Raw genomic sequence first — 72,089 nt, 5'->3', positions numbered from 1 at the left:
TACACCAATACCCATCGGCTTCCATGATGCCGTAGTGCAGCTCAATCTGCTCGGCAAACCTATATACATCAGCGTGCTCTACCCACCATGAGTAGGGGCAGTTCTTGATCATAGCTGAGGCTACCTCAGCGTCCTCCCACTCTGCAAATCCAGGAAGGACATCCCAAAGGTTAGCGGGAACCTCTTCGTCCCGCCCAGAAACACTTGGCACCTCCGATCCTTCAGGAGGCGCCGATGAAATTGGGGTCGCCCTGATTCCTTCAGCAGGGTCAGGCCCAACTCTTTACCCGTTCCAAGTCCCAGTCCTGTTCCTAGGATCGGGAATTTGCCTTGCCCTTCTCGGAGCACGGGCCCTACCTCTAACTCCTCTCACCATTGTCGAATTTCAAAGAAAATGTCGGAAAAAAGGGAAAGAGTTCGAATTCGAAGGAAAATAAACTAAAATCAAGGGAAATTACCTTAATCTGAAGCGGAATTTGCCGATCTACAAGTTGGTAGTGACGAATTTCAGTTTCTAAGCTTAATGCTCGGGGAATTTGCGAAGTTTTGATGCGGATTCTTGGGATTTTTCGAGAGCTCTGGGATTGTGTTTGTGAAGAAGTGAGGAGAGATAGTGCGCTTCTTTAGTTATATTTCCAGAAATGGGAATTCTAGGAGTCCGCGCTTTAATTTCTCTTAAATACCTCACTAAGTAACCGTTAAACACACGTCCCTATGATTAACCGCCCATTATCCGTCCAACTTCCATAAATTATCAATCCAGCCGCCGTTATTTCATTAATTACGGTTTAAATTCAAATTTTTGGATTAATTAAATCATTTACTTCCCTCCTTTTTCTGATTAATTAAACCCGACCCGTCATCCTTCCAAATCGGGTCTGGGGGGCAAGTTGTTTGGGTCCAATTTAGTCCAATTGGGCCTAGTCATTAAATGATCCAATTAAAAGCCCAAGGTCAAGGTTCAGCTCTCCAATTGTGCTAAAGTCAAGATCAGTCAACAAGGCAAGTCAATTGGGCCAAGGCCCACTTCTCCCATATATGCAAAGGTATAAAAGCCATCAATATCACATTTGTACATTCATTCACACAAAGCCTCAAACAATTAATTCTCTTGCATAGCTTTCTCTCTCTACACATTGTACTGACTTTAGCATCGGAGGGGCCTTCCTCGGCAACACCCCCGAGGCTAGTTTACGTGTGTTTGCTGTGCAGGAAACCCTCGGCCCAACATCACTTGGACCGAGCCCAGTCTTCACCACCTCATAGGACCTTCGGCAAGGTCCCATTGTTTTTACCCGAAACAGTATATATTAAGCATGCATGTAGGACATTATGGGGTTTTTATTTACATTTTTCATTTGACTATTTTCTACAGTGATACATTTTAGTCTACTATGAAGTATAATGTACCATTAAAGTATAAGTTGTCTTAATTGTACTTTTTGTCATCATATGTTGTTGATTATTTTCTCCTAAAAAAAAGTACCACCTGTCACCTATTAGGCTGTAGTGGTAAATTTTATCTAACTATATATACGTTTCTATAACATATAGGCTCTATGCGCCAATACTTAACCTTTATGTTAAACTTCCGATCCTATGTATAGTAATATAGGTAGGGATTGAATTGAGCTATTATATGAGTGATTTACTACAACATGTTTGATATTATATATACCGAGTAATCTGGACTTCATGTTTTGGATAAACTAGTTGTTGAGTTATGTTTTTTGCTTTTCATGTGTGGGAAATGCTGTAATGTCAACTTTGTATGTTCTTTTATTATGGCAGGTTTTGATGATATAGTAATGAACAATTTACAGTGTGTCTTGTGTGCGGCTGAACATGCCATGTGGCCACTTCTAAAAAAATAAAGTAAACCCTATAACACTAACCGATAACCCTTCTTATAACATTGACCAAGTAACCCCTATAACAATAACGAAGTAACCCTTGTAAAACTGGACGAGTAATCCCTATAACACTACCGAAGAACTCTCATAATAGATGACCATACTGTATGGCCAACCACATATAAGACTTTGTGATTTAAAAAAAGACGAAGTAATATAGATGAAATAAGGTAGGCAAGTGTAACAAAAAAGAAGATAAATATAGAAGAAAGAAGAAAAAAAAAAGGAGAAATAAAAGAAAAGAAGTTGATGTGTAATGCTCCATAAAGAGGGGTCAAACATAAAATTATACTCCGTATTATAGAGCTGTTAAAATCTGACCCGACCCGAGAACTCAACCTGAACTGACAATGATCTGAACCCAACCTGTACCCGAACAATGGGGTGAACTAGTGACATGTAACCCGACTAGAACCTGACCATATGTTAACCGAAAACCGATTTGATCCAATAATTTTTGACTTGAACCCAAACCTACTCCCAACCTGAGTGTAACCGTCAACCGATTTAATTTGACCCAACAACAATCTATACCCGAACTAGAACCTGACCCAATTAGAACCTGTACCCGAGTCATGGAAGGTTTAATAAAATTTATATGCCTTTTGTTCAACTTATATATTGGTACAAATCTGTAAACCCACAATCCGATTCAGCTTGTATACCTTTTTTTCACTATTAATAATATATAGGTTTAATAAAATCTTGATAAAACTGATCAAATTATAGAAGGCGTAAATATATAGGTTCAACTTCAGCAAAATCGATATTTATTGGAATTGAACTTGAACCAAAACCCAACTCAACACTAACTCGAACCCGAATGTACCATCTATTAACCCACTCAAACCTGACTCACACACAACCCGAACCTGAAATTGACCCGATATGAATTTGGCTCGAATTGAACCCGATATATATACAAAAAGGTGAACGACCCATAATATAAACTCAACTGAAATTGACCCGACCCGAACTTGAACCTAATATGAGGCCCCAAAACCAAATATTTCCTTAAAAAGTGTGGATTACAGCCTTCAATTTAGTAATTTTTTGACCTTTTTTCGCCCGGAAATAAAAATTTTCGAGATGTTTACTATAGTCCCTAATACCCTCCAAGAGTCCAGTTGGGTCGGTGGAACCATCCAATATGCCCTTAAACGGTCAATTTACCTGTTCACAAATTAAAGTGATTTCTTAAAATCAAGCCTACCACGGACGTTTAGGACAACATATAATGATCATATGTGGTTTAAACGGAATTATATGACCATGAGATGTATCCCTTAGGGTCTCAAGGCTTTTCGCCACCAGGCCCCGAAACCTAAAAATTTCTTCAAAAAGCGTGGATTATAGCCTTCGATTTTGTAATTTTTTGACCTTCTTTCGCCTGGAACTAAAAATTGTCAAGGTGTTTACCATGGTCCCTAATATCCTCCGGGAGTACAATTGGGTCGGTAGAACCATACAATATGCCCTTACATGGTCATTTTACCCGTTCACAACTTGGAGTAATTTTGTAAACTCAAGCCTACCATGGACGTTTATGACAACATATAATGTTCATATATCGTTTCAAACGGCATTATATCACATCGAGCTATATCCCCTAGGGTCTCAGCACTTTTTGCCACCGGGCCCTAAAACCTTAAAATTTCCTCAAAAAGCATGGATTATAGCATTCGATTTTGTAATTTTTTGACCTTTTTTCGCCCGGAAATAAAAATTACCGAGATGTTTTTCATGGTCCCTAATACCCTCTGGGAGTCCAATTAGGTCGGTGGAACCATCCAATATGCCCTTAATTAAACGATCAATTTACCCATTCACAAATTGAAATGATTTTGTAAAATCAAGCGTACCACGGACGTTTATGACAAAATATAATGATCATATGTGGTTTCAAACGGAATTATATGACCCCGAAAAGTATTCCTTAGGGTCTCAAGGCTTTTCTCCACCGGGCCCTGAAACCTCAAAATTTATTCAAAAGCGTGGATTATAGCCTTCAATTTTGTTATTTTTTGACCTTCTTTTGCCCGGAACTAAAAATTGCCGAGATGTTTACCATGGTCCCATATATCCTCCTGGAGTCTAATTGGGTCGGTGGAACCATCCAATATGCCCTTAAACGGTCATTTTACCCGTTCACAATTTGCAGTGATTTCGTAAACTCAAGCCTACCACGTACGTCTATGACAACATATAATGATGATATATTGTTTCAAATGACATTATTTGAACCCGATATATCTACCCTAGGGTCGCAACACTTTTCACCACCGAGCCTCAAAACCTTAAAATTTCCTCAAAAAGAATGGATTATTGTAGCCTTTAATTTTGTAATTTTTTGACCATTTTTCGTCCGGATATAAAAATTGCCGAGATGTTTATTATGGTCTCTAATACCCTCCGGTAGTCCAATTGGGTCGGTGGAACCGTCCAATATGCCCTTAAACGGTCATATTACCCGTTCACAACTTGAAGTGATTTCGTAAACTCAAGCCTACTACGGACGTTTATGAAAACATATGATGATCATATATGGTTTCAAACGACATTATATGACCCCGAGATGTATTCTTAGGGGTCTCAAGGCTTTTCGCCACCGGGCCCCGAAACCTCAAAATTTCATCGACAAGCGTGGATTATAGCCTTCGATTTTGTAATTTTTTGACCTTTTTTCGCCTGGAAATAAAAAATTTCGACATGTTTATCATGATCCCTAATACCCTCCGGGAGTCCAATTGGTTCGGTGGAACCATCCAATATGTCCTGAAACGGTCATTTTACCCGTTCGCAACTTACACCGATTTTGTAAACTCAAGCCTACCACGGACGTTTATGAAAACATATAATAATCATATATGATTTCAAACGGCATCATATGACCCAAAGATGTATCCCTTAGGGTCTCAAGACTTTTTGCTACCTGGCCCCTAAACCTCAAAATTTCCTCAAAAAGCTTGGATTGTAGCCTTCAATTTTGTAATTTTTTGACCTTTTTTTGCCTGGAAATAAATATCCGAGATGTTTACCATGGTCTCTAATACCCTCTGGATGTCCAATTGGGTCGGTGGAACCATCCAATATGCTCTTAGTCGGTCAATTTACCCATTCACAACTTGCATTGATTTCATAAACTCAAGCCTACCACGTGCGTACGTTTTTTTTTTTTTTTTTTTTTGGTGTTTAGAGAGCCACAAGGGCGGGGACAACATATAATGATCATATATGGTTTCAAACGGCATTATATGACCCCGAGATATATCCCTAGGGTCTCAACACTTTTTTCCAGCGGGCCCCGAAACTTCAAAATTTCCTCAAATAGTGTGGATTATAGCTAGAGCTGTAAAAAACTGACCCGACCTGAGAACCCGACCTTAACGAACAAAGATTTAAACCCAGCATGTACTCGAACAATTAAGTGAAACTACTCAACTAGTGACCTGTAACCTGACTTGAAACTGACCTAATCTTAACCGAAAACCCATTTGATCCAATACTTTATGATTTGAACCCGAACATGCCCTCGACCTGATAGTAATCGTCAACTGATTTAATCCGACCCCAAAACAATTCCGAACTAGTACCCGACCCAATTAAAACATTAACATGAGTCGTGGAAGGCTTAATAAAATTTTGTTTACCTTTATTCAGCTTATATACTGGTATAATTCTGTACACCCTCAATCCGAACTAGTACCCGACCCAGTTATTCAGCTTATATATTGGTATAATTCTGTACACCCTCAATCCGATTTAATAAAATCTTTTGTTCAGCTTATATAACTTTTGTTCTCTATTACTCGTACATAGGTTTAATAAAATCTTGATGATGCTTGATCAAATTATGGAAGGCGTAATTATATAGTTCAACTTGGCCACATCGATATTTATTAGAATTGAACTTGAACCAGAACTCGACTCATTACTAACCCGAACCTGAATGTATCATCTTGTTAACCCATCCAAACTCGACTTAACACAACCCGAACCTGAAATTGAACCCGATCTGATTTTAACTTGAATTGCACCCGACTTATATCTGAAAAGGTGAACGGCCTATTATAACTTGAACTGAAATTGACCAAACCTGAACCTGAACCTGATATGAAGCTAGATTGACCCGACATAACCTGATTTTGGTTTAACCCGAGGCCTTATTTGACCCGACCCAAACCCGACTTGAATACCCAAATTGACAGCGTCACTCCGTAATTCATATTATGTTTTTTGAATTTCAAAATAATGTCTCAAATAAAAATGACACGGATAACATCTCAAACTTACAAATTAAAATTGTGTAGACCATATTATGTTTTTTGAAATTCAAATAAAGTTGATAATGGATGTGTTTGGTGAATAGCTTAAAGCTTAAAGTTGAAACTGATTATGTTAGCTGATTTTGACTAGTTGATTGTATTAACTAATTTGACTAACTTATTTAATTAGCTGATTGTATAAAAGTGTTTGGTAAATATCCGATAGCTTAAAGGTGATTGAGTATGTGAAATGACCAATAAGCTAATTGTGGGGTAAGTAGTTTAGGTAAAATTTAAAATTAAAAGGGAGTATAAGTGTCATTTCACCATAAATTAATAAATAAGCTAATTAAAAAAGAAGCTTAATTAAAAAAGAAGCTTTTTAAAAGAGCTTATTTAGCGGAATAAGCTCTTCAAATAAGCTTACCACCAAATATCTTGAATTAACTTATCTATATTATTATTAAAACTCATGGCAATACATGTCATGTTGTCATGTGTCAATGACAATACATGTGTATGCTGCCATGTGTCACCTTCTCCTAACCAATGACATGATGTCAAGTCATTTGTATAGTCACATATCTATCTATATTATTCTGAAAATCAATCAATTACAATTTAAATTAACGCTGTCATCAATAAATAAGAACTTTGAGACGATAGAAAATGTTTTAGGTTTAAAATATATAAATACACCTCCACATGATTCATGGCCTTTTCAATTTCTATTTTAAATGTGCATAACTACTAATTAAAAAAACATTTTAGTTTTGGTAATACTCCGTAGCTAATATGAAACTAATTGCTAATATGGCTCAAAAACCACAATCACTAATTGTAACATAAGTACATTATAATTATTCATAAAAAAATCTCACAAGCACGTTCTTTAATCTCATACTGTATTACATTAGATAACACAAGGCATCGTCTGGACCAACAACTAGTTTAATAGTCAATAAACTAATATTGGTCAAATAAGCTAATTTTGCTCAAACATAAACTGTTTATCAAACACAATCAATGTCTCAAAATTACATTGTACTTAATCATATAAAAAAAAAAAAAAAAGAAAAAGAAAAAGAAAAAGAAAAACATCATGTTATGATTTTATAATTTTTTTTCATTAATTACGAACAAAATCAAAGTTATTAATCGTTAAGAAAGAAGAAAGTCAAAAGCCTTGAAGTTTAACTTATACAAGGAAGCTGGATGTTGAATGACATTGCCCGACAAAGAAGATAAAAGCCCACATCACTAAACGGCCCACTTGTAATTGACTTAATAGCTTAATTTAAATTCTACTCTTAACTTTGAGCGAATTAGGCTATGTTAACCTCAAGACATATCTTAGCATATTGCCACCCAAAATGAATTCTCGTAAATTTGTTCAATTATTAAAATTGTGGTAGTTATTTTCAACCAAATCGAAGGTAAAATGTTGTGTAAAATAATTCTCGCATTTTGTCTCGTATATGTAGCTGCTTTTGTATCTGATTTCATACGTCATGCTTAATACCATAGACCATAGTTAATACGTAGGGCTTGTTCTTATATGGTTATTTTCAGTTAAGTTAAGTTCAGTTCAACTCCTAATTTCCTTTTGTTATAAAATATTTAGTTCAGTTCAGTTCAATTCAGTTCAGTCAATGAAAACAGGCCCGTAGTACAAAGTAAAGTTATATTAGTGTGGTATCCAAATATACAAAGTGACAAAACTATATCAGATCATTACGAGTGACAATAAAAATTACTCCGTAGTAAATCCCAAACAAAAAAATTAAAATACTTCAGAAAACGCCGTCTGTGGGGATCGAACCCACGACCACGTGGTTAAAAGCCACGCGCTCTACCACTGAGCTAAGACGGCTTAGTGACAATTTTATAGATAACTTAATTAAATTATACTATTATTTATTTAGCTGTTTTTCTACTTTTGTCTTTCAAAGAAAAAAAAAAAACAAAAAACAAAAGTACTACATTTACAAATTACTTTTATTGTTACAAGTTATCATCTAGTTGAAACTTGACAGCACATAGAATATGAATTAAATTGTCCAATAATATTCTTTTAAATAAAATCAAGTTCAAAATGGCAACAAGCCAACAACAGAGGAAAACAGAGTAATATGATTGAAACCCTTTACACTAAATCCATAAAATAATTGCTAAAAGACAGCAAACCATTGATTCGTATTCCAATTGAATTCTTCCTATAATTAAATTAATCTAAAATAATATTTCATGATATTTCATCAAATATCCTCTGAATTTTTTCCACATATAACCCCAAAGAAAACAGGGGAAATCAGGGTGTTCCTGTTTCATTAGATACAGGACACACTGCTTTGATGTCAAAAAAGTGTCACATAATTATACACAATTTCACTTCAATATGGAAGGTAGGGTTCTTTTTGGCAAATATGAGTTATCTAAGCTTTTAGGTGAGGGAAATTTCGGAAAAGTGTACAAGGCTAAAAACATTACAACAGATGAAATAGTTGCCATAAAGATGATCAATAAAGATGAAGTAAAAAATCATGGTATGGTTGAGCAAGTTAAGAAGGAAATATCGATTATGAGGCTTGTCAAGCACCCGAACATTGTTGAGCTTAAGGAAGTCATGGCAACTAAGACTAAAATATACTTGGTCTTGGAGTATGTTGGAGGAGGTGACTTGTACACTAAGATTGTTATGCAAGGTAAACTCGACGAAAATATTGCTAGAAAGTTCTTCCAACAGGTGATTATTGCGGTTGATTTTTGTCATAGTCGCGGTGTTTGTCATCGTGACCTTAAGCTAGAAAACATTATGGTAGACTCAAATGGTGAAAATGTCAAGATTTGTGATTTTGGGTTGGCTACTTATCTTGGAGAGAAAGAAGAGAGTAATAATTCTGATGTTTTACTGGCTACTGCATGTGGTGCATTTGCTTATATGGCGCCTGAGATCATTAGAGGGGAGAAATATGATGGGAAATTGTCTGATATTTGGTCATGTGGGGTGATTTTGTATGCTATACTTGCTGGTTATCCACCTTTCCAAGATGAAAGTCAAAAGAAAATGTTAAGGAAGATTAGGATTTGTAAGTATGAGTTTTCCTTAGGGTTTCCTGAGGAAGTTAAGGACTTAATTAAGAAGATTTTGGTGAAGAATCCAAAGGAAAGAATTATGATATCGGAGATTATGACAAGTCCTTGGTTTAGGAGAGGATTAAGTGGATCATATGAAGGTGACTCGAGTTTGTTTTGCTCCTCTCCTGAGTCTTCTTTCAATGCCTTTGATTTCATGTTATGTATGGCTTCGGGTTTAGACTTGTCCGGGCTGTTTGAGACTAAAAAGAGGAAACTTGGGTCGTTGTTCGTGACAAAGTGTTCGACTAAGGAAGTGTTGAAGAAAGTGGTGAAGATGGCGGAAGTGTTGAATTATGAGGCAAGAAAAGAAAAGGAGTCAAGGGTGGTGTTGAAAGGGAAAGAAATGGGTAGGAGAGGGAGGTTGGTGGTGAGTGTTGAAGTGTTTATGGTATTGCCGGAGGTTAAAGTTGTCGAGTTTTCGAAGAGGGGTGGTGATCCTGTCGAGTACTTGAAGTTGATGGAGGAACAAGTGAGGCCGGCAATGAAGGATGTAGCTTGGAAATGGCAAGGAGATTGGTCTCATGGGAGGAATAATGATGGGAGTGATATTTTCCCTTGGTGGAAATGGTGTTCGTTTGTTAAACCACATCTTTGAAAATGTACAATCCACACGATTTGGAGCTAGAATGTGTAAGATTGAAATTAAACCCGCCCTTTTACCTATTTCGCAATCTTTTCTTTTTGTGGGAATTAAAAATTAAGAGCGATGTTCAATTATTAGATGTAGTGATCACTATGTGTTTGTCCATTATTCTAGATACATGTTTTGTTTAAGCTACATTTGAGTTGGGATTTGTATAGATAATGCAGTTCAATGAATGAAATCCTAATTCTTTGTATTTGACACCTTTCAAAAGATATATATGTTAAAAAAAAGTGTCTTATATATAATGTTACGCAGCTAATCATCTACGTAGTATTATATAATTTTCTTGTATATCTTTGTTATGAATGTTATAAGATCTCTAGAGGCAATTTGTTGAAACACACTTCAAAAATGTCTATATACTCTAAACTCTTTTGACCTAGCCCATTTGACAATTAACACAATTTCAAGGGATATTTGAAATAATGAAATTTTACACTATTAACATACATAAAATAACATTAAGATCTTACTTGTTAGAATTGTCTTAAAATATTTATTTGATACTTGAAAAACTCAGATGTAGGACAAACAACAAATAGTGAATTACAATAAGTCACACACTTTTTATATACCAATTAATCTGACTAGAGATGTTGCATATTCGTACTATCTAAGCATATTAGTTTTAGTTGTGTTACAAACCCAAAATTAATACACAAACTTTTAAATAAAACGGATGTTCAGTAAATTACTGAACATCCGTTATAAAGTGACAATAAAATGCGCAAAAGGTATACTAAAACGCACAAAAGTTACTCAACATATATAAGAGTTATTTATGCTTCATTGATAAATTTGACAAAAGTGACACTACATTTGACAAAAATGCACCAGATGTACAGTAAATTACTGAAAACCGGGTGTATAGAAAATTTTTCCAAATTAATAATGTAGAAATATCTTATCGACAATGACACAAGTTTTAAATATATGTTCAACAAACTAGTAATCCATCAAATAGCTAAAATGAAAGTTTTATAACAGAAGCAATGAAGTATGTATTTGAAAATAATTGAGAAAAACAACAAACTATTGCAAACAAAAATTCATTGAGATCATTAAGAGTAGCTAGTGGACATGGACCCTGATTAATAATAAAGTATTACATTATTATAAGAAAGTATGTACTCATGCAAATAATACATTTCAGGTACAATTGAATTTTTATACACTCATAATCAATCACTATACTATATAAATGCAGCTTTCAAAGCATTAACCATCCACCAAAACTTGTTTTAAATGCTTAATGTTTATACTGATGATATGATTAGCAAGACTAAAACTTTAATAATGATATGATTTGATCAATCATAATCTAAAAAGGAGACAAATAGTATAGATAATTAGTTGTCTACCATAACGTGCCATCAACACATTAGACAATGGGTTCCATTTTTCATTATTATACAAGTAGAATGTAATAAACTAATAATGCCCCTTATCTTTTGTTTCAATACTCAACCAACTTATTCTTTAAATGAAATCATTCGACCTAATCCTATATTCCAAATTTCCAATGGACTTATAGCAAGTTAAAAGTAATATAGTAGTTTTAAAGATAAAATACTGTTCAAATGATGTATAATTTTGTCATGAATTTTAACCTCATACATAAAAATAATTGTTTTGGTATATATACTATTAAAGTTTTTTCTTACTTAGGGCCTGTTCATATTTGCTTAATTTTAGTTCAGTTCAGCTCAGCTCCAATCAGTTCAGTTCAATTCAGTTCAGCTCCAATCAGTTCAGTTCAGTAAATGTGAACAGGCCCTTAGTGGTCAAATTTGCATTTCACAACCAAGAGCTTGTGGAATCAAACCTCATTAGAGACACTTTGGAATGAAGACATATTAAAGTTACCAACAAACTCCTTATGCATGTGTTATCAAATGTTATGTGTTATCAAATGTTTACATAAAACGGACTTTCATTAATTTATTGTAAGACATATTAAAGTTACCCTAAAATTATTTATAAACTCCCCTATATAGTACGGAGTATAAAACTTATCAATTTTAACATAACTTAACCCTTAAAAGATCGAGCTCACAATGTGTTTCTTATCAGATTACTCGATCATATTAGCCTTGTAAATCAAAAGTCACACTTAAATGGGTTATAATGTCTGCTATAGAATTTTCATTTAAAGTTACTATGACAGTTTTTTAATTAATTTTATCTTAGATTGACTTTTTCGAATAAAATTAACGAAAATCTGCTTTATACAAAATTTATTGTTTAAGTTTAGAGTAGAAAATTTGTTTTAATAAGATTTTTTGAAAGTCTATTTTTAGTGTAGAAGATTAGTTTTAAAAAGATTTGTTTATCCTTAATGATGTAATCATTGGCCCTAGTTGATTTACGATAGCATGGGATAGATACATTTGAACATGGGAGATAGATAAGATACATCATGATAAATCCAAGAACATGTTTTCTTTAGTTATGTTTATTGATCTAACTTTATAGTGGAAGAATAGCGTGACGTTCAACATTTAGTGACTTAATTGGTTACATGCTTTTGCTAAATAATGGAGCAAGATAAGGTTCTTTGTGAGATTTGTGACATTTCAAACAAGTACTTGGTCAAGTGTCTATGTCACATTATATTTAATCAATTTGTTTATTTTTCTAAAATTTTACGGAGTATTTTTAAAAATATATTTTAAGAAAATTTGATCTTGAAAAAATTATTCCGTGAGAATTTACTGAGTGTTATTTAAATTCATAACATTATTTTTCATCTATTTGTGTTTTATTGTTTTAATGCTCAAGGGTGTGACTTTCCTTCTCCATCGAAAGCAACTAAACCCTTATAAAAAAGATAGAGAAGTATAGAGCCAGGTTAACCCAAAAGGCAAGGGTTTGCCATTTGCTTTTATTAAAGGTGCTTGTGACTTGATAAACACGTCTAAGCTACACCCATCCACCTTATACGATTAAGGAGATTCCACCTCAAAATCATATGACAAGGAGAGGAGTAACCCCTTAGCCTTATACAATGAACACAATTATCTTCTTTTTTTAATGCGGGATACACATTTCAATACAAACTCTCACTTATACACTCAAGTAATGTGGGACAACACACCACTCACATGTGGCCGATGTGGGTTTTCTCATGGGCTTAACACTCCCCGTCACATGTAAGTTATTTATAATATTGGTCCACATCACAACACAACCTAACCTGGCTCTGATACCATAAAAATAGACCTAGACCACACCCGTCACAACTGTCTACCTTATACGACCAAGAAGGTTTTAACTCAAAACCATATGGCAATAAGGGTTGTAGCCCTTAGCCTTATAAAGTGGACACAATTATCTTCTTTCTTTAAAGGGGATACACATCCAAATACAAACTTTCAATTATACACTCAATATGGGACAATACACCACTCACATGTAGATTTTCTCATTGACTCAATATAAGTTTTAATTTCTCCATTGAAACTCTTCAAATTATAATGATAGAGAGAGAATGAAAAACCTTAATCGACCGCAACAAAGAACTGGCAAAATTTTTTGAAGTGATAACCTACAATTTACAATTTTACCCCGAATTTATAGCATTGAAAAGATAAATAACCCCTTGCTTTTGTTTATCAAGTTGATTAATCGACTTGTATTTCCCAAATGGACGTACGCCCACACTAATCTAAACAAAGGTTTGTCCTTCTAAAGTTGGCCCAAGTACATTTGGGCATCTTTTTAATAAGTATCCAAACTATGGGAAGGGCTCAAGTATACCTGCCTTTTTCACTACAGTATATATATTAGGCCCCAAAAAATTATATTACTAGGCCCAAACGGAAAATGAGAAGTATTAGCTTACCTCTATTCCTTTTCTTTATTTTCATCTTCTGTTTTGTTTAGAGTTCTTACATATCTATAAGAGTACATTCAGCATCTACTCAAAATTGATACTCTCCCCATTCCTATATTTTTTTTTTTCCTACAAACGCATATTCACTTTATAATTTTTGGTTGCGTAAAGTACACCTATAGGGAGTGTTCGCCCTACTGAATAGGGTGAAATCATGGGCACCATTTTCCATAAAGAGGGTATTATCTTAGCTCCCACCTATTTGACTGGGCGAGCTCGCCCTAGGGGGTCGGGTAGAGATTCAGACCTTCATACGTTTTTCATTATTGTGAATTGTTCTACTCCCCAATCTCGCTCCCAATTGGGCGAGCTTGCCGGGGGTTGGGCAAGAGTTCTAGAAAGCCATTTTCATTGGTTTTGATTCTTTATTAATAGCCTATAAATACCTATTGTGTCTATCTATTCGTTATATACAAATGAAAAACACATAGACCTTTTTCTTTTGAGTTTCTAGACAGAGTAAAGTAGATTTCAGTAGAGTAGAGTAGGATTGGGTGCAGAGTATATTTCAGCAAAATAGTGCAGAGCAGGGCAGAGCTAGAGCAGCAGAGCAGAGTAGCTCAAAAGACATGGCCATAGTATTGTGAAATCCTAAACATAATAAACATAAATCAATTCCCATAGAGATCTGAGCAATTCTTAAAGTAATTTCAACCTTTCAATCGAGGTACGAAGTTGGAAGGTAGTTGTGTTACCCTTGGGGAATGGGGAGCAATCGTCACTGGGAGCCTTGTACTAGTGGTTGTGAAATGCGCTCCTAAGACAACCATAAAACACGTCTTAACTTACACGAGATTTACCATTGATTATCGAATTTTTGCCCTAATTTCTCTCTGATTTTCATGGTAAAAAATATCCCTTATTATTAGCTAATGTACTTAGTCATATATTGAAACTGGTTATAGTTTGCTGATGTTCAATACTCTAATCTTGTACAGTATACACTCTTGTATACTCATCAATATTGACAATATACTAGTGATTAAGCTTTCTCTCCTTCTCTCTAAGCTTTCTCGTAACTCTATCAATAGATTGATAATGAGTAATGACCCCAAATTATTGCCAAGAGTTTGATGACCCTAACAAAGGATGGAGCCACTAATAATTACTTTACCCTTGGCTAATTCAAGGGTCTTATTGAATTTTGCGTTGCCCTTCAGCAGTATTCAAGAAGCAATGCTCAGCTCATCCTTCTAATTTTGTTTTAAGCGTCAAATTAAAAACAATCACAATCAAATAGACCCTAATGAATTGCTTTGAAGGAAAAATCATTAATAAAATATACTTCGTATTGTGTAAATCTTGCGTATACTCTTTGAATTCATCTAGTCCAAGAAAGCGTGGATTAGTTTCGTGTATTGGTGATGACGTGATGTTTATGTTATTTACAGACATGTTGGAATGTAGCAGGCACAGTTACACAATAAAATACGAAGTAGTAACATACTTCCTCCGAAATTTTTGTTGACACGTTTTGATGTTTAAATTGTTCGTTACAAAGTGTATATATTTTGAGTAGCTTTTGTAATTTATAAGTACGATAAAACATAGTCAAGTTGAATCTTGCTTAAATCACCTCAATGTAAATTCTTGTAGCTTTTACTCTGGGTATGTATATTTTACGAGTATCATATATACGAAATATATTATAATGTTATAATTTGAGATATTAATCGTTATTGACCTTATTGTGTTGGCAAATCAAATGTGATTTAAGAAATGTCTTAATGTCTCAAAAAAAAAAAAAAAAAAAAAGAAATGTCTTAATAAAAAACACGGAGGAAGTTTTGCAAATAAATAATTGTTGCATCCAACTTCCCATGTGAACTAGTGGTAGGAGAAGAAACATCTAAATTTTAGGTTCAGTGATCATTGGCACCACCCTTTCTTTTTTTTTTTTTTTTTTTTTTTCTTTTTTTTCTTTTTCTTTATTTTATTTTATTTTATTTTATATTATTTTTTTTGACGGGACCACCCTCTTTTTCTCCCTTCTCTCAAAATAAAAAATTACAACTAATTTATTATAAATGAATGAAAAATTGAAAGTCTTATTGTAATTAATCTAATACGGAGGAATAGTGGCTTAGCTTACACATATATAATCAAACACGGTGAAATGAGAATGTGGATACATGAATAAGGAAATTACTTACACTACCCCTTAAATGACAATCATTATACAAATTTTTTATTGGCTGATTTTGATTATTTTTTTTAATGTTAAAATTAATTATAAATCATTTATCTAAAATTTAAAATTCATTAATTAGATTTTTGATTTTTTTGTATTATTATCTTAATTAGTTACCAAATCTAGCTTTTGTTAACACTAAATTAGAATTTAATGCATAATTTAATTATGAAAATATAAAATTAAAAAAAATTAAAAAAAAAATTAAAAAAGAAGTATTTTAATTTTAACTTAAAATAAATAAAAAATCAGCCAATGAAAAATTAGATTAATGTTAGATGTCAACCATAGAATTGCTTTTGTCCAAAAAAAAAAGAAAAAAAAAAAGACAACCATAGAATTTTTAACCCCATAAACACTAAAATGACTACATTAATCAAACAATGAAAGAAGATAACACTTATATAGGAACTCTAATAATATAATTGAGAATACTATTTGATTATATTGTTATATTTCAACCATATATTCTTCATTTTTATATACACCCGGGTGCATGTATGGTGTACCCGTATTTTTTTCTCATCAAATATTATTAAGTAAAAAAATCTTGTGCAATATGTATATAAATTTTCTTACTCCATACATTTTCATAATCTACATCTAATTGCACCTAAAAAGCATGTGGTTGATAAAAGTATTAGCTTAGCACAAAGTTTCATATTAATATTTGTGCTCTCAAAGTTTCATATTAATATTCAAAACATGTGGAAATAACATTGACTATCGACTTGAGCAAGTGAAATACAACAAGAAATAGCTTAGAATGCATTTGAAAAGTAAGAATAAAATTATTTCGTCATTAAAATGATGTAATCACATGACGTCTAATTTCACGATGTCATGAAATGACGACACTAATATTTCAACAAATCTTAGGCGATGCATGCATATTCACCTACAACGACGACTTCAGATTCAAGTCTTCCATAGTTCCATTGAATAACTAAAAAAGTGTTTTTTTTTGGATTATAAAGTATGTCTTTAAGAAATCTCACTTTACTTGAGAAACCTATGGATTATAGAAAAAGATGGCCAAAGAATTTTCAAATGTAGTGTATTTTTGGTCTGTAGCTTGATTCTCTTACGATGACACATCAATTGGCCGGGTTGCAATTACTAACTTAGGGTCTGATGATGATCTGTCCTGTTCACCTTACTTTCAAGTATTTCAGATTTAATTAGTTCAAATAAGTTCAGTTTAGTTTTTATAAAGGTTACTCAAGTACAAATTTCAACTAAAATAAGTTTTAATAAGTTCTGGTAATTAAGTTCAGATAAGTTAAAAGTAAGTTTAAATCTGTGAAAATCAGGTGAATAGAACACACCCTTAGAGATTTTTTGTTCAATTAACTTTTTCTTATTTTAGAAAAAATAAGTTTAGATAAGTTAAATCCAGATATGTACAGAAAAAATTAGTTTAAATAAAGTAGAAAATTAATTCTTGTTTACATAGGGATTACTTTGTTCAATTTAATTTTTTACTTAATCATGGACTTCTTTTAGAAAATCTACCAATCTTAATTTGAAAGCAATTCAATAACCTGACTGGAAATTTGTCTGGAATCTTGTATATTATCTATTTTTTCATGCATCACTTCACTAAAATTACCATTTATATATTTTTTTTGCCAGTAATTTAATTGAAAAATTGTTTGTATAATATAATTTTGTTGTTAGTATAATTATTGAACAACAAAATGTTAATCAGGGGAGGAGCTTTAAACATTAGAGCTGTCCCTCACTCTCAAAAAGTATAGATATACCAATTATAAATTAAAAGATGGTAAAAAAGTATATTGAAAGTAGATAATATTTTATAATTAACTTCTTATTTTATTTTAGGTACAAAACAATGCAATATGATAGCTAATTAGCTACACACGGAGTAGTTAAGACTTAAGAAATTTCTTTTGGTCTTGTCGAGGAAAAAGAACAAAGAATTTTCTATTGTTTAGTCAAGTCAATTTTCTATTATAGTTTTAACCAAAAGCAAATAAATCATTACACTAAGATGAATATATTATGGCATGACCATCATTTTTATAATTTTATGATTTTATCTTAACTAAGATGAATAAGTATATTACATGCGTAACGTAACCTTGAACTAAAGTTTCTATTTTCTTTGTTTTTGGTATTAATTAATAATTACTCCCTCAGTGGCCCCGAGAAGGATGCCTCTTTGGGTATGAACTATGGTTCAAAAGAATCAAAACCCACCATATTTAGAAACAACTACAAGCAACTTCTTTTTTAGTGATGAAGAAAGTGAAGGATTCATGACGATAGCCCTTTAGACCCGTAAGACGTAAGCCAGATGACATCACTTCGTTACACAACCAAAACTTTGGAGAAATTGTCATGTATGAGGATGACATACTCACCTTTACTAATTTTACTATGTATGTATGACATGGTGCTTGGAGCAACACCAATTGCGTAGTACTACCTCCATTACAGATTATTTACAGCATTTGATATAAAGTAGAGAGGAAAAATGTCTAATCGTTGCAAATAATATGTAACGGAGGTAGTATAATGGATCAGATCGGATTGTGTGTATCCGATAGCATATATAGTTTGTAGATTCTGATAAATGAATGCTATGTAATGGACGTAATCTGGACAATATGTTATTGATTTACACTTAAAGTATAACCAGTGTCATATCGAATAATTTTTCCTTTATCCAGATTAGCCCAAAGGGTGAATCGGGTGGAACACCAAAAAAAAAATATCCCATGACTCTTTGGTGCTTTTGGTCCAACATTAGCGGGTCAATTACTTAATTAAAAGAAGAGGGAGGAGTAAGGGGATCCCTACCCGGCCCCCAAACACCCTCACTTGGTAGGATTCGAACCTCAAATGTTTTAAATATGAGACAATTAACACTAATGACTTGTACAAATTACATACTATCCTTCTGATTTATGGCCTTCTATTCTTACAGTCTACGCTCCACGTATGATATACTCCGTATTAACAATGTATTCATTATATATTAAACTCTCCTTTAAAACTATTTAACACAAAAAATCATTATCAATCAAGTGAATTATTGGCAAAACTTGTAAATTACCGCGAAATTTCGTTATATCCCTACGTCAAATATGCCTTTTATACTCTAATCTGTATTTTATAATAAAGAAGTTAAAATTAGTTCAAGAATTAAGATCGTGTGCACTAGAAATCTAGAATACTTATCAGCAAACCAAAAAGAGAGAGATTTTGATTTATTTATTTACACTTGATATTTAAAAACAAGAGTTTGAAGTGGCAAAAAGTATATCTATATGATATCTACTTCGGATGACGTTTGAGGAGGCTATGAAAATATTGTATTTGGTGAATAACACTAGTGCACTAACCATATTGGTTTTTTGACAAAAAAATTCAATGAGTGGGTCTATTTATTTACTTCGTATTTATTTTTTTCTCTCATAAACTTAAGGGCCGAAATGATAAATAAGTCTCCAAACTTACCTATACTATATACTTCAACGTCCTAATGTTGCTGTCTTATTTTACTTGCTTAAAAAATATATTTAAAATTTCTAATTTACATTTTCAATTATGAAATTTTTTCTCCAATTTTTTTTCCTTTTCATCTTTTCACTTGCATAAGATCATCGATCATGTCCAAGTTATTATAGGTCAAGTGTATGTAGCTAAAAATGATACTCGTATAGTCGTATATGAAGTTACCTAAACATTACACATACATCACAGAGGGAGTGCTCCGTAAGACTCTAGAATTCGTGACAAGCCTACATGTGTTACACACTTCCACAATAAAGCCCTTTTTGAAGGGAGAAAATCATCTGTCCCATAATTTGTGTCCCACTGGTATTCCATTAAATATGATTGGTTCTAAAAATATTTATCTGCCTTTTAAAATTTGAGAAATGGGACCTTGTAATTATTACAACCAATGATATTAAATGGAACACAAATGGAACACGAAAAATGGAACAAATTTCAAAAAAAATAAATAAATAAACATTGTTCGTGAAGTACAACCTATGAGAAACTACTTTCACAAAATATGACGTTGTGGCATGTGACATCTATTTTTTTGGCCTTTCTGTCGACATTATATTGAATATTCAATTTTCACTTCAACTCTTTCTCACTCTGTTGGAAAATTAAATGAAATCAAAACAAGAAAAGATTGAGTATACATAAATCATGAATGAATCAAGTAGTGTGAACACTTATAATATGCGGCTGTTTTAAACTTCCACAAACAATGTCGAAATTTTATTTATACTACGTTGCTTTTTTGAAAGGGGATTTGCATTATGCACAATTATCAATAATTAAATACTTGTATATTTTTTAATTTATTTTATAATATTTGTAACCATTTGATTTTTAATACGGAGTACAATTTATTTTCCGTTAACTTTTATAAGTGGTTAGTCTACCTGGTTAGTATTATAGGATTAACTTTGTGAGGATTATAAGGGTTACTTAATCGATATGTAATATAGGGTTGACTTTGTTAATGTTGTAGAAGTTACTTGATATTTAAGAGTTACTCAATGAACATAGTAAGGGATAAATCTGTCAGTATAATAGAGGTTGCTTTGTTAGTGTTATAGGGGTCGAGCTACTCCGTTTTTTTAATAAGCGAAACATAATTTGGCAAGCCGTACAAAAAACATGTTAAGTATTTTTAATGACCTTTTTTTTTATAAAAATAAAAAATAAAAAAAGTCAACTTTTTATTTATAAATTTTGCTTATATATAATATTAATGATTGAAATTATACATTGATATGACAAGTGTGAAAATAAAAGTTATGTACATATTTAAAATAAGGACCTTTAAAATAACAGAGAAAATACTCTTTTTTTTTTTTTTTTTTTTTTTTTTTTTTTTTTTTTTTTTTGAGAAGGATAGAGCAACTTCAATGTCAAGCTAATTTGACAATTAGCTTGTCATGTCACATAAGCTTTTAAGCTAATTATCATTTTAGCTACTTTTTGCTCCAATGGCTAGCTGTTAGTAGTAGTTGTTGGATAGAAAATAACATAGAAAGAGCTTAATTGGTGCAATGAGCATTTTCATTTTGGCAACTTTAATTCCCAAGCAAATTAGCTTGGCAAAGCTAATGGTTAGCCTAGCTAATTAAGTTTTCTAGCTCCAATGATCAAGCAAGAAAATTATTGTAATTGCAAACAAGTCCCTAACTACAACCATTGGAGTTACTTAAAAAGATATAACATTATAACAACAAATGTATTGTATACGGAGTATATATTTATACAAAGAAGTGATTGTCGGGTAAATCCTTCGTATTTGTTTATAGAGAGACTAAATATAATTACGTGGTCAAAGTATATTACTTCTTAATGTTGTAATTTTGTTTAGGGTGTAAAGTGTAACTAATGTTGAAACGTCTAACACTTTTTTTTTTTTTTTTTTTTAAAGGTGGGAAGAAAAACGTAGATTGACCTAGTATTTTCATGCTTGACTTTCAAACAAATGTTGAACACGTATTGGACGCATATTTTATGTCTTAAACACTCGTTGCTGCTCCACGTCTAGAATTTTGTTGCAGTACGTACTATTAATTACCCAATTTCTCTTTTTCTTTAATACTTTAAGAAATTTATGTACTATTTCCTGGGGGTTTACAGTTTACTAGTCAAATTTTTTATGTTCTTCTCTAGAACTCTTTTACTATATAAACACTCACAAAGTGGCTGCTCAATGCATTCACATTATTATTATCCAATACTTTAATCTGGATTACTTCACCTATATATTTCAATTTATCAACCTCTTTCAAAAATCCTTTAATCTGGATTACTTCACCTATATGGAGTCATCATCTAATTGGGTTCTTGACACTTCCCTTGGTTTTAATCTTAACCTTAATCTTTGTAACACCCCGGAAATCGATGACAAGATACACGAGGATGAGGTTGGTCATTTATACTAGTTTCTAAATATCCCGTTTTTGTTACTTTGAGGCTGCTAGATCGATTCAGTTTTAAACTTATTTTTTTTAAACTTATTATAGTCGTTACAATGATAACAAACTAGTCCTAATATTTGTTTTTATTCGTGCTACCATCTAATGTTGTTATGTGTAATATATCAATTTAAAAACAGAGAAAAAGTGGGAATTTAGAAGAGGAGCTGAATAGGATGAACAATGAGAACAAAAAGCTCACAAAACTGTTGGCATCCATGTGTGAGAATTACAGTGTGTTGCAAAATCAGCTGATAGGTTTGATTAGTCCGAGTTCGAAAGGCAAAAATGAACAAGATCAGAATCCAAAGAAGAGGAAGTTTTTTGAAGCAATAGATTGTGGAATACAGGGGAACACTGAGCAGAGTTGTATTAGCTATGATGATGATTCATTGAAAAGAGTAAGGCTTCTTAGCAGCAAGCCTAAGATCACTAATAAAATGTTGATTCGGACCGATATTTCGGATACGAGCTTGGTATGTCCATTAGTTTCATCACTATTAATTCATAATTTCTTGGCTTGATCACAAGGCATACACTATGGCACTATGCACCTCTGTTTCAATATCATATTGTACACGTACAATATTATAAAACTAGACATTGAGATAAATCTAATAAAATTCTACGTGGTAATGGTTTTGCTACTCTCATTAAATGACAAGTTCCAACAAATAAGTAAACTGAGGGAATATGTAGTTTTTACTGCTGTTGATGATTATGATTATGAGATTTTAATTAGTACTAATTTTCTGTTGATTTTTGTTGTTAATTAGATAGTGAAAGATGGATATCAATGGAGGAAATACGGGCAGAAAGTAACAAGAGATAATCCGTCTCCTAGAGCTTACTATAAATGTGCTAATGCTCCTGAATGTCCAGTAAAAAAGAAGGTATGTTATCATCATTTTGAAAGATTTTTAGATTTTATGGCAATAATGGAGTAAATTTCACTAGTGAAAATGAAGATTAAACTAGTGTACAACAATCTCTTCAATATAACAAATAACTTCTAATCACTTCTTTATTACCATGTGTAAAAGTATATCCTGTCACGTAATGAAAAAAAAGGGTTTTACTAAGTTATGCCCCCAAAATTCTTCGGTGTCTAAGTTGTGCCCATGTTTTTTCAAACGTCTAAGCTATGTCTTCAACCTCACTAATTTTTATTAACAATAACCTTTGACGTTAACAATAATCTTTTTTATTATTTTATTTTATGATTTTTTAAATTTTTTTCAAAGTGTTAAACAAATTAGAACAGGACACATGTCAAATTAATAACGCCACAACACCATTGTTGACAAAATAACTTAACTTTCGTTATCGGATATGGCTATCGAAGGGTATTGTTGATAAAATATCGTGAGGTGGAGGACAAATCTTATAACTTTGGAAAAGCATGGGTACAGTTTAGAAACCGAAGAACTTAGGGGGCATAATTTAGAAAAACTCAAAAAAAAAAAAAAAAAAAAAAAAAAAAAAAAAAACCTGAAAATTTCAATAGAATTTAGAATCAGAGTCTTACTATAAAATTACCGGTATATCGAATCGAATATGACTCAATTGAAGGCTCTGATAAAATACTTGGAGATATAACCCGAATCACGTACAAAAAACTCAAAACTAAAAATTCATGTAATACAGCCATACAGGGCTCTTATGAGCTTTTTAACTCTATATACTAATCAAGGCTACAAAGCAAAAATTCTTGACTATCTAGCTAGCTTCTAAAAGTCAACAACGCCTTTGAGATTTTGTTGACTATGACAATTGACAACTATCTCCTTAAGGACATAGGCAAATAATAGGCCTTGATAGTTTGATTAGGCCATTCCTTTTTTATTGCTGTTTTTTTTTTGGAAAATTTGTGTTAACAATGTCTACATTCTTAGAATTTCTTCTTTTTACCTACCATTAGGTGTTTCGGTCTGATTTTTATCAATGGTTTGGTTTAATTTGATATGATGTCATGGTCTAATACACTTGATTGGTCAAGTTTTTTCTAAGTCCAACTCAAGCCAAACCCTTAACCTTATTATCTTCATATGCATTGAAGTTAAAGAGGGTAAACAAGAGTCTATCCTTGTTCCTTAGTGCTACATAAACGCGCATGCGTCCTATACCTTCTAGCTAGCGACGTCTCTGACCCTCTAGTTGGAATTCAAAGACGATAGTATTTATCACTTCAATAGGACCACTAGTCCACTACTATAGCAACATGCCACACACAGACACACTCAAACATAGTGTACGTATTATACTTCAATTACAATAGAATTGGTTACAACAATACAAAATGAATTATTTTATGAATTATATTATAATTAATGATAATGTTTTTGATTAAAACTTGTTTGCATGTATGTAAAAACAGGTGCAAAGAAGTGCAGATGATCCAACTATCTTAGTAGCAACATATGAAGGTGAACACAATCACCCTCAACCAAATTCAAGGGATCATTTAGATCAACATGTTGTGTTATGCTCAAGTCAATCAGTAAATGATAATAACCCCGTAATACGATCTCCTAGTAACACCCCTACTCTTAATCTTGATTTGATCAACCATAATAATTATTCCAACAACACGGAGAAGATGAACGACATCGACTCGAAAGTCGACACGAAGGCGTTGCAGAGATTACTGGTAGAGCAAATGGCATCTTCATTGACTAAAGATCCTTCTTTTACTAAAGCATTAGCAGCTGCCATTTCTGGAAAAGTATCAGAAAAAAACTATTGTGAACGATGGCTATAAATTATAAGCTAGGTGCGTAGTATGTTACTATAATTAGAATAATAGAACTTGTGTACAATTTTTAGACGGTATGTGTAGTACTGTGTACGGTATCTCATTATTACTATATTGCGTTTCAAGATTATTCCTTTTTCGACCGTATGTCATGACCAAGTTAATAAAATGAGAAGGACGAGAAGGAAAAAATGTGCAAAAGTTATATTTTTCTCCATGGTTCTTTGATTTTTGAGCTAATAAAAATATTTTAATTTTTCCACGAATCCCTAATTCCCTCCTCCTACTACTCTTGCTTTACTAGTTTTAGTAAATCAAACTTGTAAACTTAAATTTACTCATGTATTTTCATCCTTATTTCCCTTGCTATAATTTTGTCGGACCATTATTTGATTCTTACATATTCAGTGTCAATCAGTGGTTCGCGGAGGCGGATGTACCATGCCCCTTCTTAAAAAAAAAAAAAAAAAAAAAGCGGAAAGAATATTGTATAAATTATAAAAGACATTTAGTTAAAGTGAAAAGAATATGTTAATAAATTGTAAAGAACATATAAAATGCTGTTAAAAAATGTTGTTTATTTTCATGTTCTTTGATTGTCAGTATAATGTACTTTTATTTGTGACATAATGTTAATTGTTTATTTTGAAATGTTCTTTGAATTTTGCCTTTAGAATATGGTGGTTGAATAAAAATTATGTTCATTACATTATCATGTTCTTTATAAATATTACGGATGTTCTTTACATGTATATAAGAACGTAAAGTTAAACTTTTTATTTTTTATAAAATAGCTATATGTTTTTTACAAAGCAACTAATGTTCATTACAAAACAACTATATGTGATATTATTTATAAAATAAATATGTTTTTTTACTAAACAGCTATATGTTCATTCCGCCTTATTTTTTTTTAGAAAAAATCGGATGAAAGCGAATGCACAAAGTATCGTGCATCCGCCTCCAGGGAAAAAAATTCAACCCATCAATTGAAAATTTTACAGTAGTCATTTGAAATATAACTACCATAAAGTTTTCATGGTTATATAGTTCATAAATGACATGTTTTTTCCAAGTAATTAATTATATTACTTTATTTTAGGTATAAAACAGTATTATCAATAATTTAATGATTTATATAATTTTTAGTTTCATTTATGTAATTTTATTCTTATTTTATAGTTTCTCAAAAAATATTTATTTTATGTTGGATTAAAATTTTCAAAAAATATATTTGCATTGTAGATATAACAAGACTAAGGGCCTGTTCATATTTACTTAATTTCAGTTCAGTTCAGTTCAGTTCAGCTCCAATCAGTTCAGTTCAGTTCAGTTCCAATCAGTTCAGTTCAGTTCAGTTCAGTTCCAATCAGTTCAGTTCAGTTCAGTTCAGTTCAGCTCTTAATTTCCCTCTCACATAAAATATTCATTTCAACTTAATTCAGTTCAGTTCAGTTCAGTTCCAATCAGTTCAGTTCAGTTCAGTTCAGCTCCAATCAGTTCAGTTCAGTTCAGTTCAGCTCAGTTCAGTAAATATGAACAGGCCCTAACTATGACTATGTTATAAGGTGTAAAATACAAATTAATCATATTGTATATCGTTAAAATAATATGGTAGTCATTTTTCAAACGATTATTGTAACACTTTGACAATTTTTATCCCACAAAAAATAATATTTAAATAGATGAACAAAAGGGATAACTCCGAGAGTATTAGTGTTATGTAAGAATATATATTGATATAACTATGAAAATTTTCCTAGACAATTAATCCATCAATATATAAAAGAATAGAAACAAAAAATATTAAAGAATATAATTCAATAAATGTAGTTGCTTGCTTGTCAATTTAAAGCTAGTTAGTTCGTTCTCAAAGATCACAATAGTCAAATGATTAAGTAATTGTGGTGGTGGGGAAGAAATAAATGAGAGTAACATTCACGGAGCTCATTTGATCGACACTGCTCGTATTGTACTTGTACTAGGGTTTCTAAGATCTTTGCATTTCTTATCTATCTATCCTTTTAAAAACAGAGACATCTTTGAATATGGTATGTATTTCATTTAAAGATGGTGATTGAAGCTTTCTCAAAAACTTCACGAGTTGTTTTTCTAGGAGTGGATAACCCTTGAAATTGATCAATTTAGAGTAACGAACACCCCAACTAATCCGCGTACACCTATGACATAAGTTAAAAAAATTGACATGAAGTTACGACTTACGAGTATTAATCAATGAAAGGAAATTTACAAATTAAAGTACTTGTACAATTTATTAGCTAATTGTATAGGTTGTTCTTAATGGAGTTAACACGTCATGTACATTAAAATTTAAGTACACTAATTGCATACAAATTTATGTACAATTTCATTTCCAACATTATTGAAAACATCAGCGAATAGCTGTATCAGTTGCGGAGTATCATACAAGCTTATATACATTTTTAAAGGAAACAAACTTATCTTATGCACTAATTCATTCTCATTATCACTATTAGCGATTGATACTATATTAAAAGCTCCTCTGGTATATAAAATGTCGAAAAGACTTTTATACTTCATAAATTGAATTCAATGATGAACTAATATAATTAACATGTTCTATACTCGTGTATGGTTCTTATACACGGAGTAGCCGAATACCTTGACTGAAAAATATATCAAATAATACTTCGTTATAAATTAAGGTGTTTTTTTAATAAAAAATTTCAAGGTCTATTGTCTTCAAATCGAGTCTTAAGTCCTCATCCCATTCCTCCCCACAATAAATAGGTAGTGCATTTCATCATTCGTGACATCATAATAATTATATTTAATATTATTTCATGTTTTGGATTCAAAATTAGTTCCATGGATTCTTCATACATTATTTGAAGTCAAGAGTAACGAATTTGTTGGTTAGCAACAAGTTTCTATGAGAGAGATTCAAAGGAAATCTTAGTTGTTTGATTTTAATATTAATAACTTTTTGGATTTCACAAGTAATATATAGTATTACTAATTAAGCTGGTATGGCAAATCATGAATATTACTTAGTCAATAGTGCTACAACATTTAAATTAAGAATCATTCGTCCCAACCTCTAATTATTAACTTATTACTCATTACTCGTACATTATTGTCTCAACCTTTAATAATTAAGCATTCACATACTTAGGGCCTGTTCACATTTACTTAATTTCAGTTCAGTTCAGCTCCAACCAGTTCAGTTCAGTTCAGCTCCAATCAGTTCAGTTTAGCTCTTAATTTCCCTCTCACATAAAATATTCATTCAGCTGAATTCAGTTCAGTTCAGTTCAGTTCAGCTCCAATCAGTTCAGTTCAGTTCAGCTCCAATCAGTTCAGTAAATGTGAACAAGCCCTTAATGCTTAATTATTAAATATGTGAATGCTTAATTAATAATTAAGCATTAAGTATGTGAATGCTTAATTAATAATTAAGCATTCACATACTTGTCAAAAAAAATCAAAAAAAAAAAATCAAAAAAAAAAAAACATTCACATACATGATTTTACTAAAAGTGAACATGATAATATTTTTTTTGTAGGAGCTGAGATTGTTCATCGGTTATTCATTGATAAATATAGCTAATTAATTTGAGGAAGGAATATAAGGTAGCTACTAGCTAGTAGCTTAATACACTTAGTTATATTGTACAAGTATTATATTATCTCCGGCCATCAAGAAGACTTATGAACAGGAAAGCAATGTGATTAATTGAATATTAAGGAGTTGAAAGGAAAACACGCATATGAGTTGTCCCACATAATAAAAAGAAGGATGATGACTGACTTGATGAGTAGCATTCTTTTCCCGTTTTTTATTTTATTTTTTTATTTTTTTTTATTATTATTATTTATTTTTGTTGCAATGTTCAATATTTCACACTTATTAAGTTGTTAATGCATATTTTATATCAATATATTATAGAAATTTAAATTGAAATGAAATCAACAAAATTTATATTTATTTATATAGTATGTGTATATATATATAATGTCTACCTGGACAGTAATCAGTAAAACAAGTACAATGTATTACAGATATCTCAATTATCCGAATAATTATCTGAACACATGTTCGCCACATACTCAGATAAGAATTAGATGAGATAAACAAGTAAATTAACCGAACCAAAAATATCCAATGTATTAGTGTTCACATTTTGGGTTTGTTTTGTATGCCTAAACAAAGACTTCAACATATAGTTGACTTTTGACTTTTTTGGCCCAAATAGGACAATATTTTATAAAGTTGATGGCAAACCAATTGGCCCAACCACTAACTGATTAAAATAACAGACAACCTACACAAAAGATACGTACAATAAAAGAAATGAGGTGATGGGAGAAATTTTTCAAAAAAATATCAACTTTTGTCTTGACATAATAATAGAATAATGGGATATGAATCAATATATATAATATCATCTTTGGTATGAGCAAATAGGATGGGATATACTCCCTTATTTATTTATTTGGGATGAAGTAACTTTAATAGAACACAATTTTTTACATGTGGTTGCCACTGTGGGGCAGGGGTTACTTGTAAAGGGTTACTCATTAGGTTAGGGCTTTTTTTGTAGGGAGTTACTTATATTGTTAGGGGTTACTTATAGGAGGTTATTCGTTCGGTCATGGGTTACTTGTGGGGGTTATTCATTTGGCCAAGGTTACTAATTCTTGGATTTCTTATTTTGGGATTACTTGTTTGATTAGGGGTTACATGAGTTATTTATTTAAGGGTTACTCGGTCCATTAAGAGTTACTTTCACATGGAAATTGCGCTCAGCAATTGAGTAAGTAAACTCTACAAGTAACTCTTTAAATAAGTAACTAATACAAGTAACCTTAATATGTAACTCATACAAGTAACTCTTAAATAAATAACCCCTGTCACACGGTGTGAGTGTGTGACAACCACATTAAGAAGTTGCTGTTAAAGAATAGTACTCATATCAATTAATTTCCTTGTATTTTAAAGCGTTACATTGTTTTTTTTTTTTCAAGTATTAAAGTCAAGCTTATTGGCTTAATAAAACAATATATAGGTTATAGGAAGTTAAAGTAGGTCAAATCTCATTAATTACTCATAGTGATAGACTAGTGCCTAGTCCAGTATAAATTGAAGACTTGGTGGAATATACTGGGTCCGAGTTGCGACCATGCGTCATTTCTCTCGTGTCTTTATATGGATGCAATATAATGCTAAGCATACCCCTTTCTATATTAGGTAATATCCTAGTCATGTTTAATTTTTTGTGATTATATTAATGCTCCTTTGGTAAACATAGAAATAAATGGTTTTTTTTTTTTTTTTTTACCATTTATCTTGTTGCGCATGTAAGACTTGCTCTTCTTTCTGTTCTTTTAATCAGCTTCGTTCTAAGTATCACAAAAGTCAGTCGACTCAGGAGTTGGCTAAAATAGAATTCAAAGACGAAAATTAGAATACGAGACTTTAGTTGAAAATAGATATGCTGTAAAATAACTCACAAAAATATTCAGATGGTAAATGTTTTTACACCAATAATGTTATTCATCTGTTACAATCACCTCGGTCGTATAGGGGACTATGAAAAACTGGCGTCCCTGATATACATATACTTCAAAGAATGGTACCCAACAAAGATGGGTAAATTTACAGCTAAAGCTCTAAAAGAACCCATAATAATCAAATCACTAGCCATATAATCTAACCTTTCTAACTACAATTAAATGAATTACACTGTACATTATCAATAATCTATGTGTCACGAAGCCATCAAATACCTCACTAGCTCCCTGTTTGAGTTTCGTGTATTTCCTCACAAGTCACGACATTGAGCATACTAGCTTCTACTGCTCTCCTCTGGCAGAACCACCAAGAGATTTGTGAATTGATGGCCCTTGGGTTAAGCTATGAGTAGATCGCTTATTTCACAGTGCCAAAGTTCCGAGGGGACTGCTGCACATGGTGGTCAGGGTCCTTCGCATGAGCATTCATCTTCGACTTTTCATTCTCAGCTTCCTTCTCTGCCTTTTTCTTCTCAAACTCAAGCTGTTTGCAGTTCTCATCATGTGCTCGATGGAACATTCTAACAAAGTTCTGTAAGGTTGACACAACTGCAACCAAAACGTCAATAAAGTACTACTTGAGTGGCTCTTAGTATTGCAGACAAATTGGCCAAAAGACCCATCATTTTTTTTTTTGACACTTCAAAGACACACTAATAGCAAGTGTGGATCTGTACCTTGTTCAAATGGAACCTTTGCTGGATCTTCACCAAAATACATAGCCAAAGCATCAGCATTTCGGCCCTGAAAACATACATCATAAGGTTTAATTATAATATCGTAAATTAAACCAGAGAAACTCAGCTAAGGCCTATGTAAGCTTTTTTCAGCATGAAAGAGAGTAGCCAAATGGAGTGATTTTCCCTTAGTAAGTGGCCACTAGTTGAATGAATGAACACACCAATTTGCCCTTCAAAAAGATCAGCAATTTCACTACATGTTTGTATCAAGTATCAACTAATGGAGGTAGCTACAATATACTTCGTATCATTCCAGCAAGAAAGCAGAGATCATATTCCATTCCCTTAATAGCCAAAAACCTTAGTTCGAAACATCTACTCTCATAAATCTCATTCTATTAACAAGAAAAAACAAAATGCTAGTCTTTTTATTATCAAAACAAGTATCATGAAAAAAAAATATTCATACAAGTTCACATAAAAAAAACAAGTATCAATGCTTTTCCTCTCCTTTTTACCCCCTCTACTCTTCTAAAACTCTCATAAATTTTGTTTGTATACTCATCTTTTTAACGTTACACACATTTTCCAGCTTTTAATCAATCGATTATTTGCTATACTCTTTTTCCTTCTCGGACATTTCCTTATGATGATTCATGTTCACTGACCCCCAAATCATTTTTGGACTAAGGCTTTGATGTTGTTGTTGCTGCTGTTGTTATTGTTGTATAAGTTCACATAAGCGCTACTCAAGTTCATTCAAAACTAAAAATGAAAACGATCGATAAATCCATATAAGCTCCGATAAGTTCAAAAGAATGAAGCCTCAAGGAACAATATAAACATACCACGATAGAATAAAGCGACGCCAAGGACCTCACTTCACCTTCCGCGTAAGAAAGAAAATCCTTCAAGATCTGTTCAAAATGATGTTAAAAAAGAACTTGAGAAAGATAATTAAATAAAACTTTGTAAATCTGTTCAACAGTTGAGAATTTTGAGATGTCTTAACATTTTGAGAACATATAATATTTTTAGCACATTTGCACACTAATCAAATCAAGCAGGTCTTTGGCTGGCACTAGAGGATTTACATTATCACTAAAAACAAAGGACTATTAAATCTCTAAAGGATGCAAATAAAGTGACAACGATAAAAATTCTTAGAGCATAACCCAAAGTAACAGGACAGCAATTTAAATTTAAATTTGTCATTAGGGCATAGTGGCATATTAAGAGCATGATAAGGGTCATGTAACTATGTGGTTTATGTGAGATCTTTTACAGCATTTGATGTTCATATTCCCAAGATAACACACTAAAACAGAGTAAACAGGGGATATAATTTATGGAGAACTGTAACTTAAGCATGATGTATCGGAAACAAACATTCTATCTTCAAAAGAGATCAGTCAATGAATTATAATTATATGTCGATTCTCATCACCCGCCCCTGCGTCTCTCTACACACACGCACACACACACACAAATGATAGACTAATCTGCACAGGAGAGAGGATACGAATCTGCAAAGATAATGCAGGACATCAATACAGTCTAAACAGACCCCCGAACATACAAACATTCTACAAGATAGTGAGAGAATAAGAGAGGAATAATTTCTGAGTTAGTTAAAGGCGTATTTGTGAATGTTCAGTAAAGAAGTTAGTTACGTATCTGAGTTTTGTGCAAGTCAGTAATTTTATAAATAGGCAAGCAGTTGACAGAGAAAGTCCTCTGAAATTTGATAACAGATTTGTAGTGTGGGAGTGTCACTGTGTCATTCCTCTCAAATGAGTGGTTAGCCTGTATTTAGTGTATTTCAGCTTGATTATCAGCAACACATAACTATTTAATTGCCTATTTATTCTTTCCTTATTTCAGCAATTCAGTCTTCTTGTTGAGGCTGAGCTAGAATCAGTCTGGCCTAGCAGATTGTTAGTAGTATTCACAAATGGGGCAGTTTAAAAAAGCAATGGCCATATGCATCATAAATTCTTTATTTCTAACTTTCTAAGGCAAACCAAGCAGCACAAAGGTTATTCAGCCATAATAAACACTTATTTGCTGCGACTCACGCACATTCATTATTAAGGCTGTATGAAGCAGCGACATGAAAGAGGGCATGAAGAACAAACAGGATCAGATATACAACAATCATAATTTTACAGAAGGGATGATTTATTTGATCCAATAAGATACGTATGTTGTAGTATGACTTTCAATTAATGAAATAGTTTTAGCCTAAAAAATGGCACATATATGAAAGTACAAAAAAAAATATTGGCACACCAAAGTAGAAGAAAAGAGTCCACATGTATTAAACATTAATCTAACACAAAATGACAAAAAATTAAGAAAAGTCCATATGAAAGATCAGAGTGAAAATTTATTATTTCATGGTGCTTTGATCTAAGCTGATGAACCAAAGATCACCTAGGGAACCATATGATCTATTATAACAGAAGTGAGCACAAAGGAATACAAAGTAAGAACTAAACACTAACCATGCAAAAGCATTCCGAGATACTGCCATCATTTCCTGAGGCAGTCAGCTCTTGAACAACCTTTTCTAACCCTTTGCTAATAGCTTGCATTTCCTCTGCCAAGATTTTTAGTTGTATCTGCAAAGTAAATGTCGATAAATCTCATGCATACACATTAGTTGATAAAGGAGAAGTAAATTAAAGCTTATTTTATGAAGGATGAGAAAATACATAGCCTAGGATGTAAAAAAATGCAGTTCCTCTTATAATACAGGATGAAAAATCATGACAAAAAATTGGGTTGAAATAAAGGTATCTGACGATATATGCATACGTACAATACAATTATTTTACTGCTACAGCGCAAGATCTGGCTAGTAATCTAGCACCACGCTGAAGGATGACATAGATATAGTTCAAATAGAGCAGAGGTCATGCACCTCTCTAAATGTCATATTAAATTGGACTTCTTCAGTTCTTCCTGCTCTGATTTCAGAATAAGCTTTAAAAGTACACACATAGTCACATACACAGTGGAAATGCTCCAAAGCTATATATATTTCTCTTACACGTCAGATCCTCTCAACTTATGCTACAGAAAGAAATTCTATGGACAGGGTGCAGTTTTAACTTCATGACCTGAAGGCCATTAGATACTCAACAAAATATTTGTCAGCATCTTAGTTTGATTGTCTTGCAATAAAATCCTATATTTCAATCCGCTCAAGAGAAGTTATACTCTATATAGTGTGTCCAGGGGACCTCTTCAGTGGATTCTAAAACAACAAGTTACTTTCAAATAAATCAAGTAGTTTCCTCATAAATGAGAATAGTTGTTCAAAATCTCAGTTAAGCAGCAATGATGTGGCATGCTAACAGCAGTGCAGCTAACAATAACAGCAGCAGCAGCAGTCTCAGTGCTAGTACAATTCCAGTGCAAAACAGTGAGTAGAAGAACTAATTGGGTAGGCAAGACCGAGGACTTCTCACAAAGAAATACAGAGGATTGTTAGAACATATCAATTACTACAAATATCTTTTCAATTCTTACTACTTTCACCCAAAGCCTTCAATACCTATATACATACAATTGATAAGATAATACTTCCTCCACAAAGTTGTCAAAATTATCCATTTAGCAAGTCCCACTTGATCTTACGATTTGAGTTTTCCATGTAAGTGCTTATTATTACGATATGTTTTGAGACTTAGAAATGTAAATTCATCACTCTCTTAGTTCACTTTTTTGCTTTGTTGTTGGAATATTTTCACTTTTTTGCTTTGTTATTGGAATATTTCAATCACAGAGAAAAACTTTAACAATAAATAATTAAATACTCACCAATACAACAGAGAGAGAGAGAAAGAAAGGTGTGTATTAGAAAAATCATTATCCACTACCTACTTTCTAAAGATATCAGTAAAAAAAAAAAAAAAAAAAAAAAAAAAAAAAAAAAAAAAAAAAAAAAAAAAAAAAAAAAAAACGGTTATTATGAGGTGGCTAGCTGTGAAAAAGCATCTTGAACAGCTAAAAGGAGTGAAGGGAGTAAATTTAATGCTTATTTCTTTCTAATCACAAGATTTGACAACTCCTTCCTACTCCTGAGGGAGTTGTATTAAATTATACTTCGTAAATGTATTATTGCTCGGGTTGGATTTACACTTTCCATCTCTTATCATGATAATTGTCATTCATGCAGTAGGTAAGAGTTTGCCGGAGCGGTACTACATGCACTAAATGCTACAATTATCATACCATCAATATATAGCTGGGGCACAATATTGGGCATATCAGGAAAATATTACAGCGTTTTTTTTATTAAGAGTGATATATGGAACAACCCATAAGGTCAGCCTTGAGAAAAAATTGAGAACCTGATGGATTTAATGTAGCAAGTCGCTGGTGAGAATCTGAACAAGGTCTGTGATTAAGATTGGATAGGAGGCATAGTTCCCTCTGTGAGTTCCCTTTAATACTTAAAACTGAGCTTGAATTCCAATCCAGAAAAACACTTGACATGTTCACCAAAGAGAAATGTAGCTTATTTAATGATTCTAAGTTTCTAACTCTCCTGCTTGTATCTGATTTACAAGAGACTTTAAGAAATCAATCAATCAATCAATCAATCAATCAAAGCCTTAATCCGAAAGCATGCCAAAATAAATAACGGCAATTAATTTATTGTAAACAAAAAAACACAGTTCATTACTTCATATAGGAACCTTATCCAACCTAAAAATATTCACATAATAACAGGACGATGATAACACTTACCTTGAGAAAAAAGGATTAGCACATAGTTATAACATAATTTCAACCATTTGGCATATTTATTATCCCTTCCTTACAAACTAGATGAAGCAATAAAAATGTATGATAATGACAATATTAACTAAACAAAGATTATATACCTTTGTTGACCCCTCCAAATTGGCCAAATCTTTTGGAAAATCCAATACCTCAGGTAATTGATCAGCAAGAATCTGCAGTTTAACAAGAAGTTCACAGTGCGGCAAATTTAAATACAATATTATATTACAAAGCCTAATTTAGAGGTCACTCTTGAGAATTTGTCCTAACAATCTCACTAGATGTCTAGATTTAGCACAATAAACAATTTTCCACTTCATAATGCATATTGCATAACAAAGAAGCAAACAAACAAAAAGGGCAGGATGCTACATAGATCATTCATAGGGACTCTGACTATTTAAAATCTAATCCATATACATCCACAAAACAATAATTACCATTATGCCCTTCATATACATTATAGCTATGATGAAATTAAATCACATAACAATCCCAAAAACACATAATAAAAACTCCTTTTGTCCCTAATTTTTTGACCCATTGAAAAATATGGGTCAAACTTTATAATCTTTGATCATAAAATACTCTTAATGTAAAAGAGATAATAAAGTCATATACTCATAAGGGGTCTTGTAGGATTTGTCTCATTGTACATTTTATTAATATATGATTTTTATAATTTTTACACATGAAAATGGAGATAAATCCAGTTTAAGACAAGTCTTGAAGACCAATAAAAGTCAAATAGAGCAAAAGGAAGTAATGATTATAGTTTATTAAATATGTACTTGACTAACTTTCTTAAAATGAAAATGTCACCAATACTTAACCTATACCATAAATGGAAAGTTTTTTATAACAAATATGTGGAAGGTTTTTTGTTTTTTTTTTTACCACATAATTACACATTACCACAACCACCATCGGTAACCCTATCGAGCCACCACCCTAGTCCTTTATAGTTTATACCACCACCTAGTCCACCGTATCAACAACCACCTCAGTCTAACAAAACACCATCCCAATCTCAAAAACCACCTTCCAGGTCTTCCAGCCGAAAACACACATACTAGCACCTAGTCCACCTTATCAACTAACAACCACCTCAATCTAACAAAATACCATCCCAATCTCAAGAACCATGCTAGGAATTAGCATGGATTCTGACATGATTACAGCTCTAACTATGGCATAAATTAGGGAAGAAAAATGCTGATAATATTGATAATATGCGAATTACACTAATAGAATAATAATTCCACTTTCGAGAGGTGGATGCTCTCCTAACATGAGCTTTTGAGAGGCTCACTCTCTCCCAATAACTAACCTCACAATATTCTTCATGATCATTATTCCTCCTAATGAGGCCTATTTATAGATAATACCTCCTAACAAACCTCTAGCTTATTACCAAGTCACTACTAATAGACTATGACTAACATGCCCTCTCCTTAATATTGATTCCTTGCAAACCACCTACCAGGTCTTCCAGCCGAAAAACACAAACCGCCACCCAGACAGACGAAAACACACAAGTAGTAAATTCAACATCCTCCTCACCAGACGAACACCCCAACTCGCTGAAAACCACCTTCACCCTGTGCTCGATCTATTTTTTCTCTCCTCGCTGAAATTACCACCCTCCACCAAACTACCACCTCCACTGAACACTCACCACTATAACCCACCACCATGTTTTTGGTATTTTGGAGAGAGAGAAGATAAAGAGGGGCTGAAGATGAAAAAATTAAAGTCAGCGGAAGAGCATGTGGTCTGGACTCTGGGCCCGGGAGAGAGAAGGGGTTAAAATAAGGAAGAACTGGACAGCGGCGGAGAATTCAGATTCAACAATGGGGAAGAAGTTGAAGAGTTGAAGATGAAGTCTCAATTGTTGTGGTGACTGGTTGGTGTGGTGATTAGTGGTGAGCTGGCAGGTTAAATCAATCAATTGACTACTCTTAAACAAAGCATAATTGAAGACTCTCTATACACTCTCTCTCCTCTTTTTTAAGAAGTGTACCAAGGGCTATCAGTCATCTACAAAAATAGGAGGAAGTAATTCCCAAATACCTCCTAAGTCCTGATGCCACTTTTTATTTTTTACAAATAGGAAAAAACCCCCTTCCATAAAACAATACCAAAGAAATGCAAAGTAAACAACCCTATCAAATCCACAAGCGCTTACTCTAAAAGATTTTATCATTATTCTTTACCAAGAAAATCTAAAAAAACTTCGCAAAGAGGTCTCCAAAAAACCTCAATATCCTCCCAAAGTTATAAGACACACATGAGGTCATGATAGATATTTTTGTTAAAAATAAAAAATAAAAAAATCCCAAGATATGTAACCGTTGCATAAATGATATTTTAAAAAAAGTAGATAATTACTCGCCTCATAACTCCACATACAAATAAACATAATTCATGAAAATGCGAATAAAAAGCCTGACAATTAAAAACGAAATGAGTCCCTCATCTACACTTACCCTTTTATTTTCGAAAGACACTTACCTATTAAGAGAATCGTAAACGTTTGATGTAACTGCAAGTTAGTCAACATGCTAGATAGTACTTTTGAGTACTTGTAAAGAGGAAATTGTGATTGAACTTCTTAATCTCTTAGGCATCATGTATAGTGATGAGTCTAGGGGTGAGCAAAATAAAAACATGGGTACTGATTCCGGGTAATAAGATTGGGAGCCTGTTGCAAGTTCCAAGTCTTTAAATTGAAATCGGCTCAAAATTTTGGAACAGGAACTTGTAAGGTACCTTGTTAGCACAGTTCAAGTTCTAAGTACACTAAATTGAAATCGGAACCTTTCAATTAAGCCCAATTCATACGAGCCCAATATTAAAAACATATACAAATACAAGCCCAATTTTTTTTTAAGAAAAAAAAATTGAAACAACCGGGGTTGGTTTGTTGTATTTGTGATTTGTAAGAATTTTAAGCTTGTGAGTATTATCCAAAAAAAATTGTATTTTGTTCTCAATTTTCAAGAATCTGCTCAACAGGTTTCAGTTTCAGTTCCGGTTTCCGTTCCTTGGATTTTGACAAGGTATCCCGTTAGTATGTTACACTCACCCCTAGTGCTGACTGTTGAGTGCAAAAGTAAAGAGAAGAGACATAGGGCTTCCTCATCCCAGGCTTCCTCTCTCTAATTTTTTATTCCACATATTTTTTATTCCACATTTCCATGAAGAGTGTAAAATTTGATTCATTTTAAGAACATTCTACCAATAAAATAAGCATCCGTCCTTCATACCTCTGCAAACCAACTCTTCCCCTCATCCGTGAAAAAGAACATCTCCCATAATTCTTTCAAAAGGGATTTGAAAGAAGATGGAAAGCACAGGAGTATGCTAAATGGAAATATTAGAAGTAATGTTGATAGAGCATCTGAAGTAACTATGCCACTTTCCAGCATCAAATCTCATGCAGACTCACTGGATCCCAAGAAAAATAAACAACTCATGCCACTTTCCAGTATCAAATCTCATGCAGACTCACTAGATCCCAAGAAAAATAAACAACTCATGCCACTTTCCAGTATCAAATCTCATGCAGACTCACTAAATCCCAAGAAAAATAAACAACTCATCAAGGAAGTGATTTCACATAGTTCTAATGAACCTTTCACTATTAAAAGAGAGGCTGAAAACAGCCCAGCATCACGTGCTTACAGTTCCTTCAGTCTCTCTCTCTCCCTCTCTCCCCCTCCACCCCCCCCCCCCCACCCCCCCTTCTCTCTCTCTCTCTCTCTCTCGGAAAGAGAAAATTCATGGGACCAAAAGTAATGTCTATGAGAGTCAAGTTGTGTTTCTTCAAAGACATTTATGGTATGAAACAATCTTTTAAAAATAAACTAAAAAAGAAAATGAGACAAAATTTTAACGGACAAAGGGAGCAATTAATACCAAATAACAAATAACCTCCTAAAACTACATGTCATGATAAGTTTCAAGAATATTTTGGGACAGAGGGAGTATACACCATAAGCGAAAAGAGTAGAAAGCCAACTAGCCTAAAGATTAATTACTTCACAACCCATTCTTGTTCTCATGTAAAAAAGAAATGAATACCCAACTCATGCAGATATAAATTACAATCACCACATTTTCATATACCTACTAAAGCACTTTAGAAAAATCCTTGTTCATCATTCCTATAGTTCTTGATAACACACAGGGAAAGCATACAGTCATCCTCCAAATTTAAAATAGCATTAGGAACTCCTCTTGCTTAAAGAAACTCTCTACCTTAACACTAATAATAGGACCTCTCTGCTTCCTCCGACATAGGCCAAAATCAAAAGAAAGACATGATCTTAACAAGTTTCAAGATCAGTCCCTCTCTCTTTTGACTACTTATGAAGTTCATTCTCCTAGGTCCATCAACTACCTTACAAAGAGAAACTGAATTTAGTATCCCTTAGTAATCTGGCTAAGCCCACATCACTTTCTTATCAAATTCATACTCCATTAACGATGGTGCTCCAAAAATTACTAGAAAAAGTAGCTCACCAGCAAGGCTTCTCACTAAGCCATCAATTTCAGTAACAACCAATTATAGATAATCAGTAAAATTATAGATAACTTTGAACCAACATTTAGTACCTATGTAGGACTTTGTAATACCTTTCATCCTTTTCATTGACATACGTGATAAAGTAATAAAAGTAAAATATAATGAGAATATGATACTCTATATAAGGAAAATAAATGGTCAGAATAGCTCAGTTGGTAAAGCGGAGGACTGAATATACTGTTTGGCACACATAACTCCAAGAGTTAATACACCAAACCTACCCCTTGCATTGTATTCTAGTACAACACATAAAAAATAGTTCTAAAGGGATAATAAATGTCCCCTTGAAAAAAAGGTACCGCGACAAAGTATAATGAGATCAGCTAACTTGATAGTGGATCAATCAATCAATCAAAGCCTTTATCCCATAAGCGGGGTCGGCTATCATGAACCAAATTTGATTATTCCGTGTAGTCATCAACATAAATCTTCCTCCTCCATCCCTTACGATCCAATGCTTCATCCTCATGCAAATCCATATACTTCATATCCTTCCTAACTCCTTCCAACCAAGTTATTTTCGGTCTCCTCCTCCCTCGTTTCACCCCTCCATAATCCCACTCTTCCACTCTTCGAACCGGTGCACCCTCGGATCTCCGTCTTACATGCCCAAACCAACGCAAGCGATTTTCCCTACTTTCTTACGAATAACCTCATTTCTGATTCTTTCTCTTAGAGTGTTCCCACACATCCACCTTAACATGTGCATTTCCGTAACTTCCATCTTTTTAATGTGCTCCTTCCTGGAAGCCCATCATTCTGTATCATAAAGCAACACAGGTCTTATGGCAGTCCTGTAGAATTTTCCCTTAAGCTGTAAGGGAATGCTTCGATCACATAACACTCATGTAGCTGCTCTCCATTTAAGCCACCCCGACTTAATCCTATGTGCCACGTCTTGATCAATGTCACCATTCTTCCGGATGATTGACCCAAGATACTTAAAACATTCACTCATGATCAAATCCTTTCCATCCAAACTCACCACTTCATTGCTTGCCACCCTCTGAGTACCAAAGCAACATACCAAATACCCTCCGGATAAAGGAGGAGGGTTTTGGTAGGCCATCAGTGTAAAACTTTGTCACATCCCATGACATGAGCCTAACTTGATAGTGGATATAAGATTTAAATAAATAGGCAATTCCGTTTAAATACATCTTACTCCCTCCATCCCTTAATGTAGCCCCATTTACATTTTCACGGATTTTATAATCGCAAACGTGTTAGTATAAAAAAATGATATAATGAAACTGCTTGCTACGACCTAACAAGATAATAATATTTTCTAATAGATTTCTAGAAATATGTAGTCAAAGTTTTAAAACTCCTAAATAAATGCAAATAGAGCAAACATTTAGGGACAGAGGGAGTAGATCATCACCTTATAGATAAAAGGAGTTTGTAACAGAGGGAGAGTTATATAATAACACTTTATATGGGTGCACAAGATAAACAAGCAGAGTAGGCTTAGTAAGAAATTCATTTCTCATTACCAGACAAGCCAAGAAGAGAAACAAAATAAAGGGGGAAAGATTAGTGTGTTAACATGCACAAAAGCTATATTTTCCAATTTACTTCTACTGACATCTAAAGACAATAATTTATAGCAAGGATGTACATGATAAACAAATAGTGTAGAGGCAATACAATTTTTTTTTTTTTTTTTACCTTGCACAGGTAATGCACTTGCACTTGCAGGCACAAGAGTCAAATTGTCCATGCTATGTCTACTGCCATATGAAGATTATGCAAAATTACTTAGGAAAACTGATTTACCTTGCACAGGTAATGCATAAGAGTCATCTTGCTATTCCGAGAACGTGTATCTGTGAGTTTAAGGAGGCTATCCAGTCGAAACCCAACAGCAGCACCTGCAGACATGTTCATGGATATTCAAAGGCCAAAAAAGAAAAGGGAATATATCAAACTATAAAGTGGAAGCATCTGAATATGCAACAGATGTGAGTGATGATTACAAGAAGAGCCTGTAGCCCACACAAAATATAAGAAAGAATTTAAATAAATCAAGAAAACCTCGGCCCACCTCGAGCAGTCCCTTGGTTCAATGCATTGCCCAAAGACAAAATTGTCTGCATGACTCTTTTCAACTTTACAGATGATCTAATCTGAAAATGGAAAGACATGTCATTGCAAAGTCACATACTAATAAACACTTCGGGAAAGAAACTAAAGAAAAAAATCCAACAAACAACAAGGCGATGGAAAAGGCCAAGAGCCAACGGAGAATACTTGCCTCATCTGATGCAGAATTCACTATCTGTAAATTCTTTCTAAGATCGGACACCTGAAAGTATTAAAAATACACAGATCAACAATCTAGAATAATTTTGCAGAACTAGATCATAATGAAAATTAATCAACAAACCTGAGAGGTAAATTGTATCTTAAATGAAAAAACTCTTAGTTTCGACTCCACTCGAGGCACCTTCATTAACTCTAAGAAGAACTGTTTCAGAATTAAAAAGAGTATAAATAAATCAAAATGCCCTATTTCAATATAATATAGCAGCAACCAATTAATCAAGCCCTGGCATAACCACATACTAAGCATCGAATTAATTTAATTGGTTATGTCATCTTGATCTTCACTGATCGTGGTCTCCTATAATGTTCAAAACCATTGATGTGCAAGGTAAAAAAGTTAAAAATAGAAGAAGAAAAAGAATTGACTAACCTGTTCACATTTCCCTAAATTATCTTTATCACCCTTGTATCCCTGAACCAGACAGAATTTTTAACATAAGACTTACAGAAAGACAAAATGTTCAAGAAATTGTAAACAAGAAATAAAACAATGATTTCTAAAAGGACAATATAGTCCCACAACATAATATAGACAATAATGTAAACAAATATCCGAAAGATATGGATCATTCAAGACCAAACTTGGCTCTGTCTAATAACTTACCTTCAATTGCTCCATTTCTTCCTTTGTTGGACAAAATTTTATAAGGTTTTCCACTTGATCAACATCCAAAGCTGAATCATCCAAAGCAAGTACTGAATTCTGCAATAAAGTTGATACCAAAAAAGAAAAAAAATAGAATGATATACCCTATCAAATTCATTCTGTTTTAAATATTCTAATAGGAAAATAAATCTTGGCTGCAGGGCCATGTGCCACCACATACTATAGGTTTTTCAGCTAACCACAACCATCATAATAGGCCGTGACAGTTTCAAACCATCAACATTGCCTGCCAAAGTGGTACCACAACTGCTAACATGATCATAACCACAACCAAGATTTAATTCCCTAATTACTACTGAGTGACAATAATCAACAAGCTCAGTTATCTATTAATTCTCTACAATAGAAATTATCATCAAACCCTAAGCTTAATTTGCACACCAACAATTATGACCTTACCATTAAATCAGGCAGAGGAATTTTCACTTTTGTAAGCATTATTTCACAATTATAAGCCCTTCTAAGATCAATCTGCAGAAAAGCCATGGACAAAATCAAATAGAGAATGCAAATACATTAGTTTGCTACGGCAGCAGAGGCACATAACATAATGTCAAGACTCAACTCACTCAAGAGTAGATAATAAATAAAGCGCAGCCAAGAAATAAATTCACTAGATAAGAGGAGACAAGGCTCAGCCCAAACAAATTTGCTGACAGGGATTGTTTTGATTCAATATAGTGCACCACTTTCCTCTTCAACAAATTCATCAAGTATGACTCACACTGAGGTAGGGTCTCAAGATGCTCAGATATCCAAGACCTTGCCCCAAAGAAGTCAAATACTATGATGGAGGCTATCAAATATCCTAATTGACAGCTTACCAATCGCCTGCTTCGAGTCTGTTTTCATTAACCTTTCAGTAGCTAATACATGCTACGTTTGAATGAAGAACACTAGCCAAAGATTAATTACAATACTAATTATTTATTCATTAAATCTCCCAGCAAATCCTGCCAGATGTTGGATTTGACAATAGGTGATTCTAAGGAAACTAATGAATAGCAAGCAAAAAAAAAAAGATTTTTTATTAAGAACCAACATTGAAAGTCAAACACAAATTACCAGCTGAATTTTTTCAGGTTTAGACCCTGAAGTACGACGACCCGATTGCCCTCCAGTGACCCCCTTGTCTGCATTTGGAGCAGATGCTGCAAAGAGGGTCTCAAGTTCTGACATGTCAAACTCTGGAGCTCTGTCAAGTATTGAAAATATTACAAAGGTTCAGCAGTAAGCTTTGGCTAAACTGTACAGTTAAAAAAAAAAAAAAATAAAAAAAAAATAAAAAATAAAAAATTCAAGCAGGGATCAAATACTTACTTGGAAGCCTCATCAGGTTTTTGAGCGTCAGCCCATAAGCTTCCTTGCATTACCCTTGTTAATTTCAACCAATGAAATGGCTTTACATTCTTTTTTGGTTGACCCTGATTCCTCGGAGTAACACGAGGAGGGACCCTACCCTTTAAACCAGTGGGTCCAGGAGGTGGAGGAACTGGTCCTTTGCTACCAACCACTTGAGAATCTTGAGAAGAGCTATTAGCTCTTGCTAATCCTTTTCCAAGAGGACCCGGTGGAGGTGGCACAGGTGGAGATTTAGAAGAAGTTGTGGGCCCAACATTAGAAGAGGTACCTTTAGGAGGTGGGGGTGGTGGAGGCACTAGAGAAGGCATTTTAGGACTAGCAACAGAAACAGGCAATTTTGGGGGAGGAGGAGGAGGAGGAGCTTTGACTGGTCTACGTGCGTTGGTATTAGACGAATCTGAACCTATAGCTGAAGAAACATTCTCAGGGAGACATGGAGGAGGCGGAGGTGGAGGTGGAGGAGCTTTGACAGGTCCATGTGTGCTGCTAATAGATGAATCTGAATCTATAGCTGACGAAACATTCTCAGGAAGACGTGGAGGAGGCAGAGGAGGAGGAGGAGGGATTGACAATGTGCTCCTAGCACTAGAACACTGGGACTGCAATACAGGTGGAGGAGGAGGTGGAGGTGGTGGTGTTGACAAGGGAACCCTAGTATATGAAGAAAGAGATTGTCCAAAAGAGGTTGGCAGAGGCGGGGGAGGAGGTGGTGCTGATGATGCGCCTCCTGCATTCACAAAAGGAGGAGGAGGAGGAGGAGGAGGAAATGATGTGTTCTGAACAGTTGAAGATCTAAAAGGGGGTAAGGGTGGGGGTGGAGGGATTGACGATGGATTTGTACGACAAACAATATCATTTTCTGATTCTACTTGTGGAAGGGGTTGTAATGCTGGAGGAGAATCCTGATGTTGTGATACTGAATGAACATGAGGTAAAGGAGGACATGGCGGTCGAGGGGCTGATAGTTGAGATGATGCAGATGATGAGAGAACGTTTTGTCCAGGTTTAGATACTTCAGGTACAAAAGCAACCGAAGTAGCCATTGATTGTGGAGATATCGCCCCCTGATGAGCAACCGCATCACTATTGTATGTATCATTATCATGCAAAAGCGCTGTAATCCCAAGTGAAGACGGTGAACTATGAAACCTTTGCATAGGTTTTGGAGAACCTTGCATGGAATTGCTATATATGGCAGAGCTTGAACGGGAAGATTGAAGTATACGTGGGGATATTATCTTTGTTTGAGTAGATTTTTGAAGAACAGGAAGCAAGTCCTCTGGTAGACCCTTCTTTGGAACCACAATATCATCTGGAGAAGGACCAGAGGACTGTTTTGAGAGCTTCTCGTCAATTTGTTGAGGATGTGATACTGCAACAATGCTAGATTTCTCGGGCAGACTAGCATTTTCCAAACTTTCTAGGACAAAATTTGAAACACCTTCTTTATAAGCATCAGACTTCTGTCCAACTATATGGCCAATCTGGGTGTCTACTGTTGTTTCAGAAGAGCAATGGGATTGCCTCTCAAGAGTCCTTTTTGAGGATCCCATGATGCTGTCTTCCTGGACAAGTGATTTCAAATTACCCACAAGACTTTCTTTACTCTCATGAGAAGCTATCTCCAATTTCTCTTTGAGTTCTTTTGATGAAGTAATTTTCTGAAGAACATTTAGCGCGACATCAGACTTTGAATCTATCCAATCAACATTGCTGAAAATCTCTTGCACCTTTGCAAATGCTTCAATAGGAAGGCCTTCTTTCTCCTCAGTAACAGGCATATCAATAGAAGTACCAGAGGTTGCAGAGTCCATCTCTGAGAATAGAACCTTCACGAAAAGGATTAAAGCCAAAACAAAATTAAAGTTTTATCTTATATACTATGATCAATCATTGAATCTCACAACCACCAAAAAAAAAAAAAAAAACACACACACACACAAGTGGAGTAAGCAAAAACAAAGGGGTAGGAGTGTGGGTACCTCAGCTCTGAAGTCCTTAGGAAATTTATCCTTGTCATCCCACAAGGTGTCAATCTCATCACGATTAAGCATCAAAATATTGGATCTGATAAATGCTGTGCTAAACATAACCCTGAAAATCATTTGCTCACGTTCCAAATCATCATCCAAGCTTATGCACTCAAGCACCACATCCCCTTGAACATGACAATTAACGTCAATCTTCACCAATTCACTTTCTGCCTGAAATATACTCAGAAGAAGAAGCATAACATTTTTAAAAAATAAAAAATAAAATAAAAAAAAATAAAATAACTTAAAATAAAATTAAAAAAAAAAAATCACAACAGAGAAAGAAGGACTAGCAACCTCCTCAATCATAATATCAAAGATGGAAATATCTCATGTAATATATACAGAAAACATCACCAACCAGAAGAAGATAAGAAAATAAAGTACACCTTACAAGTTACAACCCAGTCGAAATACAGACCAGTGAAAGATTGACAATAAAGGAAAACATATCACAAGGACAAAGAGATAAATCGTTAACCATTTTTTACCTGTTTGTATTGCCGAACAACTTTACTTTTTTTTGGAGTTGAAAATAGCATTATAGGAGTTTGGTCAGCAGCAGGTGAAGGGTCTCGTCCATAGATTCTAAGAATAGGTCGGCAACCACCAACCCCATCAATATTAGGGATGAGCCTAAGCATTATGCAGTCCACAGTCAGGCACCTGTCCTGGGGAGGCCACTCTGAGTCCAAGTGTCTCCTTGATACATACTGAAGATACCTCAACTGAGAGGGAATTGGATTTAACGGGCACATCAACTGCAAAAGCTCGCGAGGGGCTTGTCTGTAGATCATATCCAGTGTCTTCTGTTCCCCGTTATATAGCTTTCTGTAGATTAAGAGTGCGGCTAGCATGAATGCCAAAATAGGCCAACCACCTCGTTCGCAATGCATTAAAAGAACATTGCGTTGACCAAGCAAGAGCCAGCTATCACCAGATCTCAGACAGTGATGAATCATCTCCAATGTGAGCAAAGGACAACCTTCATGCTGCCGAGGATAATCAATTACAGTCATGTCATACTCCGACAGCATATTCGCAATCTGGCTCTGCTTCTCTCCCTCACGAAAGTTGAAAACCATGAATGAAGCATCAGGTAGGTGACCCTGGAGTTGACTAACTATTCCATCAATGTAACCTTGATAATTATCATCCTCCACCATATCCGTAGTAAAGCAGCAATCAAAGACTAAGCAACAAAAAAAATCTCATTATCAGGACAGTAAGCTTCAACACCTACCTCAACTAGAAGAATCAAACATGTGTCACAAATATCACAAAAGCATTTTATCAAACAAATGAATAAACAGAAATCTAACAGTTACAGATAAAATAATTTAGAGAGAACAGGCAAGGATGCATAATGAGAAGACAAAAAGCTCGGTTGGAAATACCCTCATCCAAACCCAAACTACTTAAGCAAACACAAAAATTCACAAATTCAAAACAAATCCACAAGGAAACTTGATCAATACGACCAAGTCTAGTAACACGTTCAAGTCCAATAATTAAAAAATAAAATAAAAAAAAAATTTAAAAAAAAAAATTAAAAAAAAAAAAAAGACATTATGCCTAAAACTGTGTGGCACAGATTGACAAATCAGATCTCAAGAACAAAGAAAAAACCCACATTCATAAGTCTTACATAAGTTTCCATCTTCTTCTTCCCCTGAAATAATAAAAACTAATTTAAAACCTGTCCACAAACCTTATTTCCCCACCCAAATTAATCATGAACAAATTTTCAAATAAACAAACAGCAAATGCTACTCCCTCCACAGCTATTTATAATTTCTTTGACAGTTTATATTTATTCCATAAAACAATTTCACCCGATTTTCCAGGATACCAACAAAAATATTATTTTTAAATACCAAGCCTAATAGAAAATTAAATGTGACTAGTCATAAAAATTGTACCACAAAGTGGACAGATAGAATGTAACCACAGATAAGAAAAAAACCATGAGGGGTACAGTGATACAAAAAGACAAGCAAAGCATACAAGAGGGGAGAAAATCAGTAAAATATATATGGCCATATATTAAGGTCTTCAACTACAGATTAGTCTTTTCAGTGAGAAACAAGAAAGCCAAATAGATGTCCATGCGCAGCATTGGGCACAATATGCAAATCTAATTATACTTCTTTTAATAACAAAACAAAATCTTCTTTTGTTTCTGACCAGTTTCCAGAACATCGAAATCATGAAGAGTAAAATTACTTATAACCAATTTGAACATCAGTTTTAAGTTTTTAACCACTCCACAAGTTCCAAGATGACAACTAACTACACCAGTTAAGACTATGTTCTCTTCACCTGAAATGCTTTCTTAAAGTTTCAACAGATGATATCTTGATTTGACTAAATTTTGACCATATTTGCATTTGCACACTAATATTATAATAAAAAAATAAAATAAAAATAAAAAAATAAAAAAGAAACAGATCCAATATCTTGATTTGACTAAATTTTGACCATATTAGCACTAGGGATGGCAATTTAATCCGAGTTCGATTCGAATCCGATCCGATCCGAAGGAAAAAGTCCGATCCAAATCCGTTTAAAATTAGTCCGAATCCGAATCCGATAAAATAGATCCGAATCCGAATAGGAGGCGGATCGGACTTGGACCCTACGTAAAGTCCGATGGAGTCCGAATCCGAGAGTATGAGCATATGCTCTATAACTTGGGACAATTGTTTGCTTGTGTTTGTATCAAAATTTTGTTATGTAACTAAGTTCCTAATTTAAATACGTAGTATGTTATGTTTATACTTTACTTGGTATGACAATACAAACAATTATAAGTATATGACATTACAAAAAAAAATCAATAAATAAAATATCCGGATCATTTCGGAGGTCCGTATAAACGGAGCGGATTCGGATCCGAAAAATACGAGTCGGATCGGATTCGGACTCGGATTTTTCGAATTCGGACTCGAATTCGGATCCGAGTCCATGGTCCTTTTACTAAACGGATCGGATTCAGATTTAGTTACATCCGACCCGAATCCGATCCGTTGCCATTCCTAATTAGCACAACATTTTGACCACACCGGTGAGGTCTAAACTTTTCTAGCCTTGGTCAATTTGGTCTAATTCTAATAAGAATAAGTAATATGTTCCATTTAAAGGTGAGGAGAACAGGTAGCATAAGTTGTCTTAACTTCACAACTTACAAGTGAGCCAAAAGGGGTAAATACAAGGTTCTCAAAGCTCATAGCCTCTTATCAAGAATGTAACAATCATGATTTCATTACACTCTACTCCACACTATACAAGTAGACAGCTACTCATGCAAGTTGGTTAGTATCTGATGTTTAGGCTCTAGCACCTAGAAGAAATCTAGAATCAATAGCTCGTATCCTTACTCTATTTTATGCAATGAAACTTCTTTATACACATGACCACATTGGGAAGATACAAAATCTCACAAAACATGTTTCTAACAACACATAAAATAAAGCACAGACATAGAGATTAAGTATTATCCAAAACCAACCCACATTGATTAATTATGCTAAGAAAACCAGACTACGCAACAGACAAATAGACAATCACCAGCCATTTGAACATAAATAGCAAGGAAAAGACTCAGCCAAAACTCAGCAGCATCAGTTGATAATTATATATGACTGAAACCAGACAATACTTACATATACCCAGTAATAATTACAGATACAGCATTGAAGATCCAATTAGCCAAGACAATACCCAGCAAGTAAGCTACTGAAACCTGATATATACCCACCTAATGTAGGGAAATGTTGCATTCCAAATAATTTATAGCCTTGCTACTACTATAAACCAAAGACTATAGAGATAGTTTTCCACAATTCCAGCTATTAGCTAAATCGAATCCGCATTCATTAGCACAATCGACCAAATTATGATCCAATGACACCACAACACAAACAATACAAACTCCTCCCTAGCAACATACTAGTGTAACATACGAGTCAGAAGAAGATCCGTATCTGAGTTATTCCAAATCACCCTCACTAATATCAACTAAACCATAGCTCAACAGAAACAAATGCAGGTCCCAAAGGTGATTAGTCAGACCATACAACCATACCAAAGCCGAAATCGAAAAGGCCAACAATATGGGGTTTGTTGCACGAACCAAGTCTTTTATCTCCCTTGGTTGTCTACAAATATCCTTTTCCTCCATTTCGCATTTATCTAATAATTGCAACCCTTAATCACACTCATTACAACCAATCACCAATCAAAAAGTTGATGCAATTTCCAACAAACCCCATCAATTTCTAGGCCTCAATTCTAAGTTCAAATCATCAAATCCATAAAAGTACACTACAATTACATCAAATTCAACACAAAATATCAAACCCCGTATCAAATCATTCTAAAAATTGCTGAAAAAAACATCCAAAAATGCAAATTTAAACCAGAAATAAAGACATACCATAAACCCTTTCAGCAATCTCCAACAACCCATCAGGTGGTTTCTTGTAGAAGAACTTCCTAAAAAGCGCCATTTTTCCCAATTGAAATCAAAAATCCAACAACTAATTTCAAGAAAGAATGTCAACCCATTTCATCTGATGTTACCCAGATCGTTATATATACGCACAATTTAACAGATCATTAAAAAAATTGCTGCAGAACTAAGAAAGCTCCAATTTACTAGGGTATTTTAAAAAAAAAAAAATTATTATTTTCTTCTCCTTCACACTTGCAACAACTGCAGATGACTTCGCTTTCAAAGAGAGGAACACAACGTGGTGGGCTATGAGAGAGAGAATTTTAGAATTTTGGATTATAGATAAAATGTCGAAAATTGGGAGATCTGAGCTTTGTCCTATAGTTTTCTATTACAACCTCCGTTTCGAATTGCAATGATTTAACAAAAAAAATGTCTAAGCGTTACGATTCCTTTTAAAAGAAGGGTGCCACAGTTCATTTAGCAAATTTCTCATTTCCCTACCTTGTAAAAAGTAGAAGATTGCTCTTATGAATAGTGCATGGACCATTATACCCTTTAAATTATTATTAATCAATTACAATAAATGGAGGATGGAATAATAAAGTTTGAGGTTATGGTTTAATTTCATGACAACATTAGTTAAAGGACAACGAAAAGTTGTTGCTTTATGTGGGCGTTATTTTAAAGTAGTTTAACTAAAGTTTAGAATGTTGCACAACTATACAACATTCATCACATTAGTTTGAGGTTATGGTTTAATTTCATGGCAGCATTAGTTAATGGACAATGAAAAGTTGTTGCTTTATGTGGGCGTTATTTTAAAATAGTTTAACTAAAGTTTAGAATGTTGCACACCTATACAACATTCATCACATTTATCTATATATTTTCAAGTGTTACATTTCCGTACCTACCCAAGGATATAATTGTCAACAATTTATTTCTTAGTATATGCGTTTAAAAGCATAGCCAATAGGTTTTGGGTGTCATGACAAGCTATTACAACTCGACCATAAACATCTATTATGTCGCGCGCAACGCGCGCGTAGGCTCCCCTAGTAAAAAGAAGTATCAATTTTTCTAATATTTCATTTCCCTTAAACTAAAATAATTTATTTTTTTTTTTTTGACAACAACTAAACTAAAATAAATTAAATGCAATAATAATGTGTACTTATCTTTAGCGGCTTTTGATTTGCAATAATAAAGTCGGCTTCCCTCAAAGTTGTTTTGGCGGATTTTGATTTGCAATAATGATATTTACTAATATTTTCCTAATAAAAAATGTGTTGAATTTTCTAATATTTTATTTCTTAAAAAAAAAATTAAATGCAATAATGTAGGTAAATTTAATTTCATGCCTTAAAAGGTTAATAGTTTGATACAAATACATTGGTAGCCCTAATTTAGAAAGTACTCCATAATATGATTAGATTATTTTTTTACCAATAAAATTTTGCTTTAAGTACTTAGATATCAAATCAAAGGGTCAATTATGTTGTAAAGCTCCAATTAATTTTCTTGCATTGCTTTTGGGAGAATTTTAAGTTGATATAATGCTTTTGTGGGCATTATACCTTTTTTATTCACTTTGAATGAAAAGACTAGTATATTGCACGTTTAGGTGTTCAACCTAATTCATGATTTTCTAGATTAAGCTATGATTAAGATTAGACACTAACCATACTATGTCCAAATAGGCAAATAGTCTTCTTCTTATCCTAGATTCCTAGGAGATGTCACTTTGGTATAAAGTTGGAGGGAATAAAATGAAGCTTTCTACAAATAATAAAAAGTGGAGCAGGGGATTCGATAAAATAAGTTGGTTGTGAAATGTGGCCATGATAAAGCTAAACATACAAGTTCACATTATCTTTTGAGGGAATTTTCCTTCTAAATTCACTTTCTCAGTGTGTTTGGATAAAGAAAGGGGAATAAAAAAAAAGGGGAGGGGAGGGAAGAATGGTGAGTTTTCCTTCCAAATATCTTCATTGTTGGGGAAATCAATTTCCTACTTCGTATAATTTAATTCCTTTATTTCTTTTCTCTCCAATTCCCTTACTTCCTCATTTGTTTCCAAATGAAAGATACTTCATCTCTCCATTTCCATTCCCTTCCTTTCCTTCCAATTCCTTCAATCCAAACACATCGTTTATCTTTTTTTTTTTTTTTTTTTCTAAAAGACTTTGTAAAATTATTAATTTGCCTAATTATTTAATATTTATTTATTTTTTTTGTTAGGAAGAAGAATATAATTATTTATAAATAGCCATACGGCATCTACAATAATAATAAAAATTTGTACACCACACGTCTAAAGAAAATAACATAACTTTTATAATCAAAATCATTACTATATTTCATATCGGACATAGCTCACACTCCACCGCTTCAAATTTGACGTGAGAAATTATTTTTGAACTCTTTGCATCTTTCCAAGTAGAGACCTTCACTCAAAAAAAAAAAAAAAAAAAAAGTAGAGACCTTTGCACTGCGCTAATGTTTTGATAGTAGAGTTGATGATGAACCCTAAAACCATATAAATTCAAACTATCTTCTCAATTATTATTATTATTATTATTAAAAACCCTAAAAATAAAGTTCTCATCAATAGATGAGGATGAATCAAAATCCCAGAAAATTGGAAAAAAAAACCCTAAAAAAATTGGGACAGACTATCACAAACGAATAGAACAAAACAAAGCAAAATAAATCAAATAACAAATAAGCGAATTAAATCAAAGATAAAGGGTCGAAAATAGTCTAATGCCGGAAAAAATTAGACTGTTTCCGGCTAGACGGCCAAGAAAAGTAAAACCCTAAAGAGAGGAGAGAGAAGGGAAAAGAGAGAAAAGAAAAAGAAATGAATATTTAATATTTTATAATAATTTTTTTGGATTAAATTTTTCTACAGACTTCTAATTTGAATTTAATAGCCATTCGTTTTAAAAATCGTACACGGATCAAGAATTATCTAGTGCGTATTACAAATAAGGGTAAGAATTCAAATTTTTTATCAATCGTGCATAGACCATGCAACTTAATTACTAGGTTAAAATCTCATTATTAGTTATAACCTATATGGCTATATACATACTATGAGTAGTGGAGAATAAATAATTGTGATATAGGCTTAATTTGACATAATTTTATGTCAATTAATTGGAAGGGAGAATTGAAATTTTCAAGGTGCTTGAGGTACTTCTAAAACTAGCTATAAAAATTATTAATCAATTACTGTATTTAATAAACATGGTGAAAAATCCCTTAAAACACTGATAAAACAATATGCACCAAATGTGAAATGTATGAAATTACAATAACAAAATGTTTTTTCCAAGTTATTGAATACACATTTGAAAAAAATCAATCTATAACTATATGCTAAAGGTGAAAATTAGAATATATAATTTATAACTATATATAAAAGGCAAAACTAGGAATAACACATGTCATCTCATGGATGGTTAAAATTTTCTAGCCAAAAGTTTTGTTTTTGCCAAATCTTCTTGCGTACTTGTATTATTTAATTACACTGTAATACATTCCTTCTTGAGCTAGTTAGCCATTACAAGGTTTTTTTTTTCCTACACACTATATACACCAAGGGGTCATTTGCTTGGACCTTTTGGAATGGATTGTAATAGAGTTTAGATTCATTTCACCTAATTTAGTGTTTGGTTAAACTTTTTAGGTATGGAATCTCATACCAAGAGGGTTCTAATTTAACTCCACCCCACTCCATTAGAATCCAATACACATCTCCCCCCAAGATTCATATTCCATACTATTATGAAATGTAAAATTCATTCCAACTTATGAACCAAACAATTTCAAATTAGTATTATAAACTGACAACTAATTTAACTATTCAATATCTTTGCTTGTTGTTAAATTTCGAAACAATATGAAATGGGCCTGGGCAACCCGAACAAGGAGGAGGAGAGTTTGGGCCACAAACAAGGCTTTGGAACTTCCATACTAAAACCAATTGGCAATAGTAGGAGGTACTCCTCTACTTTATATAGTGAAACTATCTCTCCTCTTTCTCCAATGTGGGACACTCATAAGTGGGTTACAATGGGTTTCAACACTTCCCCTCACTTATGAGTAGGGGTGTCAGTTCGGATAATCGGTTCGGGTCTGATATGGCCGGGTCGGGTCGGGTAAATTTTTAAAGTTGAGTCTACTAAATTATTATGTCCACGCGAGTCTAAATTTGAATCGGATATTTTTCGAGTCGGTTTCGGATCGGGTCGGGTCGGGTGTGCTTTTGACACCTCTACTTTTGAGTGTCCTTAGAACTTCAGAGCTAACTGGATAAGGCCAGATCAATAATCCTCTTAGGGGCTGGACATCCTGTCGAAGTAAATCCTTATCCAGTAGCGATTAAATACCCAGTTTAGAAGAGACCCGCAACCCGGGCTCTGATACCATGTTAAATTTCAAAACAATATGAAATGGGCTTGGGCAACCCGAACAAGGAGGAGGAGAGTTTGGGCCACAAACAAGGCTTTGGAGCTTCCATACTAAAACCAATTGGCAATAGTAGGAGGTACTCCTCTACCTTATATAGTGAAACTATCTCTCATCTTTCTCCAATGTGAGACACTCATAAGTGGGTTACAATGGGTTTCAACACTTGTAGATAGATAGCTATAATAAAATGCTAAATATTTCAAACTAGGACTAATAAGTTTGATTTTGGACTAAGCTTCCACATGTTTTAGATAAACTTTAGGAGTTGCTCGTATATTATAATATAATTTGTACTTATTAATATCTCAATTATAACCAAGAATGTTTCGTGTAGTAGTAAGATTCTTACTTTAATAATGAGGAATGAAGTCGCAAGTTTGAATTCTACCACTAAGCTAAGGTATATATGAGTAGTATTATATAGTCATGTGGTTCTTCACCAATCGATCACTAGCTATACTATAAGTCTTGGCTACATATGTTATGGTAAACAAAACTTACGCACTTTTAAAGGCAATACTTAGTGAAGATGAATAGTTTGGATCAAAATTTATCAGTGTAAACGAAAATTTGCTCATCAAAAGCATGCATGAACAAGGTAATAATCTTGTCCTATCTCCACTTCTCTGATAATGGTTCTATTGGAGTATTGGTCCATTTGATTTGATCAAGCCACAAGTGTAACATGTCAAAAATGTGTTTTTGTTAGATCAACAAATTAAATTCGTTTATTCGACCTTGTAATCTAACTTATATTTAGACAATCAAAATAAGAAAAATGACCGTTATTGAAATTACAGTTGTAATTTATTGAAGGAAATAAACAATAAATCAGAACAACTTATTTCATTGTTGGATCAACCGAGGTGCCGTGACGAGTCATTGTCCGAAGTCAGAAAAACTCCCATGGTGCGGCTGGACTACGAATTCTGATCTCAGGGTTAAAGGCACATTCCAATAGACGGAGTGAGAATCGTCTTACTATAAAGAGAGAGACAAATAATTAAGTACTATTATAATATTTTTAGAAGTAAGTAGATGACTCCTTTTCATTCACACCTACTTGAAAGGAAGAACTTGATTAGCCTAGTAAAAGGAACGTTAAAATTAATAAGAAAATTAGGAGTTTTGTAACTGAAAAATTATTTAACAACTTACGGTGCATTTGGATAGAATGAAATGGAGAGAAAGGAAGTAGGGGGATGAGGTATCTTTCATTTGGACAAATAAGGAAGGAAGGTAATTGGAGGGAAGAGAATTTATTAAATTTTTTTTTTTTTGACAAAGAGGGAAGAGAAATTAATGGATTAAATTGAAAGAAATTAATCCCTCCAACAATGGAGAGATTTGGAAGGTAAACTTCTCTTTCTTCCCTCCTATTCCTTTCTCTTCCCTCTCCTTCTTTCCTTTCCAATTTCTTTATCCAAAAACACGTTAATTTTGTAACAGTTAACATATTATTTGTAAGATTGTAACTCACTGACAATATCTTAGTAAATGTGGTAATGTTGACCAAGGGGAATAACTATCAATTATGAGCATTATAATTTTAATTAAAAGTTTATAGCAAATATCCAACACTTATTATCATATCTCAAGCATAATTTTTTCGTAAAATTAATCTATCTCCCCATTTTAAAGTTTGAGCTCTAATATACAGGTTTCAATTTCATATACCCCAAGAATATGATAATAACTTGCATATCTGTTTTCCCTGGCAAAACATAATAAATGTACTAGAACATCATATCCCTCATAATTTATTAGAATCACGAAGAAGCAATGAACCTTATAATATGTTAGCTTCATTCATATTCATGTTCATAAGTACAAATTAGTTAGAATTGCATGCAGCCATATTTTCTTGCTTTGTCAGGAGGGAATGTATGGGAAAAATGGCCCCATTACAAAATGGTATAAGTTTGTTACAAATCATATACTACTCGTAGTAGATTTTGCTGAGCTGTGGCAACACTGGCAAGTCTTGCAACATTAAGTTGGTACGAGCCGAATCTATATCACCTCCACAACTCTCTTTCTCCTGCCAAAACAACCGTAACCATTTTTTTTTGACAGAAACCATAACCAAATTTATGCTAATAATTTTAAGAATTGGGTCAATATGCATATTCATAACTCATAAGTCTTTCGATTAACAATCAAATATAAACGTATTGAATTATCAACTATATAATAGAGATTTGGGTCTGTTCTCTTCAGCTTATTTTCAGTTCAGTTCATTTAAGCTCCAATAAGTTCAATTCAATTCTTATCTTAATTTCCTTCTCGTATAAAATATTCAATTCACTCCACCAAAAAAAGAAAAAAAAATATTCAATTCAGTTCAGCTCTAATAAGTTTAGTTCAATTCAATTCAGTTCAGCTCAATTCAGTCAATCAGTACAATTGTAATATTGTATAATACATTGTTGGATATGTTATAATGAGTATATTATCTTACAACGAATTAAACTTCAGCCCATATAACCAAACCCACTTGATTTACAGATCCAATAAACATTCTAAAAACAAATTTAATTTCGAATTCCATCGTATATTTTTTATTCATAATTCAAATAAACTCCCACTTGGTTTCGAAATTATAATATTTATTAATTAATGATTATTAGAACTTTCAAATTCCATCTCGACTTCAAAATTCAATGCTTCGAAAATCCCCATCGGGTTTGGATCTTCACCCTCCCCATTTTCAAGACCCCAAACCACTTCCCACAATTAGAAATATCGTATAAAAAAAACAAATAAAAAAAAACAACTAGTCGTAATTATATAATGGAAATACATAGCCCTTAGGGCTACATATAAGAATTAAATTTACACCTAAAAATCGTAAAAAGTTAGGAAATCATCAAAATATAAACACTAATTACACTGATTTACGCGTGTTTTTGTCATGAATTCCTAATCTTTTACAATTTCCAAGAGTATATTTAATATAATGCTTATGTATAACCCTTAGGGCTACATATAGCATTACCCTTATATAATATATATTTTTTATTTTTTATTTTTTGACACTATAATTATATATTTCAAGAATAACTCTTATGTTTGACTTTTTTTTTTTCTTTTTTCATTATTCATATGCAGAATATTAATATTGATTTAAGATATGTTGTTAAGTTGGTATTAATACCAATGATCTTGCTAACGAGCGCCCCGGGGTGTTAGTTAAGGAATACTTTTATTGGTTATAAGAATATTCAGTTAGGAATGCATGACAAAATCACGCGTCGTTCAGTGTAATTAATATTAGTTTACTCTAATATTTTCACTTTTAATACTCCTATCTAACGCCCCACAAACTCTTATAAATGTGGTTGGTCATCCTTTATAAGGGTTACTTCATTAGTTTTATAGGGGTTACTTCGTCAGTATTAATAGGGGTTATGGGTAAGCTAAGGGTTACTTATTGGTCAACATTATAGCCTTACAAGGGTTACTGGGTAGTGTTATAGGCGTTACTTTGTTCTTTTACAAGTGCTCACATGGTGTGGTGTGCCACTCTACCACACACAAAACGCACGGTTAAAAATATCCAGGCTTTTAAAAGATACTTGTAACTCTAATGAATATCGTTTAAACAATGTTATATGCCCTTATTAAAATTAAATGTCTCTTTTTCGAATTTTTAAGAATACCATGCTTGTTACAAATTTTCTTTCGTTAATGCTATTATTATTATTATTATTATTATTATTATTATTATTATTATTATTATTATTATTATTATTATTATTATTATTATTATTATTATTATTATCAATCACTAAAATTGTGACAAAAGGCTAAACTAAAAGAACTTCTCAAAGTACTCCCATTTACCTCTTATTAATTCGAATATTGAATTAAAAAAAAAAAAAAAAACAGAATATATACTACCTCCGGTCCAATTTACTCGCAACAAAGGAATATTTTATGTCTCATAAATAATACCCCTTTGTTGCGAGTAAATTGTACCGGAATTAGTAATTTATGGGTAATGAAATATATACTCCTTGAGGCTATGTATAAGCATTAAGGGTCTGTTCATATTTACTGAACTGAGCTGAACTGAACTGAACTGAACTGATTGGAGCTGAACTGAACTGATTGGAACTGAACTGAACTGAATTGAGCTGAAAAGAATATTTTATGTGAGAGGGAAATTAAGAGCTGAACTGAACTGAACTGAACTGAACTGATTGGAACTGAACTGAACTGAACTGATTGGAGCTGAACTGAACTGAACTGAACTGAAATTAAGTAAATATGAACAGACCCTAAATATATAATTTATTAAGTTGAAATTTAATGACAAAATCACGCACCGATTGATGTAATTAATGTTAATCTTTCCTCAATCTTTCCTTTTTGAGCTTCTTTATATATAGTTCTATTTTTCCTTCATTTATTTATATTTATTTTTATTCAAAATCTCTGAAATCTCTTCCATATAAATAGTGGAGTACTCCTATCTGCTACTGCAACAATAAAATTGATTTGATCAAGTGAACTTCCTCCCTAAAAATGCGGCTGGTAAACACCGCAAACAGCGGCGGAGATGAAAATCGTACGAAGGCGGCGAAATCCCGGCGAGAAGAAGGTGTATTTACTGCCGCCGGAGAAGACGAAGAAGGTTGTAGAACAGTGTGTTACTCTCCCGCACGTGTGGTTGTTTATCGGTTGCTTGCCATTGCCAGAAAATGTCGTAGCGGTGGTAGGAGAGAGAAAGTTCAGATCAGTCACGATTTTTCGCCGGAGATTTCTCGCCGGAAGTCCGATGATCGCCGGAGAATCAATGTTTCAGGTGACTTTTAAATTTAAATTTAAACTAGTTAGTAGCTAATAATTCAATTGTGATACAAGTATTATGATTAAATAATGGAATTATTATGATTTTAAATGTTTACTATTACTCGATTAGTAATTTAGTACGTAGAATTATAGCTCAGTTAATTACTTTTATGATTTTATCATGTTAAATTTAAAGAGTGGCGAATTAATTTGTACCTGTACAAAATTATTGGCGTTATTCTTGCTAAGTAACGTATTATAGTTAGCCTTCATAATTCGTATGCCATTTTACAGAAAAAAAAAACAAAAATCTAGTTTAGAACTAAAAAGTATGTACTCTAGCATATATCACCATTGTTTGACGGAAAATTCTATGGTAGTCAATAAGTCATAGAAGCTTGTTTGACGTATGATTTGGTTACCATTTTAGGAAATGGACGTAATCTTTTATTGTTACTCTTTCGGGGCGTTTGGATTGTGAGAATGGGAGTTTGGGGATTAAAAGGTGGGAATGAGATTGGGAATTAAATGATGGGAATACATGAAAATAGGCCAATGCCTTGTTTGGATGGTGGGTGGGAATAAGATTATTATTTCATTCTTTCATGGCAAAAATGTCATTTTTCCCCTATTCTCATTCCCATCCATTTATTACCTACCCTCCCTAGGTAATAAAATGGTGGGAATTCACCCCTAAATAATCCCATTCCCAAACCTCATTTTATTCTCATTCCCACCAAACAAACAAGGTTTATTTTTTCAATTGGGATTAAAATTCCCAATCCCACCTTTAATTCCCACTTGCCAAACACCCCCTTTCCGTTTTAAAATATTTGCTCAATTTCTCCACGTGCGGAGTTCTAGAAGAAATTAAAGAAAATAATAAAATATGGAGATACTAGGGTAGGTAAAAAAATAAAAAATTGTATAAAGTAAAAGTAGTGGAGGGAATTGAAAGAGAGAATATGAAATTAATAAAATATGATTTATGTTGGGGTCCATTAGGTGAGAGAAATTGATTAAACATTGTAAAAACTTTCCAAATAAGGTAATAGAGCAAGTTTTTTTTTTTTTTTTTTTTTTTTTTTTTTTTTTTTTTTTTTTTGGTTAAATGAGCAAGTATTTAAAAACAGCCAAAATGAAAAGTAGAGCAAATATTTAAAAACGGAGGGAGTAGTCCTTAAGGTGTACTACTATACATAAAAATTTCTCCGGTGAGTGTTATCAGGTGAAAATTGGGTTCTTAATGTTCTTCTATAGAGTATCTACAGTACTAAATTGAAGGGTAAATAGATGCACTTCCTAAATTATAGTATCTTTCTACAATTTTGAAATTTCTACTATGCAAAAATTATAATTATAGTTGTACGGTTGTACCATGAAGATGTACGACCAGCTGTATTTTAATCTAGTGCACTTTCACTTTGTATTCTATTGCTTCAATCAAATTACATTTTTCAGTCGCAAACAACACTTGCAATTTATACGAAGTATTTGATATGGTAGTTTAGGCAGAATTTTGTAAGGTTTTAGCCCTTTTAGAGTTTTAGGCGAACAAAAGTATTAGAGGTCTTGAGCCTAGGCATAACTCGTGAAAGGGAAGAAGCGAAAGCACATATAGGTGAACCTACGTGTGACCATGAAGGTTTACAGTTGCAATGATCTTTGAGTTATTGAATTATAAGTTGTCTAATTGAGTCCAAGGGATGCCTTAATAATACAAAACAGGGGAAACAGAGAACCATAAAAGCACAATTTATATTTACTCCTATAATGCATGTTCAATCTGTTTCCAAGCTAATTAAGGGGTTATCCTTCATGTGTAGACTTGGGTGGTTTTTTCAAGTAGAAAAAAAGTTATACATCATAATTAGATAAAATTGTACGTATGTAGTGAACAATAGCTGCATGTTATATAGAGTGATAGTGTGATGTTCTGTAAGTAAGTTTCCATTTTCTGTTAGGACTTCAAAGTCAGGAGATGAGCTTCAACTTGGCCGCTGGACTTGGTTTGCTATCCCTCATTGCAGCTAGCAAAACTGAGCTCGATAAAACAGTGGAATTGCGTAAGCAAATGGAAGTCTTTTTAGAAAGTTTCAAAGAGGGGAACCAAAGCAAAGGCACGACTCCAAAACCATCCGATTTTGATAATGCATATGCTGTGAGCACTACCATGGACAACCTTAGTAATTACTCCGTGGAGGATCATGCACTTAGCCAACAAGGATCTGGAAACACTTATCAATGTGCTCCACACTGTGACATACATCAGAACGAGGAGTTTGTGGAAGGTATAAATCACCTTGAGGCAGAATTAGCTGCTGAATTAGATCGAATGCAGCTTGATGTAGATTCAGGAGGGTATGTGGAGACAGGAGAGTCATCAGAACTACAAGAGGAAGTTACTGAGGTATAGAACTTTGACTATTTGAGTGCCTTGGGGGTTTTGGAATATATACTTTGTTATGATCTTGAATACATTATTTTATGGCATAGGCTGGTGTGCTAGGTTGCGTCGTTGTGGAATTAATTTGCCTATGGTTATTTTAGCACTGAATATCTGGATTTATCAAGAGCATAGTAAGATTGTATGATATTAGTGCTAGTTGTGGCCCTGTGATTTGTGTATTGATATGCTGTCTCTTAACATATCTGTCAAAGATTCCATGACCTGCAAACTTAAACCAAAACACTTTGAGACTATTCAATTGTTTGCACTAGTCTTTCCTGTCAATCATTGTGTACAAAGTTGCAATATATGTGCCTTGTGAAGTTCGATACTTAGAGATAAAGCAAACTCTGTACCTTGAAACATTTTCTAGTTTTATGTCATGTCTTCTGCTGCCTGCACTTCTGAACACCTGAAAAAATTCTACATCAGATCATTTATTCATTAGCTTCAGTAACTTTGTAATTGACTGCTGGAACATCATTTTGACAGATACCCTCCGAAAACACTGCTATTGGAAGTGTTGATATGAGCACTGGAGAAGTTGTCGACCCCCAGTATGTTGACAACACAGAGTTTTGTGGTGTTCCTCCTCTTGAACTTGAGAGACGATTACATGAGGTACTTGAAACAAGACAAGAAGAACGGATAAAAGAACTCGAAGCTCATCTAGAACGCATGACGAAAAAGCTTCAGGAAAAGGAGGTAGAAGTCACTTGGTGGAAAGATACTGCCAAGCTTATTTCCAAGCAAGTCCCTGAATCATCCCGTGCCATGAGGTAAAAGTCACACAATTAAACTACATTCTATCATCTGATATTCACGATTTACACGTATATTCTTGCAAAACTTACTGAAAATTGATGTTTTGCAGGTAGGTTTCCGATTATAGCTTGTTATGATGGATGAATTGCAAAATAATTGGACCTATGGCGAAAATGCTGCTCATCAAAAGGATTTTCGCTGTTTGAAATCCCTGCAGTTTTTGTAAATATTATCCTACTGTCAATATTTGCCTTTTTGCTAGATTTTCCTATATTATGCTGTTTGAGCACACTAAACTTTTGTTTTTAGTGACAGAAATGACACTAGTAATGCTTGATTAATCTCTTAATTCGATTCATCAAGTAATCAGACTTAATTATTATTCTCTACTCTAGTACTCCGTACAGTATTTTTTTTTTTTTCTTTCTATTGGTCAACTTAAGATAAAAAGCCAAAAGAGGAGGTTACAATTCCCCCAAATTGTCCATATAAGCTAAATCCCCCCCCCCTTTGCCACGTGTCCCTGAATTCCATTATTGTTTTCCACTTCTCCCTCCATCTTTCAAATTTAATTTGATTGAATATGTTATTTCATTCAATCCTTATTCCTTATCATCTACTCTTATTTTTGCTCCTAACATAAATTTCTAATTAAACATTTTTGACATCACCTAAATTCTTTGTATGGGTTTAGGTTTAGGATTAGCGATTAGGGATTAGAATTTAGGGTTATGGCTTAGGTTAAGGGTTTAGAGTTAGGGTTTAAGGTTTAAGACTAGGGTTTGGTTTAGAATTTAGGGCTAAGGTTGGTTTAGGGTAGTTAAGGGTTTTAGGGTTAGGGTTTTTAGGGTTTAGGGTTTAGGGTTTAGGGTTTAGGGTTTAGGTGCTTAGGGTTTAGGGTTTAGGGTTTAGGGTTTAGGGTTTAGGGTTTAGGGTTTAGGGTTTAGGGTTTAGGGTTTAGGGTTTAGGGTTTAGGGTTTAGGGTTTAGGGTTTAGGGTTTAGGGTTTAGGGTTTAGGGTTTAGGGTTTAGGGTTTAGGGTTTAGGGTTTAGGGTTTAGGGTTTAGGGTTTAGGGTTTAGGGTTTAGGGTTTAGGGTTTAGGGTTTAGGGTTTAGGGTTTAGGGTTTAGGGTTTAGGGTTTAGGGTTTAGGGTTTAGGGTTTAGGGTTTAGGGTTTAGGGTTTAGGGTTTAGGGTTTAGGGTTTAGGGTTTAGGGTTTAGGGTTTAGGGTTTAGGGTTTAGGGTTTAGGGTTTAGGGTTTAGGGTTTAGGGTTTAGGGTTTAGGGTTTAGGGTTTAGGGTTTAGGGTTTAGGGTTTAGGGTTTAGGGTTTAGGGTTTAGGGTTTAGGGTTTAGGGTTTAGGGTTTAGGGTTTAGGGTTTAGGGTTTAGGGTTTAGGGTTTAGGGTTTAGGGTTTAGGGTTTAGGGTTTAGGGTTTAGGGTTTAGGGTTTAGGGTTTAGGGTTTAGGGTTTAGGGTTTAGGGTTTAGGGTTTAGGGTTTAGGGTTTAGGGTTTAGGGTTTAGGGTTTAGGGTTTAGGGTTTAGGGTTTAGGGTTTAGGGTTTAGGGTTTAGGGTTTAGGGTTTAGGGTTTAGGGTTTAGGGTTTAGGGTTTAGGGTTTAGGGTTTAGGGTTTAGGGTTTAGGGTTTAGGGTTTAGGGTTTAGGGTTTAGGGTTTAGGGTTTAGGGTTTAGGGTTTAGGGTTTAGGGTTTAGGGTTTAGGGTTTAGGGTTTAGGGTTTAGGGTTTAGGGTTTAGGGTTTAGGGTTTAGGGTTTAGGGTTTAGGGTTTAGGGTTTAGGGTTTAGGGTTTAGGGTTTAGGGTTTAGGGTTTAGGGTTTAGGGTTTAGGGTTTAGGGTTTAGGGTTTAGGGTTTAGGGTTTAGGGTTTAGGGTTTAGGGTTTAGGGTTTAGGGTTTAGGGTTTAGGGTTTAGGGTTTAGGGTTTAGGGTTTAGGGTTTAGGGTTTAGGGTTTAGGGTTTAGGGTTTAGGGTTTAGGGTTTAGGGTTTAGGGTTTAGGGTTTAGGGTTTAGGGTTTAGGGTTTAGGGTTTAGGGTTTAGGGTTTAGGGTTTAGGGTTTAGGGTTTAGGGTTTAGGGTTTAGGGTTTAGGGTTTAGGGTTTAGGGTTTAGGGTTTAGGGTTTAGGGTTTAGGGTTTAGGGTTTAGGGTTTAGGGTTTAGGGTTTAGGGTTTAGGGTTTAGGGTTTAGGGTTTAGGGTTTAGGGTTTAGGGTTTAGGGTTTAGGGTTTAGGGTTTAGGGTTTAGGGTTTAGGGTTTAGGGTTTAGGGTTTAGGGTTTAGGGTTTAGGGTTTAGGGTTTAGGGTTTAGGGTTTAGGGTTTAGGGTTTAGGGTTTAGGGTTTAGGGTTTAGGGTTTAGGGTTTAGGGTTTAGGGTTTAGGGTTTAGGGTTTAGGGTTTAGGGTTTAGGGTTTAGGGTTTAGGGTTTAGGGTTTAGGGTTTAGGGTTTAGGGTTTAGGGTTTAGGGTTTAGGGTTTAGGGTTTAGGGTTTAGGGTTTAGGGTTTAGGGTTTAGGGTTTAGGGTTTAGGGTTTAGGGTTTAGGGTTTAGGGTTTAGGGTTTAGGGTTTAGGGTTTAGGGTTTAGGGTTTAGGGTTTAGGGTTTAGGGTTTAGGGTTTAGGGTTTAGGGTTTAGGGTTTAGGGTTTAGGGTTTAGGGTTTAGGGTTTAGGGTTTAGGGTTTAGGGTTTAGGGTTTAGGGTTTAGGGTTTAGGGTTTAGGGTTTAGGGTTTAGGGTTTAGGGTTTAGGGTTTAGGGTTTAGGGTTTAGGGTTTAGGGTTTAGGGTTTAGGGTTTAGGGTTTAGGGTTTAGGGTTTAGGGTTTAGGGTTTAGGGTTTAGGGTTTAGGGTTTAGGGTTTAGGGTTTAGGGTTTAGGGTTTAGGGTTTAGGGTTTAGGGTTTAGGGTTTAGGGTTTAGGGTTTAGGGTTTAGGGTTTAGGGTTTAGGGTTTAGGGTTTAGGGTTTAGGGTTTAGGGTTTAGGGTTTAGGGTTTAGGGTTTAGGGTTTAGGGTTTAGGGTTTAGGGTTTAGGGTTTAGGGTTTAGGGTTTAGGGTTTAGGGTTTAGGGTTTAGGGTTTAGGGTTTAGGGTTTAGGGTTTAGGGTTTAGGGTTTAGGGTTTAGGGTTTAGGGTTTAGGGTTTAGGGTTTAGGGTTTAGGGTTTAGGGTTTAGGGTTTAGGGTTTAGGGTTTAGGGTTTAGGGTTTAGGGTTTAGGGTTTAGGGTTTAGGGTTTAGGGTTTAGGGTTTAGGGTTTAGGGTTTAGGGTTTAGGGTTTAGGGTTTAGGGTTTAGGGTTTAGGGTTTAGGGTTTAGGGTTTAGGGTTTAGGGTTTAGGGTTTAGGGTTTAGGGTTTAGGGTTTAGGGTTTAGGGTTTAGGGTTTAGGGTTTAGGGTTTAGGGTTTAGGGTTTAGGGTTTAGGGTTTAGGGTTTAGGGTTTAGGGTTTAGGGTTTAGGGTTTAGGGTTTAGGGTTTAGGGTTTAGGGTTTAGGGTTTAGGGTTTAGGGTTTAGGGTTTAGGGTTTAGGGTTTAGGGTTTAGGGTTTAGGGTTTAGGGTTTAGGGTTTAGGGTTTAGGGTTTAGGGTTTAGGGTTTAGGGTTTAGGGTTTAGGGTTTAGGGTTTAGGGTTTAGGGTTTAGGGTTTAGGGTTTAGGGTTTAGGGTTTAGGGTTTAGGGTTTAGGGTTTAGGGTTTAGGGTTTAGGGTTTAGGGTTTAGGGTTTAGGGTTTAGGGTTTAGGGTTTAGGGTTTAGGGTTTAGGGTTTAGGGTTTAGGGTTTAGGGTTTAGGGTTTAGGGTTTAGGGTTTAGGGTTTAGGGTTTAGGGTTTAGGGTTTAGGGTTTAGGGTTTAGGGTTTAGGGTTTAGGGTTTAGGGTTTAGGGTTTAGGGTTTAGGGTTTAGGGTTTAGGGTTTAGGGTTTAGGGTTTAGGGTTTAGGGTTTAGGGTTTAGGGTTTAGGGTTTAGGGTTTAGGGTTTAGGGTTTAGGGTTTAGGGTTTAGGGTTTAGGGTTTAGGGTTTAGGGTTTAGGGTTTAGGGTTTAGGGTTTAGGGTTTAGGGTTTAGGGTTTAGGGTTTAGGGTTTAGGGTTTAGGGTTTAGGGTTTAGGGTTTAGGGTTTAGGGTTTAGGGTTTAGGGTTTAGGGTTTAGGGTTTAGGGTTTAGGGTTTAGGGTTTAGGGTTTAGGGTTTAGGGTTTAGGGTTTAGGGTTTAGGGTTTAGGGTTTAGGGTTTAGGGTTTAGGGTTTAGGGTTTAGGGTTTAGGGTTTAGGGTTTAGGGTTTAGGGTTTAGGGTTTAGGGTTTAGGGTTTAGGGTTTAGGGTTTAGGGTTTAGGGTTTAGGGTTTAGGGTTTAGGGTTTAGGGTTTAGGGTTTAGGGTTTAGGGTTTAGGGTTTAGGGTTTAGGGTTTAGGGTTTAGGGTTTAGGGTTTAGGGTTTAGGGTTTAGGGTTTAGGGTTTAGGGTTTAGGGTTTAGGGTTTAGGGTTTAGGGTTTAGGGTTTAGGGTTTAGGGTTTAGGGTTTAGGGTTTAGGGTTTAGGGTTTAGGGTTTAGGGTTTAGGGTTTAGGGTTTAGGGTTTAGGGTTTAGGGTTTAGGGTTTAGGGTTTAGGGTTTAGGGTTTAGGGTTTAGGGTTTAGGGTTTAGGGTTTAGGGTTTAGGGTTTAGGGTTTAGGGTTTAGGGTTTAGGGTTTAGGGTTTAGGGTTTAGGGTTTAGGGTTTAGGGTTTAGGGTTTAGGGTTTAGGGTTTAGGGTTTAGGGTTTAGGGTTTAGGGTTTAGGGTTTAGGGTTTAGGGTTTAGGGTTTAGGGTTTAGGGTTTAGGGTTTAGGGTTTAGGGTTTAGGGTTTAGGGTTTAGGGTTTAGGGTTTAGGGTTTAGGGTTTAGGGTTTAGGGTTTAGGGTTTAGGGTTTAGGGTTTAGGGTTTAGGGTTTAGGGTTTAGGGTTTAGGGTTTAGGGTTTAGGGTTTAGGGTTTAGGGTTTAGGGTTTAGGGTTTAGGGTTTAGGGTTTAGGGTTTAGGGTTTAGGGTTTAGGGTTTAGGGTTTAGGGTTTAGGGTTTAGGGTTTAGGGTTTAGGGTTTAGGGTTTAGGGTTTAGGGTTTAGGGTTTAGGGTTTAGGGTTTAGGGTTTAGGGTTTAGGGTTTAGGGTTTAGGGTTTAGGGTTTAGGGTTTAGGGTTTAGGGTTTAGGGTTTAGGGTTTAGGGTTTAGGGTTTAGGGTTTAGGGTTTAGGGTTTAGGGTTTAGGGTTTAGGGTTTAGGGTTTAGGGTTTAGGGTTTAGGGTTTAGGGTTTAGGGTTTAGGGTTTAGGGTTTAGGGTTTAGGGTTTAGGGTTTAGGGTTTAGGGTTTAGGGTTTAGGGTTTAGGGTTTAGGGTTTAGGGTTTAGGGTTTAGGGTTTAGGGTTTAGGGTTTAGGGTTTAGGGTTTAGGGTTTAGGGTTTAGGGTTTAGGGTTTAGGGTTTAGGGTTTAGGGTTTAGGGTTTAGGGTTTAGGGTTTAGGGTTTAGGGTTTAGGGTTTAGGGTTTAGGGTTTAGGGTTTAGGGTTTAGGGTTTAGGGTTTAGGGTTTAGGGTTTAGGGTTTAGGGTTTAGGGTTTAGGGTTTAGGGTTTAGGGTTTAGGGTTTAGGGTTTAGGGTTTAGGGTTTAGGGTTTAGGGTTTAGGGTTTAGGGTTTAGGGTTTAGGGTTTAGGGTTTAGGGTTTAGGGTTTAGGGTTTAGGGTTTAGGGTTTAGGGTTTAGGGTTTAGGGTTTAGGGTTTAGGGTTTAGGGTTTAGGGTTTAGGGTTTAGGGTTTAGGGTTTAGGGTTTAGGGTTTAGGGTTTAGGGTTTAGGGTTTAGGGTTTAGGGTTTAGGGTTTAGGGTTTAGGGTTTAGGGTTTAGGGTTTAGGGTTTAGGGTTTAGGGTTTAGGGTTTAGGGTTTAGGGTTTAGGGTTTAGGGTTTAGGGTTTAGGGTTTAGGGTTTAGGGTTTAGGGTTTAGGGTTTAGGGTTTAGGGTTTAGGGTTTAGGGTTTAGGGTTTAGGGTTTAGGGTTTAGGGTTTAGGGTTTAGGGTTTAGGGTTTAGGGTTTAGGGTTTAGGGTTTAGGGTTTAGGGTTTAGGGTTTAGGGTTTAGGGTTTAGGGTTTAGGGTTTAGGGTTTAGGGTTTAGGGTTTAGGGTTTAGGGTTTAGGGTTTAGGGTTTAGGGTTTAGGGTTTAGGGTTTAGGGTTTAGGGTTTAGGGTTTAGGGTTTAGGGTTTAGGGTTTAGGGTTTAGGGTTTAGGGTTTAGGGTTTAGGGTTTAGGGTTTAGGGTTTAGGGTTTAGGGTTTAGGGTTTAGGGTTTAGGGTTTAGGGTTTAGGGTTTAGGGTTTAGGGTTTAGGGTTTAGGGTTTAGGGTTTAGGGTTTAGGGTTTAGGGTTTAGGGTTTAGGGTTTAGGGTTTAGGGTTTAGGGTTTAGGGTTTAGGGTTTAGGGTTTAGGGTTTAGGGTTTAGGGTTTAGGGTTTAGGGTTTAGGGTTTAGGGTTTAGGGTTTAGGGTTTAGGGTTTAGGGTTTAGGGTTTAGGGTTTAGGGTTTAGGGTTTAGGGTTTAGGGTTTAGGGTTTAGGGTTTAGGGTTTAGGGTTTAGGGTTTAGGGTTTAGGGTTTAGGGTTTAGGGTTTAGGGTTTAGGGTTTAGGGTTTAGGGTTTAGGGTTTAGGGTTTAGGGTTTAGGGTTTAGGGTTTAGGGTTTAGGGTTTAGGGTTTAGGGTTTAGGGTTTAGGGTTTAGGGTTTAGGGTTTAGGGTTTAGGGTTTAGGGTTTAGGGTTTAGGGTTTAGGGTTTAGGGTTTAGGGTTTAGGGTTTAGGGTTTAGGGTTTAGGGTTTAGGGTTTAGGGTTTAGGGTTTAGGGTTTAGGGTTTAGGGTTTAGGGTTTAGGGTTTAGGGTTTAGGGTTTAGGGTTTAGGGTTTAGGGTTTAGGGTTTAGGGTTTAGGGTTTAGGGTTTAGGGTTTAGGGTTTAGGGTTTAGGGTTTAGGGTTTAGGGTTTAGGGTTTAGGGTTTAGGGTTTAGGGTTTAGGGTTTAGGGTTTAGGGTTTAGGGTTTAGGGTTTAGGGTTTAGGGTTTAGGGTTTAGGGTTTAGGGTTTAGGGTTTAGGGTTTAGGGTTTAGGGTTTAGGGTTTAGGGTTTAGGGTTTAGGGTTTAGGGTTTAGGGTTTAGGGTTTAGGGTTTAGGGTTTAGGGTTTAGGGTTTAGGGTTTAGGGTTTAGGGTTTAGGGTTTAGGGTTTAGGGTTTAGGGTTTAGGGTTTAGGGTTTAGGGTTTAGGGTTTAGGGTTTAGGGTTTAGGGTTTAGGGTTTAGGGTTTAGGGTTTAGGGTTTAGGGTTTAGGGTTTAGGGTTTAGGGTTTAGGGTTTAGGGTTTAGGGTTTAGGGTTTAGGGTTTAGGGTTTAGGGTTTAGGGTTTAGGGTTTAGGGTTTAGGGTTTAGGGTTTAGGGTTTAGGGTTTAGGGTTTAGGGTTTAGGGTTTAGGGTTTAGGGTTTAGGGTTTAGGGTTTAGGGTTTAGGGTTTAGGGTTTAGGGTTTAGGGTTTAGGGTTTAGGGTTTAGGGTTTAGGGTTTAGGGTTTAGGGTTTAGGGTTTAGGGTTTAGGGTTTAGGGTTTAGGGTTTAGGGTTTAGGGTTTAGGGTTTAGGGTTTAGGGTTTAGGGTTTAGGGTTTAGGGTTTAGGGTTTAGGGTTTAGGGTTTAGGGTTTAGGGTTTAGGGTTTAGGGTTTAGGGTTTAGGGTTTAGGGTTTAGGGTTTAGGGTTTAGGGTTTAGGGTTTAGGGTTTAGGGTTTAGGGTTTAGGGTTTAGGGTTTAGGGTTTAGGGTTTAGGGTTTAGGGTTTAGGGTTTAGGGTTTAGGGTTTAGGGTTTAGGGTTTAGGGTTTAGGGTTTAGGGTTTAGGGTTTAGGGTTTAGGGTTTAGGGTTTAGGGTTTAGGGTTTAGGGTTTAGGGTTTAGGGTTTAGGGTTTAGGGTTTAGGGTTTAGGGTTTAGGGTTTAGGGTTTAGGGTTTAGGGTTTAGGGTTAGGGTTTAGGGTTTAGGGTTTAGGGTTTAGGGTTTAGGGTTTAGGGTTTAGGGTTTAGGGTTTAGGGTTTAGGGTTTAGGGTTTAGGGTTTAGGGTTTAGGGTTTAGGGTTTAGGGTTTAGGGTTTAGGGTTTAGGGTTTAGGGTTTAGGGTTTAGGGTTTAGGGTTTAGGGTTTAGGGTTTAGGGTTTAGGGTTTAGGGTTTAGGGTTTAGGGTTTAGGGTTTAGGGTTTAGGGTTTAGGGTTTAGGGTTTAGGGTTTAGGGTTTAGGGTTTAGGGTTTAGGGTTTAGGGTTTAGGGTTTAGGGTTTAGGGTTTAGGGTTTAGGGTTTAGGGTTTAGGGTTTAGGTTTA

The 72,089-nt window shown here is 34.4% G+C and overlaps 3 protein-coding genes, 1 non-coding gene and 1 pseudogene across 5 annotated transcripts; 3 read left to right on the top strand and 2 right to left on the bottom strand.

Annotated features, from left to right (window-relative positions):
* Positions 1-7,979: 7,979 nt before the first annotated feature.
* TRNAK-UUU (transfer RNA lysine (anticodon UUU)) lies at positions 7,980-8,051 on the bottom strand. The gene has a single exon. It is a non-coding gene; the product is annotated as a tRNA-Lys (tRNA).
* Positions 8,052-8,377: 326 nt separating this feature from the next.
* On the top strand, positions 8,378-10,206 carry LOC145595567 (CBL-interacting serine/threonine-protein kinase 25 pseudogene; annotated as a pseudogene).
* Positions 10,207-21,810: 11,604 nt separating this feature from the next.
* On the top strand, positions 21,811-24,995 carry LOC145594652 (putative WRKY transcription factor 40). 2 transcript variants are annotated; one of them, XM_081650984.1, is made up of 4 exons: positions 21,811-21,984; positions 22,176-22,436; positions 22,812-22,928; positions 24,413-24,995. In XM_081650984.1, the coding sequence occupies exons 1-4, from the start codon at positions 21,880-21,882 to the stop codon at positions 24,794-24,796; spliced, it is 867 nt and encodes a 288-aa protein (XP_081507110.1). In that variant the 5' UTR covers positions 21,811-21,879; the 3' UTR covers positions 24,797-24,995. The 2 variants fall into 2 exon arrangements, with proteins under 2 accessions (XP_081507110.1, XP_081507109.1); XM_081650983.1 differs by having other exon boundaries at positions 22,176-22,511; positions 24,413-24,994.
* A 5,273-nt stretch (positions 24,996-30,268) lies between these two features.
* Positions 30,269-51,621, bottom strand: LOC145594766 (formin-like protein 18). Its single transcript, XM_081651101.1, is given in 18 exon segments — positions 30,269-30,722; positions 30,725-30,895; positions 31,024-31,090; positions 31,875-31,943; positions 33,534-33,650; positions 35,925-35,996; positions 42,194-42,288; positions 42,462-42,543; positions 42,672-42,722; positions 42,804-42,884; positions 43,113-43,154; positions 43,347-43,445; positions 43,809-43,880; positions 44,475-44,604; positions 44,730-46,600; positions 46,754-46,975; positions 47,296-47,996; positions 51,243-51,621. Coding segments are annotated over 18 exon segments (4,053 nt in total). The 5' UTR covers positions 51,316-51,621; the 3' UTR covers positions 30,269-30,684.
* An 8,598-nt stretch (positions 51,622-60,219) lies between these two features.
* Positions 60,220-64,101, top strand: LOC145595827 (protein POLAR LOCALIZATION DURING ASYMMETRIC DIVISION AND REDISTRIBUTION-like). Its single transcript, XM_081652257.1, has 4 exons — positions 60,220-60,552; positions 62,504-62,949; positions 63,481-63,767; positions 63,863-64,101. The coding sequence occupies exons 1-4, from the start codon at positions 60,273-60,275 to the stop codon at positions 63,864-63,866; spliced, it is 1,017 nt and encodes a 338-aa protein (XP_081508383.1). The 5' UTR covers positions 60,220-60,272; the 3' UTR covers positions 63,867-64,101.
* Positions 64,102-72,089: the final 7,988 nt, after the last annotated feature.

This window comes from Chenopodium album, chromosome 19 (assembly GCF_948465745.1).
Source record: "Chenopodium album chromosome 19, dcCheAlbu1.1, whole genome shotgun sequence".
Classification (NCBI taxonomy): domain Eukaryota; kingdom Viridiplantae; phylum Streptophyta; class Magnoliopsida; order Caryophyllales; family Amaranthaceae; genus Chenopodium; species Chenopodium album.
This window is presented reverse-complemented; position numbering and strand designations above follow the sequence as displayed.

Bases quoted from the DNA above. Each gene is read 5' to 3' on its own strand.
- LOC145594652 (XM_081650983.1), top strand. From the start codon at position 21,880: ATGGAGTCATCATCTAATTGGGTTCTTGACACTTCCCTTGGTTTTAAT. The intron at 22,512-22,811 runs GTATGTCCATTA...GTTGTTAATTAG, and splicing joins ATATTTCGGATACGAGCTTG to ATAGTGAAAGATGGATATCA. The intron at 22,929-24,412 runs GTATGTTATCAT...ATGTAAAAACAG, and splicing joins AATGTCCAGTAAAAAAGAAG to GTGCAAAGAAGTGCAGATGA.
- LOC145595827 (XM_081652257.1), top strand. From the start codon at position 60,273: ATGCGGCTGGTAAACACCGCAAACAGCGGCGGAGATGAAAATCGTACG. The intron at 60,553-62,503 runs GTGACTTTTAAA...ATTTTCTGTTAG, and splicing joins CCGGAGAATCAATGTTTCAG to GACTTCAAAGTCAGGAGATG. The intron at 62,950-63,480 runs GTATAGAACTTT...TCATTTTGACAG, and splicing joins TACAAGAGGAAGTTACTGAG to ATACCCTCCGAAAACACTGC.